Consider the following 68,929-nt stretch of genomic DNA (forward strand, 5'->3'; position numbering starts at 1 on the left):
TCGTGCCCAGATTTTCACCATGCCATGAAACATTTATTGTACACTTTTTGACTCCGGCTATGTGTCTAGCTTTTTTGGTTTCCGGGAAGCGACGGTTGTTAAAAAATGATGCGCGGCGATCTTTGGCCGACGGCCGAAGAATAGAAATAGAAAAATATGAATTCTAACATTTTTTGCCGGTGTAACAGCTGTCCTCTCTCGGACACATCCAGAATCTCCTGTCATGCCAATGGCACTTAGTCCCGTACTCCATCCTCAAAACGACCGACTGCTTAATACGGAGGCCGTCTGAAGCATATCAGACCTTACAAGTTAACAGCATAACAAGACATACTTCTCGCTTAACTCCTGTGCTATCCGTCGTTTGCATCTCGAATTCTCACGCCTTTTACCTTCATGTTGACCCTTCATGCCCAAATCGTACTATTCGTGACGAAATTATCGCCTGCACGTGTGACGCCTCGCATCAAAACGGATGAATCAGAGTTCATGGCTGATTACGATGTGACTAAGCTGAGCCAGCAGCATGAACAAAAGGGGCTTAACATTCATACTTTTACCAGCGCTTAGCTGAACATGCAGCACGAACAAAAAAAGACCAGACCCTCCTAGTGGAATTGCCAATAAAACTTAACGCTTCAGCTGCAGCACGAGACATCAAATGCATGCAACACGAGTCACGGGCGCTGGGCCGTAGGCCCTTCTCTGGCAACGTTGACTGGGGATCCTGCTAGCCGAGGTACCTGAACGAATAGGCCGGCGACGCCAAATGTGAGTCGCTCGCTCAGTACTCAAAGACGGGCTCTTGAGCCGCTTCGGCGCTCCGAGCCACCGCCGTGGTCCTGGCGTCGCGCTGTGCGCGTTGGGGATGGAGATCGCACGGCGCGTTGTCGTTCAATCCAGCCCCTATGGGGCGCTAGCGACTGCACCGGCTCTGTGGACGGACGGAGAGCCCGAGGTCTTCCGGGCATGTTCGTGTTTACTTGTTGGTCGTTTGACGGCGGTTTACTGCTGACCATAGGCAGCGGACTAATAGTCAGTTGCAGATATGTATGAGGTTGAATGTCCTCCAAGGGGCCCCAGCCTGCGTGGCGCCTGGCGAGGGAGCGGAAGTGTATATGACACCGACCGTACGCCCACGCCACGACATTGACCTTCGCTCGATTCGAGCCAATGACCCGTGGTAATGTACCGCGACGACCGAGTTATCAGAAGCCGAGGGAGCCACCCCATCTCCGGTGACCTGCGGGACACACGTGTTTCCCTACGCCCTATTGATGCGATTGCCTGCGGAGTTTTCAGACCGTTAACCGTCACAATTACAACGCCGCGGACAGGTAAATCAGGCGTCTGTACAAACGTTTAAGAACCTCCAGCATTCATCGTGGCGAAATCCACGCGTTCTATAAACACCAAAATGAGAGCAGATTATGACCCAGCCCAGGTCAACTGCAGATCACTTGCATGTGTGACATTTGCTATAAAATATCGCACATCGTTGTACGCACCATGAATCACTGAGATGAAGAATAATACCAGGCCACTTACAGCTTGGCAGGTTATCTGCAAATTCCCGAAAAGCAACGATCATTTTCTTTCGCCGAGTACTGTGTCAAAACTGACATGCTTTCATCGAATGTTGTGCAAACGAATATTCACGGCTCAATTAATTTTGTCCGTTTCTGTTTGTCTGTAAGTTCGCTGGTCCCTCACCCGTGATCCAACATTACCTGCTTGCTGGACATTGTCTAGTTTGGCCTCCGTAGGCCCATAAAGCATGCCGCTACGTCACTGTGCTTACTGGTCGAGTCAGACTAGCCAATGTCCAACAGATGCTGACTCATGCGTAAAGTCCAGGGTGCAGTCCAGTAAGTACAGTGCTAATAAAAAATCGAGTAAAACCGATTGGCTCATGCTTTTACTGGTATCGTTTGCCACCCATCTGCATCGCCATCCACAATAAACCATTTAACCAGATGGCCGGAAAATCGAAACGTAACACATTTTTAGGTGTTGGCAACATCTCGGCAACCTGTGTGGGTAACACGGATCATTTCCAGACTCAATACTTTATACTACGTCCAAAGACGTGCGATATGTTATGGCAAACGCAACACATATAGGACATCTGGCATTGACCTGACATGGTCTGGGTCATGACTCTGTTTTACTTTTTATGTGTCAATGGATTATGTGAACACAGTGACACGCATGTCTTGATGGGCCCTAATGCCTGCCTAAGCACTTGATTGGCCCATTCTGCTGCATCCTGGTGCAATCATGTTCTTTATTTACGCTGTCTCCCATCACCCAGTTACCAGAAAAGCTCTTATCCAAACCTTCCGCAACAGAATGAGCGCAGGCTAGTACCCACTAAACCTGCCAGAACTAAACAGGTTGGCTTGTTACTGCACTTCCTTCCAGGCAGCATGAGCAAATTTCAAAACTACATTCAAATAAGCAGTAAATGCAAAGGTAGCATCATGGTTGAGAACTAAATCGTGCGAACAAAACGAGCACGAGGGAGCGATGGCAAAAACATTGAAAGCATCCAGATCTAGATGCAGCATTTCTACGTGACCACTAACACGATGTCCCTGTCTCTGTGCGAATGCATGCTTTTTAGCCCGCTGGCATGGGCAGAGGGCAGTCTTGACCGATGTCGGATCAGATTTCGGCATCGCGGGACGTTTGCCAAACATCTTTGTTATCGACGGACCATACCGGCTGCTGGTGGTTCTCAACACCAGGTGCGGCCACTTTTGAATTCTTAGGATGCTATCAGTGTTGTGTCCAAAATCTACAATATATATATATATATATATATATATATATATATATATATATATATAGCGCAGATCACCTTTCCCCAAACAACCGGGCACAGGCCCAACTCGCGCCACTTGTAGTCACCGCGGGAGAGTGCGGGACATCGCTGCGAACCTTGATCAGTCGCTGTCACAATGTCTTTGCCTCGCCTTTGCGACGGGGCTTTACGGGCTGTGCGTTACAGGGACGTGACGACTGACTGTAAAGAACCGCCGGATCCCTCGTGATGAGTCCGCCCTGCGGCTGAGCCCGCCCTTGGCCATGACTTATCACGCCAAGGTATACGGCGCTGCACCGCGCTCCCATCCATAATGAGGGGTGTGCGTAGTCCAGTTGTCCTGCACAGACGCGTGGGGGGCCTGCAATGGAGCACGACATCGTGCGGCCACCGCACCGCCGGAGAGTGGAACATCGCAGGCCCGATCCGTGCTTGTCTCACGGGGCCGAGCAGGGCGTTTTCAAGAAGGTGAGAACCCGAGGCATGCGCGCCCTTCCCATTACCATTTGTTCATGTATAATTTGCAAGTTAATGTCAACAATGAAAAGTTAAGTGGTCACCTAAACTAAAGTGAAAGTGGATGGCAGGCGATTCTGTCATGCATCCAGACTATGCAATGAGCTTCGCGTGCCTGCGGCGTGGCAAATATTTTTTGGTGTTCCAAATTCGGGTTATGTTTCCTCCCCATTCATTGTGAAACCCTGCATGCGCTGCTTGGGACAATGGTGGACCACACATGGAGCCCCCTTAGCTGGGCCCCCTACACGTTCGTTCGCCTGGTTCTGTTCCCCGAGTTGTGATCCTACTCATGTGTGTGTCATCGATGCCACGAATTAGCTGAAGTGGGCCTGGCACCCATATGCTACCTAGCCCTGCAGGTGAATGCAACTTCGTGGTTTTGGAACACGCGATTAGTTCTATGTCGTGAGTGACTTCAGTCATTTTTTTGCGCGAGAGGCTGGAAGCCATAAAGGGAAAGGTGAAAATGACACGCCATGTTTTGCAGTCTTACGTGCATCAGGATTCACGTGAGCTAGCTTAGTGTTCGTTGCTTCTTCGCCTAACATCGACATTCACGGTCGCGTTGCCTCCATTGTGACTGGTCTTGACATCTAGCGGTAAAGTTTACAAACATAGTTTGTGTGATCTGCCACTCTTCGGCATGTGCCATGAAGCTAGTTGTTTGATAGGGAGGCATGTCGTGGTCGTCAAGACCGAGTAGCGTGCAAATGTTCAACATGACCAGCAAATTTATCGCTTGGGCATGGGTACCATGCATACGCAGACCACAGAATGTGCAAACAGCTGCTATGACAGGTAATTGGTTCACTGCGACAAAAATGTTTGTGCTGGTGCGGGAAAGACGGCATTTAGTTGTGCAAAAGGCATTGACTGAGAGCAATAACATGATGTACATGTGCAGTCAAGCCTAGCGATTCTATGTCATCGTCACCGGCCGCTGCTGCTGGAACCGTCAGACGTATGAGGAGAATAAAAGCCGAGCATCGTTGAACATATCTTTATTTCATCAGTGTCCATAATAGCGCTTTCGACAATGAAATCCAACAAATAACTGCTACTGCTCAGACGTGGGTGTAAAATCGTTGCAATGCATGTAGCCCTGTGATCTGCAGCAGCGGCGGCGGCAGCGAGCCGGCGCACTGCCAACACCGCGGTGGTGAAAGAGACCTGGACCGTCATGAGCGAGGGGGAGGTCACGGGGGGCGGGGGCAGTCCAGGGCGGGCGTGCCGGAGACGTGACTGGGGGCGGCCCGGCGGCCGGCAAGGAGACGGCGCAGAACTGTGGCGCACACCGGAGGAGCAGAGAGGAGCGAGCTAACCGAGAGCGGGGCCGGCGGCGGCCCGGGCCGTGCCGCCGGCCGCCGTCCCGCAGAGGTGCGGCGCCGGCACGGGGCCGGGGCCGAGGCACTACTGCTATAGGTATGTAACATTACAAACGCCTGTTGAGTCTTTGGCACGTCTGAGCCTGGTCCGGTGCCCCATCCACAATCCAGACGGCGATACTCCAGCATAACACGCGAACGGTTACACAGCGAATATACCAAGAATATCCGGTGACTCGGGTGCACCCACCCTTGATCTATACTGAAGGTCTCTGCTATAGTGCTAGTTGCAGGTTAACAGCATGATATATAGTTGGTAAAGTCCTGTCCTACGAACAGTTTTGATATAAAATCACGTACTGAGTAACAAGCAGTAACATGACTGTACACAAGATTAAAATACTGCAGTGACGAATGCAAGCATACGCACAAAGAGAATCTGAGAAAACTACAGTGGAGTACAGTCCAGATATCGACCCAGTGCCGTACTAGAAATATTTGTATCATATTTCGCATTTATTACAAAATCCGACAAAATTAACAACGACATCGGCACGCCAGCCGCCCGGCCCGTATGAAAGATGCGCCCGACGTATCACGATCAGCTGCCGGCCTCCTCGTCGGCGCCGTGGATCTGCACCTGCGGTGGCGGCAGCTCGACGATGCGCCCCATCGAGCCGAGTGCGTCGGCGCCTCGCCGTCGCCCGCTGTCGCGGCGCTCCAGAGAGTCGAAGCCGACGATGCCGAGCCCGGGCAGGCCGGCACTCAGCACGCCGATGCGGCTGAACGACTCGCCCAGGTGGTAGCTGGAACGGCGCGACGAGTCGGCCGAGTCGCCGCTGCAGCGCGAGCCGGGGCGCGAGCCCGAGCCGGACGCCACGCTGCCGGTGCGCGAGCGCCGGCCGCCGGCCACCAGGCTCGGCACGTGCAGGTACGAGGCGACGCGCTGCAGGAACATGGGCGTGGTGGGCGAGCGGCCGGGGCTCGTCTGCGTCTGCGAGTCGCCCAGCGTCAGCGCCAGACGTTCGCGCTCGCGCTTCCGCCTGCAACGCACAACGCGAAGCGCGCGAGTCAGCCGGGCGGAGCGGTGGAACGGAACGGCGCGACGGAACGGTGGGACGGCGAGACCGATCGGCGCGATGGGCTCCAGCACGTCAGGAACTGCAGTGAATGCGGTGCGGAAGTCCTTCCTCGGCTGTGCATGGATACACTTAGACTGAAGGGTTTCAGCACAATGCGTAGATGCTGGTTTTGAGAATCATGCTCCTATTTTGTTGGCAAGGTCCTTCATCCTGGGTAAGACCCACGTGACTAGGTTTACAAATGGCAAAACAATGAAGTTTAAATGACAAAGTCAAGATGCTTTAATGACACTATAAACATAACTATGATTCCAGTTCGTCGCCTTTGTTTTGAAGGCGGGAACATTTGAATATGAATTTGTCCTCAGATGAACGCAGCCAAGGCATCCTTACAATCAATAATAATACCCGCAATCAAGGCATTGCAAACACCATGCTTCACAGGATGGCAATATGGTGCAATGGATCCGTTTAGTGCAGCCTTCACAAATTTTCTAAAGCGGGAAAAGTTTCTCGGGGCTCACACACTAACACAACAAAACGCATATAAAGTACCTTAAACTCGCGATCGCAACACTTTGCAAAGCCCCCCTTCTGACTTACGCGTCCAATCGACACATCAAGTCAGATCACACAGGCACGAAACATATATACACCAGGATACAAAGGGAAGACAAAACTTCAAGGCCGGTTACTAAGTCAGAACGCTGATTGTCGCAAAGGTAAAAACCCTAATACGCGCTGGCAAAAGTCTTCAAAACTCTGAAGCAATTCTAGCACACGCGTGAAGTTCATTCTACCACACGTGCTGGACGCTGGCACCGCCGCCCGCTGCCGGGCCGGCCAGCGCCGCAGGTGAAGGGTACGTCCACAGCTGGCGATCGCTACCTCGAGACGAGGGGAGGGGGAGGGGGAGGGAGCGTGACGTGCGGGGGGAGGGGGGGGGGAGAGGGCGGAGGAGGGCGCTCGGAAGGGAGCCATGCGGTGCTGCCGTCCCATCCCGCAGCATTCTCCACAAGGGCCACCCGCGAGGAGCGGCAAGATGGTGTGCCGTTGGAGCGCCGCTGGACGCTTAGTGCACTACCTCTATTTCGATGCAGTTCAATGTACGGTACCGCGAATAAACCGGTCTGGAAACGCTGGCAGCCCATTGCATAACATATATTTTTGGCGATTTCACACGCTGAGTGAGCCTCTTCAAAATCGGATTCCCGGTATAACTCATATTCATTGTTGTTATTAGTTGCCCAACTTTTTAAATAACAACGGCAGTTTATCTGTTGACAGCTGCCTGAGAATGAAATCTAGATGGCGCAACTGCCACGGCGCGAAGCACGAAAACAGGATGCCAGAGCCCAGCTGTTTACACCCGAGCTCTGCTCTACTATCTGTTTGAAGAAATCCGACGAAAACGCTATCTAGCACAGCTCATCCGCCGGCTAGCGCAGGCGGCGGGCTCGGGGACGGAGCCCCAATAGCCCAGCGCCAGCAGCAGGCCTGGTCTTCACGAGACACAGGTGTAGTGCAGGCCTGGTCTTCACGAGACACAGGTGTAGTGCAGGCCTGGTCTTCACGAGACACAGGTCCGGCACGGATCCCGCAGTCATCGGTCACCCGTGACCAGCCACGTGACCGCGACCCAGCCGCGGTCCACCCCGCTGGAAAGCCGGCCGCCGCGGGCCTGGCGAAAGCCGCGCTGGTGCAAGGCCGGGGCAGGGGCGCGGCGCACTCGAGTGCGGTGTCCGGGCCGTGCGTGCAGGGAGCATGCCAAGAGAACGCGAACCCGTTACCTATGCCAGAACACAGCAACTATTTGTGTCAAGAGCGTGAGTGCTGTCAGCGATATGCAAGCTTTCTACAGGCGGCGGTGCTGGTTCGCGACCCAGCGCGGTTGCGGCTGAAATGAACAAGGACGGGCGCGTCACGGGCGGCCCACGAAGCCGGCAGCCGGCGCTCGCAGCGAACGGAGCGGAGCGGCGGCGAAGCGCCACCCACCGCTGCTGTTGGGGGCGGCGGCAGCGGACGGCGGTGGGATGAGCTGGCGTCGAGTGGGAGTGGCCAGGCAAAGGTGGGGGTGGCGCGGGGAGAGAAGAGGGTTCGAGGAGGTGTCACATTGAATGTTTTTTGATGAGGCCAGGAGTGAGAAGCTCAGGGTGACGCTTCTGTTACCGAGGCATCGCAGAATCAATAGAAGGCAAGGGCGAATTACATCTTTTCATCAAAACTAACGTTGAATGAAACCGACCCCATTGAGATAGCCTGGCAGCGACACAGGCTGCGAATATTGAGCTGGCAAGGCCTACCATCCACTCTTTTTCACTCCACTTATTGCTGTAGGCGAAGCACGACAAGAGGATGCTGCAGCCCGACGGCGGATGACAAGGTCTGCCAGCTGATAACGCAGCCCGATGGCTTACAACCGAGCTCCGCTCCATCATTTGTTCCGAGGAATGTGCCAATACGCATGGCCCGAATGATCTGTTGAAGCTGAACCATCTGAACGGATCACATATATGCGAAGGCAACGGTAATGCTGAAGGGAGGATGCTGCCTCGCTTCCTTCTGCGGTGTGGGATAGGACGGCGTGGACGTGGAACGACACTCACCAGCATACAACCGCGGCTCAATGTGTAAACAAACAAGCACATGTATCCTACACCGGTGCCGGAAGCGCCATTCATATCAAAAACAGCTCGTCACAGACGCCACCCGGGTCTAGTTATCATGCAGCGATTTGAGGATGAACCAGCAGCGCGGGACGCTGTGTCGGCAGAACACGACACGTCTGCGCGCAGTCGGCGCCGCACGGCACGCGCCAGCTGTGAGCACCACCCACCGACAGAAGGTCTTGAGCGCGCGCTGGATGATGCGGGCTGCCAGGTCCATCTGCTTCCACTGTCTCGTCGACGACACGATCTCCAGCTCCTTCCGCGTCGGGAACTGCTTTTTGAACTTCTCGTTCATTTGTTCTTGTAGCTAGGGGAAGCGGGCGTGGTTATCGGAGGTCGCCCGGCGCGGCCGAGCACCGCGGGCGACATGCGAGGGGCACCGGAGCATGCGTGACGGGCGCCGGAGTCCGGCGGCGGCTCGGTGGGCGCCCGGCGGCGGCGCGACACACCACACCCTCACGCGTCACGCGTCACGGCATGCGGGCGAGTCGGACGTGTGTGACGGGAACGGCCTGTGGCAGGCACGGTCGCGACGCGGGTCGGTCGAACGCGGCGCGACTGGGCGCGGCGCGCGTTCGGCGCCGGGCCGGCGGGCAGACGCCGGCCGGCGCGACCGTGACTGCTGCCCCCGGGAGGCGGGCGGTTCCCCGTCACACACAGCGCTCGTTGACAGGGTGATCTCCATAGTGGTCAAATCTTTGACCGCCCTTGTTCACTGTCTGATACGGCCCGCTGCTCGTGCCAGATGCGCGTTCTGCAGTTATAACGTTTTTTTCTTAATCAACCTGGGATGCTGGAAAACGCAAAAAATTGAATTCGTTTTCAATGAATGTCTCACGTTCAGACAGCCAAAGCACATTTGATAAGGATGTCATTGAGAGCCTTTCGACAACCCTTCCCTGCGGCGCTTTAAATCTGCTCTCCAGCTCTTTAATCAACCAGGTTGTTTCTGACGTAAAGGACGAGAGGCAGACCTCTCAAGAACTCGTGATTGGACACTTGTTTGCGTCATTGTGTGCCAAGATCCATATCTGACTCGTTAACGTGGTCGAGAGAACCTCTCGGCAACCCTGCTAGTCTGAAAACCCTCGGAAACTGCAGGCGCATCGTGGTACGAGCGAATCGGGCGGAGGCGGCGACCGATGCCGGTCTGCCAGTCTCCCACGCTAACGGCAAACATGGGCGGTCAAAAGTTTGTACCTTATGGAACTCCTCCGTTTCTTCCACGTGGCCGAGCACATGCTTGGTGAGCGCGTGCAGGATGTCCAGGCAATGGATCTTGTCGCCCTTGGCTATGGGCAGGTTGAAGCTGACCAGCGCCACTGTGTTGGGCTTGGGAATGCCCAGTGGCGGATCCAGCGAGGCGATAAAGTCGGACAGCTGCGAGAAATTGATGAACTGGGTCGCGTGTGGATCGTATCTGCGAACACAGCGCCATCCCGAGCGTCAGGACATTGCGACTGCGGATGAAGAAAGCTACGTGTGACACTAAGTCATAGTCTCGTATCATGGTAGAGTAACGTTGTGCTGGGTGCGTGGAGTGCTACCGACATGAAAACATGCAATGCGCACCTACGATTGTGCTTAGTCAGGGCATCACGCACTTTTGTTACACACTTCTGAATGCAGCGAGGGACTGACATCCATCATCTGCCACCATAATCCTGATCAGAATTATGCAGGAAATGCTGAACAACCATCGCAGGCCGCAGCAGACCTTGCGCCAGGCTCACTTGGCCCAGCGCACGTAGAACATCTCGAGGTCCTCCTCAACAATGCCGATCTCCTCTTCCTGGTGGGCTTGGTTGAAGTTCTCCAAGATCACGGCGATGTACATGTTGATCACGATCATGAAGTTGATGACGATGAAGGTGACGAAGTAGATGATGGCGAAGAGCGGCTGGCCGCAGTTGCCGTACGGCAAGTAGTCGCCGTTCTCAGCCCGCAGGTCCGGATCGCAGTCCGGGGGCTGCGCCATCAGCGGGTCCAGCACGTCGTTCCAGCCGGCAGAGGTGATCAACCTGACATCGACAGAGGTCAGACAATGTCAAGGAGGCTAGCACATGTCAACAGGTCATCAAAATAGGTTATCGAAGCTCGACGGAATTCAAGCAATACCAACAGAGGTCAGAACAATCAACGAATGCTGGCAGAGGTGCACATAGTAAGCTGAGGTCAGTGGGGGGGGGGGGGGGAGGGGGCGGCCGAAGTCAGGGGCATTAGCAGAGCTCAGCTCGGTCGTCACTAGGATGTGCAGTATGCCTGAGGAGTGCAGAACGGAGGTCGGACATGTAGCAGTGGAAGTCGGCACATGTCGTAGGACGGCATGGACAAAGAACCTCTCCGAGAACGGAGAACATCATGACAGAAGAAGGTAGATCACAAAGTGACCGCAAAAACCTTGGCAGGGGCGGAACCAGGGGGCGAGGATGGCGCCAATAGACCAGCATGCTATTTTGCAGAGAAGCGCCGCGGCGCTTTTTAGATTGGCTACGCTGAACACGCAGCGGGTGCAAAACGCTATCGTATGCAATATCTCTCGACGGCTTCGCCGCATATAGACTTGTTCAACCACAGGCACCATCAATCGGTAGGCAGCACACCAGTCACCTGAACAGAAGAATCATGCTGTTGCCGAATGTCTCGAAGTTCATGATGTCGTCGATGACGCCGCTGTGCTTGACGTTGGCGAACAGCGCGATGCCGATGATGGCGTAAATGAACATCACTAGGAACAGCAGGGCGCCGATGTTGAAGAGAGCAGGCAGCGAGACGATGAGAGCGAACAGCAGCTTCCTGATGCCCTTGGCCGCCTGCAGCGTTGGAGAGAGCTGAGTCAGCGCAGCTCACAGCTACAGTGCGTCGCGTCAGGCTGGCACCGACACAAGCTCGACCACAGGACGGACCTGCTGTGCTGGTCATTGCAGGGGACGATCAAACTAGGCTCTTGTAAATGCTATGATCTTTCTTTCATGTTTGTGTATAAGTTTTGAAGTATTTATGCGGTTTGTTTGTCAATACTTACGCAAGGTGGCTGCTGGCGACAAAAATTCCCCTAGATAGATTATATAACAAAACGAAGAGTGACATGGCGAAATGCACTGAGCTATGCCGTTCTTGCATTCAAAGAAAGAAATCGGCGTTTGTATGGTCTCGTATTCCTAACACTGACACTAATTCCTATTCCTAACACTAATTCCTATGGGGATGATACCAAAGTTTACGGCAGCGAGGTCCGCTGCCGAGAAAACTCTTTTCTTCTTTCATCTTCAAAAGAAGGCGGAATATGTGGCAAATGTAGTTGCACTGGAACACTTGCCTTGATTAGCCGCAGGATCCGACCTATCCTGAAGACGCGCACCACGCGCAACAGAGTGGGTGGGATGGGGAACTCTGTGTTTAAGTGTTCCGCTTCTATGACGAGGCTGAATATCGAAAGTCCGACCAGGATAAAGTCGAAAAGATTCCAGGGTACTGTGAAGTAATGCAGACGCAGCCCGATGATCTTCACCAGCGCCTCTGAGGAAGAAAGAACAAGCGATCAGAAGGTAGCTGTAGGGCACCTTGCTCGAGTCGGAAGGCTTTCAAGCATTTTGCGTTTTGTTGGTATCGCGCGAGTAATGCGTCGAGTTTACTTCGTTCTCTGTTGATTGGAGCGAAGCATCACCGCAGCGCAATACAAAACGCAACCGGGAATTCATCGGTCCAACCAGAGTCTAGGACCATTTATGGCAGTCAAACGTTTGTTCAACGCTAGTTTAGCCTTCTCGAGTGAGTTGAAAAGCCATATACCAGCCAGAGTGAAAGTTAGACAAGTTTATTTGACACTCCAATGCGAGAAGGGATCACATAATTGATCCTAACTGTCTTCGTTGGCGTTCAAAGTAGCACCCAAGGCAATAGAAACACTCTAGCACCTAAACATCTGTAATTATGCTATAGACGGTTCGAGTTTTAGCCCCAACGCGAGCGTGAAGTTCCAACGACTCACGACTTCCTGAGTTACAGGCCTCCAAAATTGGACGAAGAAACGGGGCTGTTCAATTACGCGGACATGAAAGGAGCCGGGGTAGTTCATCAGCTGCAGCATTTAATTCGGTCCGACAGAGGCATTTCAACTTGCGAAGGAACGCCAGCAGTATGGAATGCCATCCGTTCTAAAAGTTCTGAAGATGGCGCTGTAATGGCGCGCCGTGCTAGTGGACGGGGCCGGAATTAAGTCAAGCCATTGCCGTGCCATTTCAGCTTTCGGATATATTGCACGCAACGCGTTCGAGACTAGCCGCACTGTGGTAAGGTCATTCGATGGTACATTACTTTTTAACGACTGAACGCTGTCTGAATCGATCAGTAAAGGTTAAGATACGATTCAGCAGACAACTTTTTTTGGCAGGGTGCATTATTTTCATTTTCCGACTAAGGTGTCAAATTTATATTTTCTACGTTGTATACAGAAGTCCAAACCACCAAGTTGAGAACAGCGCCGTTGATCATGCAAACTTTAACACCCCCGGGTGGCCGGCTAGATACCCTTCGCTCGGGTGGGGGGAGGTCAATTTGACCCCGCTGAGGTCTCGGGAACTAAGGTAAGCTAGATACACCAAATAAAAGATTTACTACAAGGTGCATTGACCTGTACGTGAACTCACTTAGGTCAACATTTGAGGTTCCTAGGGTCAACATTTGAGGTTCCATGACCTTTGGGTCGAATAAGGTCAAACAAGTCGAATTCCAGGTTGGTCTCCAAAGTGCACACAGAACATAGATAGCTGTATCTAAACAAAAATGCTCATTTAAGGTCAGTGATCTTGTTTGACATTTTGAAGGTCATGGTGACCAAAATCATACAAGACTGCTCTGAGTTTTGCATTTGAATAAGCCTTTGTGGCTTATTACGTGGTTACGCTAGGCAGTATGCTTCTAAAAACAAAATGTTGACCTGAACCATTTTAGACCAATGACCCGTTCGGACCTCTAAGAAGTCCATGGAAAATGTATAATGTGGTTCCTGCTACCAATAAATTCGAAATGAGCACCAGAAACTATCCCAGACAGTAAGCCCGAGAGTAATAAAACAGGTTGGTTTTGACCCTGATCTGACTTTCATACCTGACCTTAGGTCAACGTTATTTGCTCATTCAATATTTCTGGCGCCTAAGAAAGCATCTAAGAGATGTATGGCTTCGTCTTGCACTCCGCTGTTGCATCAGATTGAATGATTCACTAGAAATTGACTTCCCTGAAACCATGGCCTGACTTTGACCTGCCATTGGTCAGCGACCTTACAAGATGCATCTAAATTGTTGATACCAAACGATCCGCTATTCAATTGTCTACAGCTATGCAAAAGTTGGCGCGGCTACGCAGCATCGTTCGGAACCCACTCTGAAAAACCTTTGGGGAAGGGGGGATAATTTGATCCCCGCCCGAGCGCGTATTAATATTCCTTTGCCAAAACCACCGTAACCGGCGAACAAATATTTCAACACGTTGTGAATCTGACCGTACATCTAGAAAACAACGCTATAAAAGTGAGTGCTCCGCATCTCCATCGCGTTTTCAACTTATGCAGCCATTTTGAAAACGCAATACAAATTTGCATTTCACATTCATTCATTCATTCATCACATGGACATACAATGCAATTTACAGCCACGCCTTTTTCAGACTTCATACCCTCTCGTCTCTTTCTAAGCTTGAAATACGCGAACATGAGCATGCTTTTTCGCGCAGCCTACTTAAAGGCCACCCATACATATATGACGTCATAAGACGTCACGCAAATGCCACCAACTCAATGGCCATTTATATTTTAGATTAAGACAAGTGTGACCATTAAATTATTAGTCCCTGGTTACACCAGCACAATTGGTGGCATCAAGGGACAGCAGTTGGCCTTCTGACAGTTTATTGCGTTGAATGCAAGTTTCGGACACGAATAACGCTTCGTGCTACGTACACAGACACGGGCTCAGACACAGACAGGTAATAACAGAACTTGGGCAGTGGTACTAGTCATCACTGAAATGTGACTGGAAATCAAATATCTTAAGAAAAGCGCCCTAACCGAGTATTTGAATGGAAGTAAAAAATACAAAATGACGGACAAGCACAAACACACCACAGGGTAAGACCAAAACACGCACACATAACGCTATTCGAGGTCAACAAACACGCACCAATTAACAAACCACCTTCTTAAAATATTCCATGGTGTAATCGAACGATGACGCATTGAAGAGCGTATTAACTTAAGAGTGAAATGTGTATCGCCTAGAGCAGGCTTTCGCACTTGAAAGCATACAAGCAAGCTTATTTCATCTTATGTATGCTGGCCTCAATATTGCGAAATGTGGAGCATCGCCTTTAACCAACACTCACCACTATATTCGTATTCCTGCCATCACCAGAGAGGATTATTGGGGGTTTCTGGGCGATGACAGGACGGATAACGTCACGTACCTACTTTGTATAGCTTTGCAAGACATCATTCAAGGCCGATCGTGGTGTGGCATATTTTCCTTCCAGTTCTATGGGATCGGGCTTAGAGACGAAGCCCCGCAACAATGCGTCATAACGCGTCCTGATTGCGACTATCAAGGCCTGCTCACCCAGTGAGAAGATGGTAGTGAAGAGGATGTTGAACAGCTCCAGAACGGAGGCCACTGAAGAAGGCTGTCCATAGTGCTCTATGCCCATGATGACCATGTTCAGGAAGATCATCACGAATATGGCTATCTCGAACCTGCCGGCAGCACGTCAAGCTCACGCTCGGCCACAGAAACATGAATTAATCTAGTAGGTCATTACGAGGCTTATAGGTTTCTAAAAATTTAACTTTCATCACACGGCCTCCGCACAGAAAAAAAATTGTGTGGGGAATGCTTGTTGTGTGATAGCAAAACGCATGCCAAAAGGCTGTACAGAAGAGGGACAATTCAATTAAGTTAAGAAAAACACAAACGATCTTGAAAAATACTCATTAGGGAACTTTGAAGCTACTTATTAGAAAAGCCCGTGCAGACCGATCATCAGCTACACCGACTCATAGAAGTTCTCACCTTCGAGAGACAGCAATGTCATAGAAGAGAGCGTGGTAGTGATTCAGAGGTCTCCTTATCACCTTCTGCGGCTTCTTTCGGCCCAACTTCTTCAGAGCAGTGTAGTAGTTCTTCTGGCTGTCCGTCAAGAACATCTCGAGGACACCACCTTCGTACTGAAGACCGGAAACCCGTTAATATGAAAGGAGCTTACACAAAACGCAAATGGTTAGACATGCTAAGCAGCGTGGAAGATACCATGCCCTCAAATATGAACAGGTCACCTCGACTGTCTGGAAATGTGACGATCTAAGCACTGGCTCATTCCTCCAAAAGTCTGTTCATTCTCAGTGGAGATAAAATGAGAGCTCTAAGCGGTGACATTTATGAACGGCATATTGATTCAAACCTCCTTCACAGCCTAGCACCTGGCACACCTTTTTCTTCAGCATATTGAAGTTGTCGATGATGACACCAATGAAGAGATTGAGCGTGAAGAAGCTTCCGCAGACTATGAAGACGACGAAGTAGATGTAGGCGTAGATGTTGGCCTCTCGAGCTGGCTGCAGCTCCACCCCTCTAGCGTCAACGGCGTCCGCCATCACCTCCATCCAGCCCTCGAATGTGGCCTGTGAAGCGCCAGTCCCACACGCTGACGCACGCGTCCTGCAACACGGCTGGGCCTGACAGCCACGTCAGACAACACGGCTGGGCCTGACAGCCACGTCAGACAACGCTCAGGTCACGAGTCTTGGCGTGATCCGAAATCCGTCGCTCTGTGCACGAGCCTCACCGGTCCGGGAAGTGTTCAGCGAAGTCGCGCAGACGCTGCGGGGATAGGTCAGACCTAAAAATGTCTTCTTGTTTAATCGTTCCAGAAGTAGTAAAACGTTATATCAAACAGCAGTTTTTCAACCCAAAACATTTTGAATAGCTGTATGATGCCACTGCTGTGCTCTGCGTTCGGCCGGAACGCCGCTCGCTAAAATCACGGCAGTAACTGGCAGTGCCATCACTCAGGGCTCTCTTTCCATATCGCCCGTGCAAAGGCCACTGTTTTGTAAATAAGGCGGGATATTTCCCAGAGATTTAAACGAGCGAAACAGCACGAGAACTGAAGAACTCAGCCTCACACGCTGACGAGCCCTGCTCGTGCTGGACTGCCCGCGTCTCGCACACCGCAAAATCGATTATTTGTGTCATCTGATCTCATTTTGCATGAACTATACCTTGGCGCTGCATCCCGAGTACGAGCACCAGGGACGCGATGTCTATTTGTTAATTCAGAACGGCCGCGACTGCCTACCGAAACGTGGCTACAGGATGTGTTTCACCATTAATCTGGGGAAGATAAAGTGATTCATAGCTTATATTGTGCGTGGCTTTTGGGGTAGGTGGTAGGAGGTTAGGAGCGTAACCAGAGCGCAACATTGGAGAAACGGGTTTTGGACAGCGTAGCGTTGCACTCAGGCGTAATGACAAATAATGGCGAGTTATCAACAAGAAAATGTTCTGGCATCGTCACCGGGAGATGGATTTTCCACGCAAAGTAACTGGAGCGCAAACAGGTGAAAATGCTGACCAGTGCGTAACGTAATTCATTCATTCTGATAAGCCGGCAACTGCCGTTTCGGTGATAGGACTCTGGCTGAGGATGCCGTGATTGGCAGTTTCAGTCTGACACCTTGGTGGCAATCGAACCCGCCTCTCCCAAGTTCCCGTCACCTCTCCCCTGAAGGCCTTGCCCCTCTAGATTGCGCCTTTCGACTAGCCGGAATAGGAAGCCAATGCTACATGGTTGACGTCTTTTGACTCCAAACTAAGGTGACCTGAGCGTTTTATATATCTTTTATTTGTGGTGATCGCAGAAAACTCAGGAGACCATGGCGCACAAGAAGCCAGTCATCAAATCAAACGACACTGATCAAATTGCATGGTCATATGTGAGCAGCTCTGAACATGCATATGCATGTTATAGTAACACGGCGGAAATACCCCAAATAGCGATGAAATGGGAGTGACTTACGACTTGGAACAGGGCAAGATAGGCGATTCCCACGTGGTCGAAGGATATCTTGGAGTTGATCCAGGTGTAGTTGAGGTGGAAGCAGTCGTTGCGATCGTTGACCACCTGCGGAAGGGGGGCACTCGCCGCACGTCAGGGCCGGCAGCACGAGTGCACCTCCTCGTCAGCATGGTAGCCTACTGGCTATCGATGGGTTCATAGGCACTGTTTCACATAAGCATCCTAGTCGTGACCGTTGTCTGTTTATCGGGGTAAATTAAACATGCCGTTTTACTACGATCAGAGGCAGATACTTGGTCAGGCCACGCGAAGGTGTCGGCTGAAAAACCTCAAAGCGGGCAGACTAGCCTTGGTTTGCCATATCATTTTTGCAGCCAGTCTTGGTGAGGTCAGGGGTCCTCATATTTTGACAGGGTTTTGCACATATCACACTGGGTCATAAATCAGACGTGTGACTGGGTACCAAAGGAAGATACTAGGAGCCCTTGGCAAAAGTTCTCCGACCCCGGATTTCGGTATTTGTTTCCTTATAATCAAAGGATATATGATGGCATGCGTATTAGACGATTCACGTCGATATAGTTTTATTTTGCCACGCAGCGTCCGGTTCTTACCTGAATAGGGAGTATGGCGCCCTCGGCATCCACGCATTTGTAGAACTGTCCGCTAAAGAACTGCACTCCCATGATGGAGAATATCAGCCAGAAGACCAGACACACCAACAGTACGTTGAAGATGGAGGGGATGGCGAACATGAGCGCGTTCACTACAATCTGAAACCGAGGAGAGGCACGCGGCGACCGTGCCGACGATTAGATGACGGCATTCGAGGTGACGTACAGTAAAGACACACTGTGCAGCTTGTAGCACTGGATCAGTCCTTGGCCTAGCGTGGTTTTGAAGGATATTTGTGTGGCCGGGCGGTCCGCTCAGGGCTTTTGGACCCTTTGGCGATTATAATTTATGAAATAAAGAATGTAAGTTTCGAAAAGCTTTCGTACGTTTCAGTCCAGTAATTCTCCAAAGGACACTTAATTGCTACCTTCTTATTCGAAACGTGAAGTGCTTTCGGATAAGAATTTCTTAGCGCCGTGAACTTCTCGCGATCACGCGGCAAAACTGCGCTGCTTGTGTGCCTTATTATCCAACATATACCAGCTATGCAACAAACACAGTAGATCCTACAAAAAATTGCGGAAGGTAAAACATTTGGCCCCTTGGATATCTGGGGCGATCGGACTGTGATGTAGGCTTACACCATTGGAGACGATGAATCCCAAATGCTTCGCAGTTAACCATGGTGTGACTCGACATAGGTGCACAGCACACTTGTCAGAGTTTGTGTACGGAATGTCAAGTTCGTGAGCCACCGGCTTCTATTGAGTGTTGGCTGCTTCCGTGAGGCGTGATGACAGCTTTCCGGCCCACGCCGTCGCACCAGCGACGGCTCCAGTCAGGGGCGCAGCCAGAGCCTTGGCAAGGGGGCACAGGGTTGACAAAGGATCCCCTAATATTGAATGGCAACTTCCCAAAGAATCCGCTGGATATGGCCTTATTGTTAATGAAGGCATGTTTTGTTTGTTATTTTTCCATCTTTACCTTCTTTTAATGGAACAAAAGCCAGAAGCACCCGCGACATTAATTCTGTCAGAATTTTGTAGTCAACCAAACTGCACGCTGAATACATCATATCACATTGGTCCCCTCCCTAACTTAACGGGCCTTCTGATCCGCAGGTTTGGCCCCAGTCATGCCCTTCAACCTGGCCCTTGATCGTAGGTTCCCGGATGCCGCCCGCGGCCTCTCTTCAGACCTTATCAAACACTGCCCTTGGTCGTCTCGGGTCCCCTTACGAATCCAGGACCCTCTGTCAGGCGATGTGAGCCCCTGAATGATACAGGGGCACCGACCTGCGTAAATCACTGGCCCCGGCTTTATAGCTGATTGGGGAGTGGGCCCTGCGGCCCATACCGGCATGGAACCCACTGTATATATAAGCCCCCACCAAATAAGGAGGCCCCTGATCAGCACGCGAAGCTCTCTGACTGGCATTGGAGTGCCCAGCCCTGCGGACCGAGACCCCGTAAATGCGACCTCTTTCCAGTCTTTTCGGCCCTCCGGACTCTTAAATCGGGCTTTACTCGTGGGTCCCGAGGACCCCCAAGGGCCGCTCGGAACCTAAGAAGGGAGGAGGGAAGCTATGTGCCCCCTGTGTCCCTGCCTGCGTCCCTGACTCCAGTCTATCACGCCGCCCCTCCCGTGCATTATCGCACTCCCGTGTACATGACCGGCGCAGACGAATCAGTGAGCTTTGCGTGGAACCACTCAGTGCTGTTGACTTGTGTGTATGTCATCTGTAGAAAAAAGGTGGAATGCTGGAGGTAAAAGCAAAAGCACTTTAATGCCAAGTGCTCTTTCAGATAATATTAAGCGTATGATTATTATGCAATATAGTTGCAGTCATACCATATGATATATATATATATATATATATATATATGTATATATATATGTATATATATATATATATATATATATGTACATGCATATACATATATATATATATATATATATATATATATATATATGTACATGCATATATATATATATATATATATATATATATATATATGTGTGTGTGTGTACCGTATATGCATGCATGTATATTATGTACCGTATCATATATGTATGCACATGTTGCACATATATTTATATATAATATCAATATTTGATCATGCGATAAAATATTGTCAAATATGATATTAAATATAATGTTGCATTGTGGCGTATTCTTCTTGAAACTACCGTAAATGTGAGGAGGACCGGCGTTTCTTCATTATGTCTGCACCACTGTTAACCATGCCGGCATGTGTCCCACCTACCGTGACGTTTCTCAGACATGCGTGACACGCCCCCACCATGCCGGTCGCAGTGAGCGCATGCACGGTAAACCTGTGTCTCGTGCAGGGGTCGCGCCGAGTGACCGCAGCGAGCGGTACCGCCCTATGGCCGGTCGCCGCCCGCCGTCGGCGGCCAGGACCTGGCCCGGCCAGCCGGCGGCCGGCGACGGCACGGACCGGAGATCGTCCCACGTGCTGGCGTCAGACCGAAGCAGCCCCGCGCGCCCCGCCAGTCGCGCCGCCCCGCGGCCGCCGGCCAAAGCTCAGAAGCGCGCCGGTCGCCCGGATTGGCTGCGATGCCAGCGTGAAGGCGCCGCCATTGGCCGACGACCGCTGCTGTCAGGCTCGGCATTGGCGCGGAAGGCGGATGACGATGGTGGCGCCGCCCTAGCGGCGACCGCGCGGGGCTGCGCCGCCCGGTCCGACCCAGCACAATTACCTTCATTCCTTGCCACCTAGAGATAGCCCGGAGCGGTCGGAGGGCGCGCAGAGTTCGCAGCGAACGCAGCGCGACCAGGGTCTCGTTCTCCTCTATGGCAAGGCTGAAGATGGACGCCTGGGGCCAAAGGTCACACATGACCGCAAGGAAACCAGAGCGGCCAGCGGCACCTCGGACCAACCACGTGATCAAGACAAGACAGTGCAGTTGTATGCAGACAGAAAATGGTTACCCCGCCAGAGAGAAAAGGACAGAAGAGCTGATGGCATGCATCACAAACCAGCAGCCGGTATACACGAAGCTCAGCTCAGCCGAACCACTGGACTGGACCTCCTGGAAGCTCAGGAGCCTTAGCACGCGATCACAGGTGGTGGCTGATCATCCTGATACGTGCGATCAAAAGCTTGCAAATGCTTTGCCTCCTGAGCTTTGACCTTCATCTTCAGCAACAGGGCGGCGCTAGCGTGCTCTGAGACTCTCAACCTCGCGAAGTGGCCCGATTTTCCGCGACCGCGAGTCCTCTCATTCAATCGACTGAGCCTCCAGCCGAATTGCCACCGGCGGCCAGTCTAACTCTCCGACGGGCCGCGCGTCAGCAGCGGCGCCACCGTCGGTCACGCCGACGGGGCGTCAGACGACTCCCGGGGGCCGGAAATTTAGGCTGGCGCCGGCAGCGTGCCTGGCCGCGGCGGCTATGTGGGGGCGGGCGGCGCCCAGACCGGAGGTGGGCAGCCATGCCACGTCGTCTGGCCGGTCAGTGGACGAGTGGCCCGCCGTCCTAATGCTTGAATAAGGATACCGGGCTTGGAAATTGACGGCCGTTAGTGCTGACAATAAATGGCGTCGGGCTCATCGCGTAAGCTATCTCTGTCAGACGTGGACGCTGTGGAAGGGAATTGTTCGGCCGGGGCGATGTAGAGAGTATTCATGGAGGCGGCTGGGGGGGGGGGGGGGGGGGGGGGGGGATGGAAGCTGTGTGTGGACCACGGTTGATCACTGAACGTCACACCTCCGGTGTGATTCAGATGCACTGTCAGCTGCCAACGATGGGAGGCTGTCCGACCAGCTGTGTCAGCTGACGATCATGGCGATCGTTGGCTGACACTGACACAATGGCTGGGGATTTCCCGCGGCCGCTTCGCAACAGGAGCCTGACAGATCGGGCATCGCATTAGTCGGGTGACACCCAAGCCTCGCCGTCGCAGCAGTAGGCTTTTAGTGCAGCTCGATACCGAGCCGGTCTAAAATAGGAACGTAACCCTGATTAAATCTGACCAGCAACCCCGCACAATGGACTCACTGGAGTGGATACACAAGAGAGTGGGCCGCAGGATCTTCGCGGAAATCACATTTGCTGAATATAGCCATCAGTCTGCAAATGGTAGGTAGTCACAGCTCAATGACTGAGGCTCTGAGGGACGAGGCTACCTTACCACGACTATGATGAAGTCCAGTATGGTCCACGCGTTGGTGTAGTATTTCTTCAGGCCGAAGGCGATCCACTTCAGAACCATTTCCACGGTAAAGAGAGACGCAAACACCAGGTTTGCCCAGCGCAGGTAGTACTTGAGCTGCGGCTTCTGATACAGATACTTGTCCTCAAAGCACAGCGCAATGCTGGACGCTATGATCATCACTAACACTACCCACTCAAAGTACGAGTTGTCCACGAAGCGCATCACCAGGGTCCGAAACCGGAACCACGTCCGGAACCACGGTGTCCGCGAGAGCGCGTCACAGCAGGGGAATCTGAAACAGGCGACGGCAGATGAGACCGGCCCGGCGAGGCGCAGCCGGGGACGACGGCGGAGCACCTAATCCTGCTACAACGACGTGGCGGCGAGCGGAGCCGGCGTTTTCTAATCACCGCATCCAGGACGCAGCTCGCCAGCTCGACGACATTTCCCAGCCCATTTGCATGATGCGTTCTCCGGGGACTGATACGATCTTGTGGTTGTTCACTGAATCATAAGTAATGCGCCGAGGATAAATCCGTCGAAGGTGAAAAAGCGCTGGGCGAAGCATGACACAGACAGGCATGTCGCCTTATGTGGAACAACAGTCCCTTGTACAAATTATGGGTTCGGTGTTGCGCTCTTGCGTCTTGACTTTCGGCAACGAGTAAATAAAACATTTCATTCGCAATCAATCGTTACCGTACCACCCGAAATAAAATGAATGGAGCAAAGCCATACATTGAGCAAAAACCATGGAAGTTAACTGCATGAAGGCCAATGATGTCTGGCCTTTAGGGAAGTTTTTCCTGTGACTATACCATGAAGCTGCATGCCAAATATGCGTGCTCATTAACCAAATGATATAAAGCCGTTGTGATCCGGCAGGTTAGTCTAAACCATGACGCATCTAAAAGACAGGGTAGGCTAAGGAACGCACCACCCCTACAGACTGATTGATCACACACATGGTCAATGTTGCTGCAGTTCATCTGCTTTCAGGGGTGCAGAGCCCTCACTCATTCTGCTATCTAATTTGAACACCCAGACATTAAATGAACACTTTTTCAGGACAGCCTTAGCCTCGTCGTTTAAGCTCATCCCGACTTCGCCTAATGGAATACGGTTTACAGCCTTCTGGCTCACTCAAGAGGTATAAATGCCTCTACTGTGCAAGCTCTAGGACCCCTTGATGATGGTCCTCATAGAGCGAATAAACATTTGCAGTAGTATCTATCTAACTTTAAGTCATCCCACTTGTAATATGACCTGCATATCGGCTCAGGTTTGTGTTCTAAATCCCACCTACTCACTTCGCCTCAGCTTCTCTGGATTTACATTTCTCCCATTCCCCAGCACTTGCCATCTGTCTCACCCTTGACTTCCGACTGCCACTCCACACCCCCCCCCTCCCCCCTCCTCTCCTCAGCTTCGTGAGCGGCTCTCAAAACCCACTCTCGTTCGGTCCACAGTCACCGCCACGCGCGGCTCGTTCGTTGGCCGGTGCCGGCCGCCTGTCAGGCGGCACTGGCTGAATCTTGGCTAGAGCTCCTCAGGTGGTGGTCGTGGGAAGGGCGGGGGCGGAATTCGCGCAAGCGACTTATACGTTAAATCGGAAGGTTGGTAACGACTCACTCGTTACAACAGGAGCTCGGTGGTGATCGCCCGTTATGACAAGAGGTCAGAAGCGACTCACCCGTAAAAGTATGAAGGCGATAGAGACTCATCGGCTGTAGTAAAAGGTCAGTAGTGATTAACTCGTTACAAGAGGAGGCTATGGCGATTTACTTGTCACAGCGAGGCCAACGTAGCTCACTCGGCACAGCAGGAGGCCAGCGCGACTCACTCGTTATAGCAGGAGGTCGGCAGACAGTCGTGTGGCACGCGGCGCTCCTGCTCGGCCTCCTGGCCCTCGGCCGGCGGCTCGGCGCGCACCTCGGTCGGGTCGCGGCCACGCAGGCTCTCCACATACATGGCCAGCGTCGACCAGTTGGAGACGGTCGACGGGCTCTTGTAGACGCCGGGCTGCGTGGGCGGCGCGAGTCGCGCGCCCGGCGGGCCCGCCTCTGAGAGCGGCGATGACGACGGTGAGGAGAAGGGCTCTGGACGGGCCGGCGGAGAGACGGCGGTTAGCGGCGGCATGCGAGCGCAGGCCGGCCTCACTACGACACCGCGGCCGGGTCGGGCCGGGGCCCGCGCCCGCACCACGGCACGGAGAGGCAAGCATGAGACGGAGACGGAGACGGAAGCGGCGCGGGGCAGGCGGACCGCGCCAGCGCGACAGAGCAGGCGACAGCTCGGCGTTACGGAGCTGAAGCAGCGGCCGAAGAGGCGGAAAACTGCATGCAGGTTGGCTAGATCGAAGAGCTTGCGGCCAAAAGGCACAGGCCTGCAGAGTAGGCCAGACGGCAAAAGCCCGATTTGGAAAAAAAACTATGACACCGACATCGGCAGACCTCGACAGACCATTCACAGCTGGACAAAACGCCCATTATGAGCAAACACCTACACTGACAGGCTGTTGATCAACAAAAAGCCTCATCTTTAACAATGGCATGACGCAGATGACGACATGTATGCACAGCATGAAGCTCATGTTAAAAATCTGGGTAGCGAAATTACCACGAGGACATGGCCATTGGACGTCTTTCTGCACACTTCACGAACATTTGAGATCTAAACATCACATGCATAATTACACAATGAACATTGGCGGTGCTATCATTTTCCACAGCCTTATGGTCCATTCGACTACTCGGGATGGTTTCATTATTGCATTTTTCATGTATGGAGTTTTTAGGCCTAAATTAAGTGATGGTTGTTCAAACCACACTATTCATGTGCGCATTTGTCAGTGCCGTACGCAGAATTTCACAGGGGATCACAAAAAATCACTGAAACCGAGTTCAGCGCGTTGCAGAAACGCGCAGTTTCTTGCACAACGCAAAATAACATCGCATCTTTCCGATACAATGATAACTTTTAGCGTGCCGACAAAGTAATGGTTGACGTGCCTCGTTAACCACTGCGTGTTTGGAAAACCAGAGGTACGGGCTCAATTATCCGCGGTGCATACCCTTCCTGCCAGGGTGAGAGGCAGGCGACGGCACACAGCATCGCCAGCTGAATCCGTCGTATCGCCCCCCCCCCCCCCCCTCTATCACTGGACGATGAAGACAATCGTAATTTTGCCAAGTGCCAATGTTGAGTAAAATAACGAGAAGTATCCACGCATTTATCAATATATGCCCAAATTTGGTAACGGAAGCGGACACGTGTACCTGGGGTCCATTATGTGCCTACGCCCCCAATCTTTGTTGCAACAATAGTTTTAGTTGAAAACGCATTTCTTGGCGTTTCTTGGGAGTGCTTCATTCGTGTAGTATTCAGGTTTTGTGTCTCTGCTGATTTTGATATATTTTGTGGCAAATATTCAGCTGGACTGTATAGACACCATTGATAACGATTGAATAGTTTTCGCGAACCGATCAGATCAGATCAGAACCGATCAGATTTCGCGAACCGATCAGTCGAGCGACTGGCTTCCTCGGTAAGGACAGAGCTGGAAACTTCTCCAAATATAACCGAACTCCAGAACCGGGACCTAATCAGTGCCTTTCAAGTACATGCGTTCTGATGTTTTTTGACATGCTGAATCCAGCGGCGAGCTGCCTTCCCGGGACCAGCTTGTTGTTTGCATCATGGCGTTTTACCGCTAGATTAGTAGCCTGCTTTAGCACATGCACACGGCTCATGAAATAACGACACCTTGAAAAAGGCAATTTTGTTTTTCTGGCGAAAAGAGATAATCGATTGAACCAAGAGAATATGTCGAAATTATTCACACATTAAGCTCAAACGCGGGTTTCCGGTTGCGCCAATTCATTCAAATTTGGCATTACTTTCACTTATGCTAGTCAACAATCTCTCGATAACATTGACAAATGACACAACAATCAGCAGACATTACATGCCCCACAACAGCAACTATTACTTAAGTTCCGTCAGCTCCATGCTCGAAAGCGTGCCATGACAAAGCAGCATTTTTTACCATCAACACCAATTCACATTAATCATCAAAATTCACTGAACGATCCGCACACAACTCAGCTTGGTACCGACAACGGTACCGTAACCAGCCCACATCGGGGGCCTTGTAGCCGCCAGCCGACAAAGCTGTGTGTAACACCGCCGCCGGCGCCCCGCACCCGTCACTGACCTGCCGCCATCTGTTTGTAGCCGGCCTGCAGCGGGTCGGAGCTGTCCGAGAGCAGGTCCGTCTCGTCGAGCGTGCGCCGGATCTCGGGCACCGAGAACGAGACGGGCAGCGGCTGCGGCGCGAGCGGCGGCAGGAAACGGCCGGCCGGCTCGGCGCCGTCCGCCTTGGCCGCCCGCCTCCGGCCGGCCTCCTGGAAGGCGCGCACGGCCTCGTCGCGCCTGTCGCCGCGGCTGCGGATGTAGCCCTTGAGCCGCTGCACACTCTGCACTAGCTTCGACTTGCCCTTGGCCTCCTGGGAAGCCGGCCACACGAGTCAGTCCATTACGCCCGCCCGGTTCGTTAAGCGGCGGGTAGATTAACGGGCGCCGGCGCGGTGTCAGTGGGACGGTGGCGTGTGTCCTATTAAGGACTCGCCCGGAAATTGATGACGCCGGCGCGACACCTCCGACTGAGGCGGACCGGAAGTGTCCCGGCGGCTCCCCCGCCCTCCCATCAATTATGTTAATGTGGGGTTGAGCTCGGGGCTCAACTGGTGATGCACTGCCGACGCTGCTGACATTTCGCTACTGCGGCCGCGCGAACGCACCGCCGGCCACCCGGCCGCCACGCAGATTTTACCAGCCGACACGGCACTGCTTGAGGGATTTAAAGACGGGATATGACTGGAGGAAACGGCCGTGAAACGCAGCTGAAGTCATACACGTGGTTCGAAGAGGCCAAAGTTTGTAGGTCTTGAGATCTGGTTATAGCATATTGCAGCGTATTTAGCCTCACCCCTCCACAAAACGGGTTCGAAACCTTGATTTTTCAGATTTCATCAGATCCTTGAAGCAATAGATCCTTAGATCCTAATAGATCCTTGAAGCCTGGAAACAATGCCTGCAGTGGCAACTATTTCGAGACAAGTCATCCATACGCATTAGCAACACTCGCAGCAAATAACGTGCACATCCCTGATACATGACTACAAAAGGGAAAAGAAGAAATGTGAGAGGTAAGATAGAGATGGAGGAAGAAGACTATTGTACGCAAGCACCTGGGAAGCATCCAAGGCTCGTGAGCCTGATAAAACCTGCGAGGAAAGCATTCGGAGCAAAACATTCTCTGACGTGCTCACAAGCACGTCAGAGATGGGGGCTTCTCTGTTAAAGGAACAGCCCACCAAGTCCACACACCCCACTCCTGTAGTGACAAACTGGTGGAAAGACAGCGCAGAACACTGGTCTCCGACCTCCCCCTTTGCTCTCCACAACATCGTCTCTACAGACGAGTTAGTTCCTCCGCGCCCAGAGCCGGACTCTCCACGCCGAAAACCAGAGCCTCTCGAGGGCATATGAGGCGGTGCGAAAGCGCACTCGAGGACGCGAGAGAGGCGTCGGGGGCGCGAGCCGCTCCGGGACGACAGCTACTTGAGAGCGAGCGCGGGCGCCAGATCGCCAGCAGATCGCCGAGGCCGAACGGGCACGTCAGCTGGGTCAGCCCGCGTCGAGCCGGGCTGCCGACGCCGCTACCTCCTGCCGCAGCAGGCCCGCCAGCTCCTCCGGCTTTGAGAGGCCCCGGAGGCCCGCGAGGCCGGGCAGGGCCAGTAGCTCCGACTGCCCCAGTGACGAGGCAGAGCCGGAGGCCACGCCTCCGCCCATCGGCTTTCCGCACTTAACCTGGCCCGAGGCGGAGGATCTGGCTCTGGTCGCCGGGCCGGCCTGCTGGGTCCCGGGCTGGTCCCGCCGGGCGCCGGGCTGGTCCCGCCGGGTTCCGGTCCGGTCCAGCCAGGTCCCGAACTAGTCCCGCCGGGTCCCGGGCCAGTTCTGACGGGTCCCGGGCCGGGCCCACCGGGACTAGGACCGATCCCGCCGGTGCTAGGGCCGGTCCCGCCGGGACTAGGGCCGATCCCGCTGGGTCCCGCGAGCGGTGGTGTGTCGGCCGGCCCGGGCCACACCAGCCGGCTGCAGCAATGCGCCCCGCAGGCCGCGGACGCCGCAGGCGTCAGCAGAGGAATCGATACAGGCAACAGCGTCTAGTGCGTGCTCCCCCTGGGGACACAGGGCGTGCTGCACGCGCCACAGCCAGGCATCGCAAGCAACGCGCCCCGCAAGCGCGGCGGGACCAGCCAGACTTCGCCCGTAGATCACAGCAGGCCAGATGGAGACGGAAGGCAGGCGGCCTGGCCAAACCGCGCCCGTAATCCGCGGACGGACGCGGCGCCATATCTGGCTATCACGCCACAACGCTCCAAAATTGGTGGTGATGAGCCTGCAATTTATCTTATCAATCTGCGCAGTTCAAGAGCGGTGTCCATGGCGCAGGGGAAAGGGGTCAAACCCTCGTCGCAGGACAGGAAAGTTGCCAGAGTTTGTGTTTTACTATTCCGACTGCGCAGCTTGAGATTGCTTATGATTTTTTTTCGGTGGAAGCATTTTGTAATTGTCCACGGCTTGCTCCCGTGCGTTTGGTCGTCTTACTCGTGTTGCCCTGAACCAAAGACCGGAATCGACGGCCAGCGCTACACGCACACGCGCACACGAGTCGTGGAGCGACACACGGCTGTCTGACTGCGCATAACTGAATAATCGGATTCCGGACGCCTGGGGGAGACGCAGAGCTGCAGCAGGAGTACACGTATGACTTTTTCAACTTTCAGGCTTACATAAAAGAACGAAGTATTGACCGCAGCAAAATGATCCTCAACAACTACAGCATATGAATGATCTGTGCACAGGAAGAGCTGGCCACGGCTGGTAAGGGTAGGCTCGGTTAGTTCATTTTCAGATTATATAGATGTATATATATATACATATATATATATATATACAATATGTGTATATATATATATAATATATATATATGTATATATATATATATATATATATATATATATATCCCTCTCTCCAGTTATCCCTTCCGCTTATGGAAGCATCAACACCCAGAGTAAGCGGGCTGGGTTTATATCGCGTTTTCAGAAATTTGCCGCATTCAAAGTGCATGTAGAACCGACAGTCATCTGTCACCAGATGAAGCGCTGCGCAAAATGCAAAACGCAAGATGCAAAGCCCGTTCAAATGAACATTTTTCGTTTCCTCCTCTTCCAAACTCTTCGCACATACGACTGCGTATGCAAGGTAATTAAAAGCTGTATTTAAATCGCCTGGTTAGCTTTCATCTGATAATGTTTCACAGACAATGGAAACTGGCAAAGATGTTGATAACAATAGATCATCTCTCTTACATCTGGAATATCGCTGTCGATGAAGTCTTTCAGAAGCCTCATGAACTGACCCGATCAAATGTAGGAGTTCAGAGTTCGCATGTACAACGCAGGTGCAAAGCATTTTAACGTTCTGAGACCAGTGAGTGTGTTAAAACATAGTTATATCCGTGACCAAGGCTATGTAAGCCAACCAGCACGTTTATACGTAATTATGTCCGTTACTGAATTTCCAAAGAGGTGCTGTTCGCGCAACTATTTATTTCCCGGATAATCTTTGCAAGGGAAAAAAGCAAAAGGAGAGCGAGTTTTATAAAAAATAATCATATAAGGATCGGGAACGTCGAAGCACGCGCCATACATCAATCTACTAGAACATGCAATGGTTTCCAAAAGTCGCGATACATAGTGTGTGACCGGTGTCAGCACACATCTAACTATTACCACCCATTGTGCGCGAACAAGTGTTCATGACTTCACATAAGTTTAAAGGACCTAGCAGTATTTCTAACTATTTCGACCACATGTGTGATGTCTCAGTTTGGTTGGCACAACTTTCTGAGAGGCAATCAAACCTGGCAAAATTACAGCTTCAATTCATGATGCCTGCACAAGTGTAAGCGGCCATTGAATCAAATGGAATCAAATGGGCTTTCAAATAGACCATCACAAACTACGGTATGAAAAGTTTCCTTAGAATGTTGATCTCCACAGCGTCGACTTTCGACTGAAAACGAAAACTACGATCTCGCAATCTTGTGCATTCTGGAAGCAATATAAACAAACGCATGCCGAGAATGCTGAAGTCCCACTGACACTACCTAACTACATTCCGAAGTCTCCACTGTCGCATTCAACATACCTCATCCTCCTAGACAACGGGATACAAAACGAGCACAGGTGAATACACTGCTGAGCACTGCAGCAGTGCAGCAGTAGATTTGCTGCATTGTTACTGCTACTGACAGTTTACTGAACTTCGCCGCCAGATACGGCCACAGAAGAGACGATCACAAAACCACACGACCTCCTTTACCACCTTCAAAGTCATCCTTTGGGCCGGTGCGGGCACCACAGGTCGAGGTCGTCCGGAGGTGGGGGTCATGTCAGTGAGTGAGGTCACCCCGTACTGTGTTCAGGTGAGATCGCTGGCGCTCCTGCGGCGGCCCAACGAAACGGCGTAGGGAAAAGAGGTCCCAGAAGGTCTGAACGGGTTTCCTTCTGAGGCCGTGAATGAAAACCGACAACCGATCGTCACGAAGTGCAAGAAAACCACGGGGCCCCGGGACGTCAGGATGCAACGGTGAGGCTCTAGGCATCCTATGGCGGTGTTGTGGCTCAGGAATTGACGTTTTATGGGCTTAGCTGACGTCATGGTGTCAATGATAACAGAGAAGCGCGATTGCGGACTGAGAACTCGGGTTCCTTTGCAGGCAATTTAGCATCACGCAGTGTGCCCCTCAAAGCTGCAAGCAATCGCTGTATCTGTCTCCAATTCTCCTTTTTTTCAGCCGGTTTACCTTTGTCGTGCCCATATGTCGAAACGTCATGCAGAATGACGATATGACGTCACGTCATATCGCTGAATAAACGTCGCACTTGTAAGCAGAAGACTAGAATTGAGTGAACAACGGCTTTCAGCAACCACTAAAACCGACAGATAGCGTATGTAAACCAGTTCACTGGGTGAAGGAGTGAGATATGTCGGGAGTGATGAACGAGCCACCACAGCGACCGCTGCCAGAAGCACCGTCCGACTGGCGCGTTTCAAACGCCTCAGTTTCAACAGCATGTTAAGAATGCTGTGAACGCACCTAGGACGCCAAGGTGCACGCCACAAACTAACTTTGGAACAATTGCATACCTCTTTTCTGCTCCTCAGCTCCTCGCAGTTAAAGCTGTTGAGCAGCAGCGCCAGGAACAGGTTGAGGACCAGAAAGTTGCCCATTACCAGTGCCGGGAGGAAGACTGCAAGGCACATCTCCGACTGAAAACACAGCGGTTTCAGTTATTGCCAGCAACGATCCATCGATCAAATTGGAACTTGCAGCACGCGGTACTGTGGTGTAGGAACAGCGTGCATTGCCTACACGAAAAAGTATAACATTAATTAAGGTGCTACGCATTCTGTCCGAAAGAAGTAATGCGCATAACTTATGACTTAACTTGATAAAAGTGATACTGCACTTACTAAAGCCCAAGCAATCTGTACGTGATGTCTCTTTCAAATCCCCGCAGAAAATCATCAATGTCCGCTCTAAGATTTCCGTGACGCATTCATGGCGGAAGCCTAGCCAACCAAAGTAGCGCAAACTCTGCAAACTGAAGCGCTCAGAACGCATGGTTTATGGGGCGCGCTCGGTGACGGCGTACCTCGTCTCCCTTCGCCCTCATGCAATCCCACAGCGGCTCAATCCACTCGCCGCACAGGATCCGGAATATCATCATAAACGAGTGGAAAAAGTCATCAAAGTTCCATCTGAAACGAGAGCAGATTATCTGAGAGTCAAGCCGGTCGCCGGCTGCCACGGCTATTACGAGCGCGGCGACGTGGCGGCTCTGGTACGGCGCACATTAGCCATGGCACGCCCCAGCTCCCGGCGGGGGGGGGGCAGGAGTGGCCCAGCAACATGACCCGCGGCGCGCGGCGACAGAGAGGCTGACGCAGCGGCAACAATGCGTTATTGGGTGCTCGCAAATGAGGGCGATTCGTCATTCTGCCGCAGTGGAGTACGGTTGGCATAGCTGGCGCGGCGCAGTTTGGGCCGGTTGCGCTTGAGATAAACGCATGTTCAACTGATGGAACAAAAAGGACCATATTGCAGAAGAAGAGATATTAGGATGCATATGCCCTGGCAGCAGGACACTTGACATCATCAGCCGAAGCCGCTAATGCCCTTTTCGAGACCACCAAGACCGAGGTCGGTGAGCTTTACATGCGGCCTGGCACCGGCCTCCGAATGCATTCCTTGGCAGTGACAAGAGCGACCTACCTCGGCACCGGGTCAGGCCCGAACACGCTGGCTGTGTAGCTGGTGGAGAATAGCTGCATGCCGATGACGGCGAAGATGTAAATGACGATGACGAGCACGAACGTCAGGTTGCCGAGTGCGCCCAGGGACGAGATGATGATGCTCAGCAGGACCCGCATGGTCGTCCAGGACTGCGCCAGCTTCAGCACCCGCAGCTGCAATGATATTTAGCTTCAGCACCCGCAGCTGCACCAGACATCAATGGCGCCGCCGACCATCAGCCCTCACTGACGCCACCGACGCCGAGGGCGACACCGGCCGACCAGCCGTCACTGGTACCGCCGACGCCGAGGGCGACACCGGCCGACCAGCCGTCACTGGTGCCGCCGACGCCGAGGGCGACACCGGCCGACCAGCCGTCACTGGTACCGCCGACGCCGAGGGCGACACCGGCCGACCAGCCGTCACTGGTACCGCCGACGCCGAGGGCGACACCGGCCGACCAGCCGTCACTGGTGCCGCCGACGCCGAGGGCGACACCGGCCGACCAGCCGTCACTGGTGCCGCCGACGCCGAGGGCGATACCGGCCGGCACGGCAGCGAAGGGACACTGCAGGATATGCGCCCGAGGATGGGCCGACCGGCCAGTGGCGTCGGCCACCGCCCCGTGAGCACGCCCTGCCGCCACCCCCACAGCTGCAGTCCCGGTCAACTGAAGCGTGTCCGGCGTGACAGCACGGCAGCGCTCTGCCGTACACTGTCCCTGGTGTAACAGCACCGCAGTGCTCTGCCGTACACTGTCCCTGGTGTAACAGCACCGCAGTGCTCTGCCGTACACTGTCCCTGACGTAACAGCACCGCAGTGCTCTGCCGTACACTGTCCCTGGTGTAACAGCACCGCAGTGCTCTGCCGTACACTGTCCCTGGTGTAACAGCACGGCAGTGCTCTGCCGTACACTGTCCCTGGTGTAACAGCACGGCAGCGCTCTGCCGTACACTGTCCCTGGTGTAACAGCACGGCAGCGCTCTCCCGTACACTGTCCCTGGCGTAACAGTACCGCGGTGCTCTCCCGTACACTGTCCCTGGCGTAACAGTACCGCGGTGCTCTCCCGTACATTGTCCCTGGTGTAACAGTACCGCGGTGCTCTCCCGTACATTGTCCCTGGTGTAACAGTACCCGCGGTGCTCTCCCGTACATTGTCCCTGGTGTAACAGTACCCGCGGTGCTCTCCCGTACATTGTCCTGGTGTAACAGTACGGCGGTGCTCTCCCGTACATTGTCCCTGGTGTAACAGTACCGCGGTGCTCTCCCGTACATTGTCCCTGGTGTAACAGTACCGCGATGCTCTCTCCCCGTACATTGTCCCTGGTGTAACAGTACCGCGGTGCTCTCCCGTACATTGTCACTGCCGTAACAGCACCGCGGTGCTCTCCCGTACATTGTCACTGCCGTAACAGCACCGCGGTGCTCTCCCGTACATTGTCCCTGGCGTAACAGTACCGCGATGCTCTCCCGTACATTGTCCCTGGTGTAACAGTACCGCGGTGCTCTCCCGTACATTGTCCCTGGTGTAACAGTACCGCGGTGCTCTCCCGTACATTGTCCCTGGTGTAACAGTACCGCGGTGCTCTCCCGTACATTGTCCCTGGTGTAACAGTACCGCGGTGCTCTCCCGTACATTGTCCCTGGTGTAACAGTACCGCGGTGCTCTCCCGTACATTGTCCCTGGTGTAACAGTACCGCGGTGCTCTCCCGTACATTGTCCCTGGTGTAACAGTACCGCGGTGCTCTCCCGTACGTTGTCCCTGGTGTAACAGTACCGCGGTGCTCTCCCGTACATTGTCCCTGGTGTAACAGTACCGCGGTGCTCTCCCGTACATTGTCCCTGGTGTAACAGTACCGCGATGCTCTCCCGTACATTGTCCCTGGTGTAACAGTACCGCGGTGCTCTCCCGTACATTGTCACTGCCGTAACAGCACCGCGGTGCTCTCCCGTACATTGTCACTGCCGTAACAGCACCGCGGTGCTCTCCCGTACATTGTCCCTGGCGTAACAGTACCGCGATGCTCTCCCGTACATTGTCCCTGGCGTAACAGTACCGCGGCACTCTCCCGTACATTGTCCCTGGCGTAACAGTACCGTGGTGCTCTCCCGTATATTGTCCCTGACGTAACAGCACCGCGGTGCTCTCCCGTACAATGTCCCTGGCGTAACAGCACCGCGGTGCTCGCCCGTGTACTGTCCGTGACCACGTCTCCGGCACTGCAGCGCCTTGCGCGCTGTTCGTGATCGTTAAGGAGGCTGCCTCGCCCTCTGAACAACAAGCGGACACTGATTGTAATGCCAACATATAAGCGTGATGTTTGTCTTTTTAAGCGGATTTATCAACTAAGTGCTTTCAGATACACCATATGCATTGGTTCCCTATGGCCATGGCCGTTGATTATATCAAAGTCGTGATTGCTGTTTCCTACGGAGTTATTCTCGAGTACATCAGTTTTTTTTTTTGCTGTGTCTTGAATGAACCCCTAGCTATTTCTGATTGCTTTTAACTATATCTTTTAGTGCCAGGAAGCATCAATGATGGTTTTCAAGACGTGGCATCGCTAATGGCGAGTTAATGCTGTCATGTCAACAGCATGACAGCGGTACCTGTGAATTACGCATCCCTTTGGTTACGTTTGATTTTTTGGTCTATCGAGCAGGTTTCACATTTCCTAGCTGAAAGTGTGGCGGCCTTAAACGTGTTAGTGATTCATGCCAGTGTCAACGTCAGGTTCTGTGTGCCTTAACGTAAGGTTCTATGTGTCGCGGTGCACTGGAGTGGACTTCGCTAGTTGCCTGTCAATGGGTGACGTGAAGGAAAAACAGTGTTCCACGGGCCCAAAAGACATAAAGAAATATCTCAGAAGGTTTTCGGCATTTGGGTTGAAAGCGAATATACAAGAGTATCCTTCCTCACAGCCTATGCGCATTTGCAGCAGATGTCTCTAACTGGCTAAACCAGATGAGGCCAGACATGTCGGGACGCAATGCTGCCAAGATGATGCTTGAGCGCTATGGATACTACCAATCGTCGCTGATGCGACCGTGCTCAACATCCGTGGCTATGCTCTCCAAGCGCGCAGCACGCGGCACTGGGGATGGGGGATGGGAGCGGAAGCGTCACGTGTCGGTTGCCCTGGGCCTCTCGTCTCCGACGGTGAATAAAACTCCGACACACATTCGTATGGTCACGAACTGACCTTATGATCGCGCCTACCATCGCAAAATACGGCGTCCACGAGTGAGCTGGCTTCCGTGACACATTTAGAGGATCGCTGCAATATTTCTCCTGTCGCCACCAAACGGAGCAACCAGGACCACTCCGAGTGAATTGGCGGCGGCTGTGTTATATACCAAACGGAGATTGGCACTACAGAGAAGTGATATCACGACCCCGCGTCATATCTCGTAATGCCACGACCCTGTGCCGCACACGTCAAATTATGGTAACGTGCGTACTCTGACTCCAACTCCATACAATGGCATACGCTTTGAATGCTTCCTCGCCAGTGCATGTTGAATGTCCGGTATTCGGATGGTATTCAGGCTGCCTTGCCCCTAGCACTAACACCGACTCCTACGTCGGAGCCTGCCGCCGGTGAACAGACAGGCGCAATAATCATCCATCCGAGTCGCCAGGGGGCACCCGCGTAAACATTTCCCGCTGGCAGATCCATTTTCGGCGATGATGGGCAGGCGGTTCTGGTGTCGGTGCCGGGAAGGTTGATGATGTTCTGGGTGCTCCTCACAGTTTTGGGGCGTGTTCAACACCCATGGGTCTCATCACAGCCCATGGATGCCGTAGTCTGGCAGCCCGTGGGCGCCGTAGTCTGACAGGCCATGGGTGCCGTAGTCTGACAGTCCGTGGGTGCCGTAGTCTGGCAGTCCGTGATGCCGTAATCTGAGAGGCCGTGGGTGCCGTAGTCTGACGGCCTGTGGGTGCCAAAGTCTGGCAACCGCTGAAGCCAGGAAGCGTCTTCGTCTTTGGTCCTATCAAGGCTCGTGGAGCCAACGCGCCGGATCAGGGGGGGGGGGGGGGGGGGGGGGCAAGAAACAGGGTTGCAGTATATGACCCTGTGCACTCATTTGCGTATAGTATGCACATGCACATTTGTCACGGTGTGAAATGTAACGACATTCCAGGGTTGGTGACAGTACCACAATGCCGCACATGCGCAGACGTGGAGTCAGCGGCACGCCGCTGCCGACCTTGTCATTCAGCCTTCCGTTATGTTGACGGAATGACATATCGATATTCAAGGTCTTCCGTTCAACTACGTTACTCCTATGCGTATCTTTCTGGTCACAACTATTGTTTTGAGTGAACGCTCATAACGCTGGTTTTGCTGGAGCCTCTTCGAAATCTTAAGCCCACTTCTACTATTTCCGGAGCTGAGACGAAAGAAAATGTGAGTTAGCTTTACTAGAAAAACTTCGTTGTTATCTGCTGGAATGGAGTGATGAAGCCTGATAACACTGCCCCCTGTGCAACATGTATGAAGAGAATGTGTTGAATACCTGCAGATCGATAAGCCTAGAGGAGCATAATCCTGCAGAGAACGAGGGAGGGTGAGTTGAACCTCTAACGGGAAAGAAAGGACTACAAGAGAGAGAGAGAGAGAGAGAGAGAGAGAGAGAGAGAGAGAGAGAGAGAGAGAGAGAGAGAGAGAGAGAGAGAGAGAGAGAGAGAGAGAGAGAGAGAGAGAGAGAGAGAGAGAGAGAGAGAGAGAGAGAGAGAGAGAGAGAGAGAGAGAGAGATAGAGGAGAGAGAGAGAGAGAGAGAGAGAGAGAGAGAGAGAGAGAGAGAGAGAGAGAGAGAGAGAGAGAGAGAGGAGAGAGAGAGAGAGAGAGAGAGAGAGAGAGAGAGAGAGAGAGAGAGAGAGAGAGAGAGAGAGAGAGATAGATAGATAGATAGATAGATAGATAGATAGATATGTATATATATATATATATATATATATATATATATATATATATATATATATATGCATATCTAAACACATATATGTGTGTCTGTGTGTGTGTATATACATGGACATATGCGCATATATAGAAAAATCCATAAATTATGCTATATAGCTTTAGCCATTTTCACCACCGACCCCCAGCCTCCATCGTTTCGAGCTGGTCACTCTGCGGACGAGGTCAAAAAGAGTAGGGTCCACCTGGCCGCTAATTAGCCGAGTGAGAAGGGTGAGGGAATGCAAAACAGACGGGCGTTTGGCTCGTCATGAGAGGAAGCTAACGGGATCCTACTTTCAGCTTTGAAACGTTCAAACAAAGACCTGCACATGATTCGCAGCAACCACACCTGGACGTAACGCTGCGCTGTCAGATCCCCTCTCCTTTTTTTACGCCTCAGTTACGCTCTATTTCCTATCTGACCGTAACCGAAGCTGGCCAGTGAAACTCTTATTTAAGACCGAGACGGGCGAGCATGATGACTGAAACATTTGTTTTTTATAGAGTGTAAGTATTGTAAAATAGCAAGTCAATTTGATCGTTATGGTCGTATCGTTATGGCCGTATTGGTCAAACCGAAAAACGCAACCCTTGCATCATGCGTGTCAGTTTTTCACGTGCACAAAAGTTAGATTTTTGTGGAAAACCCCTTTTGATCTTCTAGTTTCTCGGTAACGTGTGAAAGAGCTCGTCAAAGGAGGCTAATGACGGGATATAATGCCTCCGAAGCAGGCCCCTGAATTGAAGATAACACTTGTTTTGCCCTGACTTGTCACCGGTACACTGATAGGGTCAAGCCCTCAGAAGGGCACGTAGAGCTTTCCTGACGCAAATGTTACCAGGCTACACCACTGCCATGCGTATAACACTCAGCTCTCAGAACCCCGTGACCAGCCGCGTCTACCCGAGAGTGACACCGCCACCCAGCGGGGCGCTCGGTGGTGGGTGTACTCTCGGAGGGCGTCACCGTCGTCACTGCCGTGACACCGCGCCGCGTTGACGCACGTCGTTGCGAGGCCGCGGACCACCGGCGCGTCGCCGGGGGCGTGGGTGGGCGGCGTAAGCCGGCCGGCCGCCAGCCAGCGCCGCCTGCTGGGAGGCGAGCCCTGGCCTGACACGACGGTCACAGGCGGACGCCCTCCTGACCCGGCGGTCACAGGCGGACGTCCTCCTGACCCGGCGGTCACAGGCGGACGCCCTCCTGACCCGGCGGTCACAGGCGGACGTCCTCCTGACCCGGAAGTCGCAGACGGACGCCCTCCTGACCCGGCGGTCACAGGCGCACGTCCTCCTGACCCGTAAGTCGCAGGCGGACGCCCTCCTGACCCGGCGGTCACAGGCGGACGTCCTCCTGACCCGGCGGTCACAGGCAGATGTCCTCCTGACCCGGCGGCCACAAGCGGACGGGGCCTCGGGGCCCGGCGCCGCCGCGGCTCGCTACCGATAGGCTCGCCTGACAGAGCAGAGCGGGCCGGAGCGGGCAATTGCCGACCTGACCTGAACAGGACTGCCGGTGGGCAACGTCGATCTCGGCAGATCACGACTGGCCTAAGTTGATCTGGCTATGTCACGGGCGATTTCTATGGACCTAAGCCTGTCACGAATGACCTCAGCATTCCCAGCAGGTCAGCTGACCTCAGTCGACATGAACAGGTCACACGCGATCCAAATGAATTTGCGTTGGTTGCGACCGATGTAGTCTGTCGGGTGCCTCGCAGGTGAGCTCTGTCGACTTGTTGGTGAACCTGAAGATATTCCACAGCGCACAGCGCACTTAGGGAGGACGAAAGGGGATGCAGGAGCATTACTTAACTCTGGACTGACTTCAGAGAAAAATGTTATGAAATATGGCTATAATTGTTCACACGTCTGTGAGATAATAACTTCGGGCCTTTTCTCTACGAAATCCCTGCTCGGTCTACATCCGAATAGAACAGGCAACGAATGCCTAGTTCGACGAACTGCTCATGAGCCTTGTCAACTGAAGGAGAACAAATGCACTACCGCTCTCGCAAGCTTTTAAGGCAACAGCCAAAAGCGCTGAGCCACAGACATCGGACATGCTGCTCGAGATATATCTTTACAAGCACTCATGAACTCAAGCCGGAAAACATGTTGCTGTAACTTGACTCGGCGGCGTGCCTGATCCAATTCACCATGAAGTCCGACCGGAAAAAGCCGGCACAGCCTCTCGCTGAATGACTTCATAGACGTCGAAAAATGACTACAGCACATGAATATCGAATCACTGAGCTTGCAACAACAGTAAGCTTGGGTGCAACTCCATACATCCTCCATATTTTCCACGTCCACGCACATACACACCCCTGCCAGAAGTCGCCATGTGACTAGTGGATCGGTAGTTTTATATGCAATTACAAAATGTTAAACGGGCAACAACCCAAAATTCTCGCCGAGAAAAGTAAACAAGAGCGTAGTCAACAAACAGCCGCTTCAGTTTGCGCACGGCTTTCCGTTTCAACTCAGCGCATGCAGAGCGAGACAAGAGCCCATCCAGCTGCCACCCCAGGGCGCTCGAATGGCTGCGCGGCCGTATCTCCTGACTTGGGTAAGGTCTTCTGCCAAGTGGGCCAAGTTTGTCGGAACATCTGCCTTCCAGGCACGATCCATCAAACAAAACTTGCGTCATTTTTCTCCGTCGGCAGGCTGGTGCGTGACGTCACTGTTTATCGCACCACTTTCATCAAGCTCGGGGCGTGGCGCGAAAGCAGACGGTGCGGCGCCGCTCGGCAGCTCACGCTGCTGCAGGCACCCAACAAAAGGATGCGTGAATGCGCACGTACTCCAAGATGGCTGCTTCCGCAAAGGATAGACTATTAAAAGGGAGCATTTGGAATGGGTATATAAATCGCATAGAAAAGTGTATGATTTTGAATGTGCACATATTCATAGATGTCCGTTTTCGCAAAGGATGAGGTATTTGAAAACATATGAAATGGGTCAATCGATTGCGTGGAAGTGTATGATTTTGAGGTGCAATAAGCGACCGATTTAAGTTTTAAAAATTTTCCTGATTCAAACGCGCCGATAGCGACATAAAATTGTAGATCAGTACAATATCACGAACGTCAAAATCCATGCTGAATATTGACGTTCATGATATTGATATTTCCGCAGCACAGCAGCTACCAAACATTCCATGCGGTTAATCTAAGTTAAAGGATTAGTGTGTACTTTGATGATAATCAACATGCGATATCTTTAAACTTCAATTTCGTTCTTATCTTTTAAGCCTGGTCTACTGTAACATCAGCTCAGAAGTGCAATGCCCCCATCCACCTTAAGAAAAGTCAAGCCACCCCCGTATAGCGCCGCAGGAATCTGGGCGATTGATTAGCCAGTGTATGATAGATTGCAATCTAATAACACTTTCGATATGTTTTTTAGACCACAAATACAGTTTGCCGGCAGTCACAATCCTGGAAACAATACATCAACACAAAAACGCGCCGAGGTATTCGTATCATTGAGGTTGAACCAAATTTCCGAGTTCTCAATACCTGTATTTGCATGGCCGTCATTTTGATTTCTTCTGTCATCGTTTGCCAGTTTTACTGCGACATATGTCTTGCATTTTCATGATTATTTGTTGTGCGTCCATTGTTCAGTTGGTTGCCGTTTTAAAATTAACGTTTCCAAGAATAATAAGAAAGTGATACTGTTTTGATTTCGTGATCCCCAGAAGCCCCCAACAAAGTCAACTATGCATCGGACGGTTCTGCATGCCAGTGCTGCGAAAGCACCGCAACGATTGCTTTTCTGACATTTGCTTTTGACACGCCCGAGCACAGCGAGCGGATATTGATCGGAGCACAACACAATAACAGTGTGGCCCGGGTGACGCTCCGTTTGCACTTGACGTCGCGTATGACCTTCGTAGTCGGCAAATGTCGCACGCTGGGGCGCGCCCGGTGACTAACGACCTACCGACGGCAACAAAGGCGTGCTTAATTACCGACGGGCAACAGACGTAGCTGCTGCTGCACTCAATCCCAAAATCAATCGAGTTGACAGGGTGCTTACTGGTCGGACAGAGGGCTATTCAGTGGGAGCTACATGACATCGAGCACTCTCCACATTCCTGTCACGAGACAAAAAGGGGGGGGGAGGGAGGGAGGGAGGGCCTGGAAGGAAGCCACCCGATCACTCACCAGTCGGAGGACTCGTAGGACTGAGAGACCGTTGATGTTCTGCAGCGACAACTCCACCAGGCTAGCCACCACTACTATCAGGTCAAAGATGTTCCACCCGGATCGAAAGAACTGTTTGCTGATGGCCACCACCTTCAGTAGACACTCCAGTGTGAATATAGACGTGAACACCTGGAACAGACGGAAGAACTGGTTGCTGATGGCCACCACCTTTAGCAGGCACTCCAGTTGAATATGGACGTAAACGCCTGGAACAAACGGGAGAGCTGTTTGCTGATAGCCACCACCTTCAGTAGACACTCGTATGAATATAGACGTGAACACCTGAAACAAACGGAAGATCGACAACAAATTATCCATGAGTGGACAACAGCAGCAGATGACGAGCCAATAAGACATTGTACCAGACTACCTTCACACTTCACACTTGCATCACACGTTGTAGACCCACTCTAATAACACTTACGACCTTGTTCCAGGTACCAGATAACGACCGCGCCGAAACGCATACATCCCGTATCGAGGCCCATCTCATAACTTTTCAACGCCGGGTTTCGGACAGCTGAAATAGTCTCCGGGTTTATGCTTGCGTGCGGGAAGCCTCACTGCGTTGCCCCCACCCTTCAGCCTCCTTCCGTACGTAACATAACTAAATCCACCGCCAGACGCCTTGCTGTTTTACGGGCCCGAGGGTCTATTTCCGCGGCCGCCCGCGCTCTCGAGGAGCTCCGGTTCAGCGCGGCCGGCGCGGCCGGCAGCCCGCGGCGGCGCCCGACCTCTCCATCGGGGGTCACGGCGCGCGCCGCCGCGCCGGTGGCGTCCCTATCACGCCTCTCGTGCCGTTTCGCCGGCATTGATTGGTGGCGGCGGTGGGCCGGCCGGCTGGCGGTGCGATTTGGGCGGCTGCGGTCGGTCTCGTAAAGCCGACGTACAGTCGAGAGACGTGTCCGGTTTACGAGTGCCCCGGATTAGAGAAGAGGGCCGCCGCCGGCGCCGCCGCCGAACGCTGACGTCATGCCACCGGGAGAGCACCGCCGGCAGCCGATCGTGGATTTGGAATGACGATGGGGGTGGGGAGTGGGTGGGGTGGGAGGGAGGGGCAGAGTTTCGGTAGATGTAATGGTCCAGCGGAGGAGTCAAGAATCGACGTGGCAGTTCAACATACAAATATGTCGCGGCGGTTGTTCGTTGTCGGTTACGGCAACGGCACCATATTGCTCCTATATGCTGGCTGATTAGCCCACACAATCAATTTTCTTATTGAAACATAGTGTGATACTTGTGCTTGATGAAATGAGCTGCATTAACCTTTCAAAACAGATGTGAGATCGGCTTAGTTCCGCTTAATCATTGTTTACGCAAAGCTTAGCCTAATATCAGCATGAGTTATGCCATAATTTGCAGGAACATATTTGGAGTGGGGGACCACGGTGAAGTGTGAAAGCCTCGGATCCCATATAACCCGCACTGCAGCCCTGGCCAAAGTCAAAGCGCCATTTAAATCGCTTTAGTCCGAACGTGGCGTGCGGCATGCTAGCCCCGCACGGACGCCGTTTTACGGAGCTCGGGCTGAGATTAAAGCGTTAATATTAACACGGCCCCCGCTGGCCCGGACCACAGCGGTGCGACCGCCCTGCAGGCCGGGTCACAGCGGCACGATCACCCCGGAGGCGAGACCGCAGCAGTGCGACGGTCTCGGAGGCCGGACCGCAGCGGCGCGACCGTCACGGAGGCGGACCGCAGCAGCGCGACGGTCTCAGAGGCCGGACCGCAGCGGCGCGACCGTCCCGGAGGAGGGACCGCAGCGGCGCGACCATCCCGGAGGCCGGACCACGGTCAGGACGAGTCACTCGCGCGCGCAGCGAGATATCACCGCACTCAGACTTGCGCGATTTCACGCTGGTTGACCGAGGACTGACGGCCACTAATTAAACCGGGTCGGCCTCGCGCTGGCGCCGGCGGTGTCACGTACGGAACCGGGACAGGCTCCCGCCCTCGTCCGAGCTCGACCTGGGGCAGGTGGGGCACAGCCCCACCGAGGCGGCCGCTTGAGGGGAGGAGGGGGAGCTCCGATTTGTCGCGTGCCCAAGGGGCGGCACAGGCGATCGTGATACCCACGACTTTTCAGTCGTGAAACGAACACTTTAACATGAACTGCGCTGTCCTTGATTACGTTTCAACACCCAGAGGAATTTAGCTTGGATAAGGGCGTGCTCAGGAAGGGCTCAATCCAGATTTCCACCACTAAATTCGTTGAATGCATGGTCCTAATTTCTACGTTAGAAAACCCATTCCTGTTATCAATTTTAGATATGTACCGTACGGACTGCAGACAGGCCTTCGGAGTACCGGAGCGCTGCACTGATAACTGCAAATCCGACATTGAGTAGCTGCTGAACTTCAGAGGATACGAAGGCATGGGCCTCCAGTCTGGTCTTTCTATCGTCCAGGCCGAGACGGAAGACGAGCGATTGTTTCTGCAGTTTAGGAAGACCCAGCCGCACGACGGCGCAACAGCTGTCGGCGCAGCGACGGACCAACACCCCGGATTACAGGGGGGCTACGTGACGCCGAGCGGCAGGGAGTTGTCGAACGGGACAAAGCCCTTACAAAGTCGAGCGAGATCGTGGGACGATGCAGGGTCGGACCGGGCGGAGCCGGTACAAGACGGTTTAGACAGAGGCAGTATTGGGGCACACGACGATGGGTGATATAAACATGAGAGAAACAGAGCTAGGCGGGATTGCGACGGAACCAGAAGAAGATGGGTCAAACCGCTAGCGTCAGACGAGGGTGTTATACACGCTTATAAGTCTGACGTAACCCGGTCAGCCGAAACTAAGCCGGGGGGAAGGGGATCAGACAAGCCCGAGTCGACAGGACTGAGTTAGTCAGACTGGGCAGACCGAGTTAGTCAGACTGGACAGACGGGGCTGAGCTAGTCGGGACTGAGTCTGTTTGAACTGAGAGAGGCCAGTGCTGAGCCGGACGGACCCGAGCTATATCAGGTGACGTCGACCAGAGCTGAGCTAAATGGAACTGTGTCTGACGGAAATGAGTCCTGAGCCAGGTGAAGCCCAGCTGGGCACTGATGCTGTTGAATGGGACTTGACTGGATCAGATGGACCTGAGTCGGACAACACAGAGTCGGATAGGACCGGGTTAGGCGACAGGCTAGAGTTAGACCGAACCACATGAGACGGACTGCGTAAGACAAAACTGAGTCAGACGAAGTGAGCAAGAGCGTGTCGAAATAAATGAGACTGAGTGACACGGGACAGAGTCATGCGGGACGAAGCCCGGCGGGATTAAATCGGACGAGATTCAGCCAACGAGCTCGTCGAAGAGCCAGGTTATCAGTGTGCGCCAGCGAACGCCGCTTTTCTTCTCACTGGCTGGGCTCGCCAGTCAGCAAACGGCGGTCCGCCTCGGTGAGAGACGTTACCCAAACGGAGATGGCCCAGGTAGCACGCGCACCGCACCCGAACAGTGCCGCAGCCATACGCACATACTAGCGTGAGCCCGAGTGCTGCCAGTGATTTGGGTTGCCTTATGCAGTTCAGTGAAATGTTGAACCGTTTTATTCTTGCCAAATTTGTTTTGTGAGCACTGAGTATATGCGAATATCCTCAAGTCGAACATATGGAAACTCTGTACACTTCAAAGGCAATTTCTTAAATGTAGCAGCGACACGAGAACCATGTTAATTTACCGTTTACCAAACTGATAAACCGACAGACATGCCGTACCTATTTAATCATGCACGCGCCACATTATGGCGGAATGCAGTCTGCATTATTGAAATCCTTCCGCATAAGTTCTGATAGTCTTGCACTTGACATACATACCCTGTTTCCGATCTCCAGCGTCTCCTTCATCTCGATGGACATGCCGTAGTGCTCCATGGCCAGGAAGGCGGTGTTGAGGATGATACAGAGCGTGATGAAGACGTCGAAGCAGGGGTCGGTGACCAGCTGGTGCATCCGGTTCTGCCAGCGCAGCCACGGGCCGTAGCAGAAACAGCAGGAGACGCAGCAGTCGCAGTTGCGGTCAGGTGTCTCATCTGAAGAGGGAGAGTAGCATAGACGAGGTCATGGCAACATCTGACCGAGAGGAGCAAGCAATGCGACGCCGTGATCTATCAAATGCGCAAATGCAACTTTACACAGACCGCTACCTTAGGTTGCGCTGCGTCCAATGTGCTTTCCATTACATTAGTTATATTGAAAGGCTTTATCTCGGGAACTAAAAATCTGACAGGGAATCTGGTATGCGCCTCAATGATGTCTTAATTGTGTAAAGCAAGCCCGAAAATGAGACGGTGCTGATCTAATCTCCGACTCGTAGCGACGAGTTGCTTTATAGCACAAATCCACCCGCACGGTTTTATCAAAACCAGGCACAAGCAAGCACAGAAAGTCGGGAGCGGCCGCTAACCCACGCACAACGCCGCGTTGAAGGTGCGCCCCTTCCTCACCGTGCAGTTCGACCACGTGCGAGATATAGGAGGGCGACGGGCTGCGGTGCTTGGGGCTGATGCCGTTGCACTTGTCAGAGAGCGTCACCTCGAGGTCCAGAGCCTTGGCCAGCGGCGTGATGTCCTGGTGGCGCGGCAACCGACATCAAAGGCATGCACTGCGCTCAGATCTGGACGTGCCTGACGTCAGGGGTGTTCAAACCGCACGGCCTGGTCTATGACGTCAGGGGTCTCCGAATCGCATGGCCCGGCGCGTAGTCATTAACATGGCTTAGCAAAATGAATGACTGTATGAATGAATGAATGAAGGAATGAATGAAGGAATGAGCTATAGCTGCTTTATGGCTATCATAAGCCTCAACTTTGTACCTAAATTTACTCTGGAGTTTGTCGCAAGGACAGCATGTCTCGAGCATTTCGTCCAGCGTTCACTCCACTGCTTTCCCAGCACAAAATTCCTTAGACCTGACCAAATACGTCAGACTACACCATGTGCAGTATGCACGAACGACTGCATAAGTAAGGTGACCTTCGTTCCTAAGCCTTCTATTCTGAAATAAAGGAACACAAGACCTTCCGAGACGACACACTCAGCGCCCAGAATACGACGAGATGAGTTCCACTCTAGCGGATGAGGCCATTTCTCCACATCCACAGCCGGGCACATGGGGCCGCTGTTGTCATGGGCCCACGCTAGGACACAAAGACTGCTGTGTCTGTAGCCCCCTTGCAGAGAAAATTGCCCGTGTCTGCGCGCTCGGTCAGAAGAGAGCGTTGTAAGCGCTCCTTCGCACCCGCCCGGGAATGAGGCTGACGTCAATGCATCTCTCCCCAATCGGACAGATGGGGCCAATGGGTTCGTAACTATCCTTCAGAGCCAACGTCCATGCATCATCTCGCGGGAGGCACCACCGACTGCTCGCCTCCCCGCACTACAGACTGCCGCCCTGCGTCCCGCGAACAGAAGACCGCCGTCTCGCGTCTTCTGAACAGCAGACCGCCCGTCTCGAGTCAACTGAGCAGCAGACCGCCGTCTCGCGTCCCCCGTGCAGCCGACCACCGTCTCATGTCTCCCGAACAGCAGACAGTCACCCCGCATCTCCCCACCATCATAACGCTGCCTCGCGTCCCCTACACGGCAGACCGTTGCCCAGCATCTCCCGAACAGCAGACCGTCACCCGGCATCTCCGAACTGCGGACCATCGCCTCGCATCTCCCGAACAGCGGACCATCGCCTCGCATCTCCCGAACAGCGGACCGTCACCCGACATCTCTCGAAAAGCGGACCGTCACCCGGCATCTCCCGAAAAGCGGACCATCGCCTCGCATCTCCCAAACAGCGGACCATCGCCTCGCATCTCCCGCCGACGCCTGAGCAGACGCCTGTCCCGAACCCTAACGATGCCGGGATCACCTCGTTTGTGCTCTGCGAGAAGGCAGCGGCCGGCTGCGCCTGGCGCCACCAGATATCAGATATGGCGTAACGACCGCGCGTACCACTGTGTAACGACCGCGTCTGCGTGATTGCGCCGCAACAACCATCAGCGACGTCACGACCTCAGTGACGTCATCACGGGCAACTTTGCCGAGCGACGGCGGCGTTGACCCATAGGAAATCGAGCGATAGTGGGCGGCCAGGGTCAGCTTTTGGAGCGACCCTCACACTGGAATGGTGATATAGAAGATGGCTACGAGGTCTGGGGAACCAGAAGTACGGGGTTCGATTCACCGCGGTGTTCGCCCTTCGTGCCAGGGTGAGAGGAAGGCGGCGCCACATAACCTCAGCAGCTGGAAGCATCGTTAAGCCCCAGTGACAACGCAGTCAAGTAAATGTCGATGGGGGTGTGGGCTTTGGTAAAATTTGACACATTGCCATTCAAAAGCTGGCCAAAAAGTTTCTCACATGGGAAGATGAGGATCTCTTGTTTCAGGAAATAAGATAAAGATACGATAGATACAAACGTGATAGTGGAAACCCATGTTCGGTTTTGAGATCACCACATTTGCTACCTCGGAACATTTCGGTTTTTCACGTTGACAACGGCAGAGATCCCCAGCGGGGAGAACAATCAGCTGTCTCACCTCAGTCCGCACCAAGAGATTCTTGCCGCGGTCGGACATGGTCTCGTGGTCGCCCACCACGCCCGAATCGTCGAGCGAGCAGTCCCGCATCCCGCTGCGCCGGATGTCGCAGACGGAGCGTTGCTCGCTGGTGCTCGAGTCGCTGTTGCCGCGCATCTCGCCGATGCCCTGCGACTCGACGCTGGTGGCGAACATAGCGGTGCGCAGCGCCTCGCGGCGGCCGCCTGTGCGGTGCCCGGCCAACGGCGACACGGCGTCCTCGTCCAGCGGCGTGCCCGCCTGCTGCCCGGTCGTGATGTGCACGTAGTACTCGTCCGACTCGCCGCCGGGGAACATCTGTACGCGCGTCTCGTCCGACGCGTCCAGCTGCTCGCAGGAGGAGCGCAGCGGGTGCTGCGGCTGCTGCTGGCCGGCAGCCGGTGGCAGCGCGCGCACGTTCAGCTCGGACTCGTCGCACGGTACCTCCACGGTCGCCACGCCGCCCGGCGAGCGCGCGCTGTCGAAGCCCGTGGAGGACGGCCGCCGCTGCGGGCTGGTGGCCGGCGAGCGCACGGCGCCCGGCAGATCTCCGGCTGTCAGCGACGACGCCGGCTCGACGCTCAGCAGCTCCGCGACGAGCGTGGCGCGCGGCCGCGGCTCGCTCGCCTCGCGCTCCTCCTGGTCCTCGCTCGCACGCCTCTCGCTCGGAGGCGGTACGCTGGAGCGGCCCTCGTTGGAGACGTAGCTGTCGTCCTCACGCGTGGCGCTGTCGCCCGCCCGCTTCTTGGCCTTTTTCTTCTTCTTCTTCTTGTTGTACGTGTACGAGGCAAACAGAGTCCGGTTTTTCAGTCGTATCGTCGGGAACTTGCTGTCCTTGTCCAGACGGTGTAATTTCAGGTTGGAGGGGTCGAAGCTGAAGGTTGAGTCGTCTCTGTGATCGGCCAGGTCCTTGGTTTTCTCCTGTAAATGGGCACTTGTTTTACAACTGAGGGATCAGCAAGCCGGAGCTATACACGCAATAGCTTATGAAATAATATCCATAATGTACATCATTTGTGAGACGACTCGAAAAGTAAAAAAAAAGAAATGAATAATACACATGATGGGATTAGGGATGCCTCAGATAGCTAGCGCCTCACGGACCTGTAATTTCAACCCAATATCCCGAACTCACGAGATTATGCGACCAAGGTAAATTTTGGCTTAGCAAAATCATTACGTTACATACGTTCCTTCGGATAAGGCTCATCTTTCCTAGGACAGGAAGACGGTGCGGACGTTCATTTCAGCCAGCATGAATCATTCACGAAGAAGACGAGCTGAAATATAGGGTGATCAGCTCGCTATATGGGTTGGACCATGCTTCCACCAGACCCATATGGCTGATGACACAACCGGCAGATACCCTGCCTGATTTGCGAAGGGCTCTTGATTAAAATCCATCGCCTGGTAGCGCGGTCGATTTCCTGGTCTATCTTTACCTCTCAGCTGGCGAGCAGTAATTGAAAGTTCTCGCCTTGTGTGAGATTGGCGGCGGGGCAGATGACGCCTGCGGCGGCGCACAACTGTCGACCGCACGCGACGCCCGGCCAAAAATAGCTCGCCACCCGGGGCGGTCCTCCGCGGCGACAACAGCGCTCGCGTCACTGGTCCCGTTGTTGGATCATGTTAGAGAGACCCAGTCGCGGTGTGTGTCAACAACAGCGCCGCCTGGTCCGGTCCAGGCGTCCGGTGCGGTCCGGTTCTCTGGTTTGTGGGGTTATCTGACCTGGCCTGGCCCTCATCTGAACTGGCCCGGCCACCGGACGTGGCCCGGTCATGTGGTCTTGCCTGGTGCTTTGACCTGGCTCAGTGACAACACTTGGCCTTGTCATCTGACCTCACCCGGTCAATTTACCTGGCCCGATCACCCGGCCTGGCACGGCCACCTGACCTGGCCCAGTAACTCGGCCTGGCACGCTCACCTGACCTAGCAAGACCTCCTGTCCTGGCGTGGTCACCTGACCAGGCACGGTTACCCGACCTGGCACGGTCTCCTGACCTGGCTGGTCACCCCACCTGGCACGGCCACCTGACCTGACTGGTCACCCGACCTGGCACGGTCTCCTGACCTGGCTGGTCACCCCACCTGGCACGGCCACCTGACCTGACTGGTCACCCGGCCTGGCACGGCCACCTGACCTGACTGGTCACTGGGCCTGGCACGGCCACCTGACCTGGCTGGTCATCCGGCCTGGCACGGCCACCTGACCTGACTGGTCACCCGGCCTGGCACGGCCACCTGACCTGGCTGGTCATCCGGCCTGGCACGACACGTCGCCGCCGACAGCCCGTGTGAATCAGACGAGGTGCGAGCGGCAGCGCACGCGCGCCGGGCGGGGGATTAGCATCGTTTGCATTTCGACGGCGCTGCCAGCAAGCGACGGCCAAGCCGTGTGGGAGCGCACCCGCACCCGGAGAGTGGCTCGGTGAGCGCGCGTATGGGGTGCTGCTTTCTATGCCGATGCCGACTGTAAGGAAGTTTGCTTGAAGGGGCAGGCGATCACGGGGGGGGGGGGGATTGGCCAGAAAGTCGTTCCGGGGGAATGATGGACCCAATGGAGTCGGACTCCGAAACTCGCACGTTTAAGGGGTTGTGATGTTGCTGACGTGATCAAAAAGCTGATGCAGCTTGAGCTCGGTTAAAGCCGTAGCAAATTTCGAGATCACAACGGAAAGTATCAAAATGTGAAAGGACTTAAGTATTACAGGCAACACAGCAAAAACAAATGTTTTGGGCTGAAAACCAGACGAAGGACAACGCCAGACCTTTCCGTTTACCACGTCCCCCCGATGCACGAGCTTAAGCCAACACCGCACAGACTGCAGGCAGCGTAGCATGACGTCACATAAGACATTCACATAACACAACGCCGCTGAAAATAGCCCCTGCCGACTCCAGCACTCGCGACTTTGTGGCTGAGAGAGCGCGACCTCAATAGCCCCACACGGTGTGGGTGGGCGTGGCAAATATTACATTCGGGCCGGGAAAATGTCCCGCGGCACGTCACATGGGACAGATCCCTCGGGTGATGCCAGAAATGATTTGATGGCGAGAGCCATGATTAATATGAATGAGAAATGGGCAGGGTTGTCGAGGACAGCATTCATAGTTGGGTCACGTATTACGCGGTGCTTTTCGGACCAATTTAGACCAAATTAGCGCACCGCTGTCTCATCGATCGGTCATGTTGACAGCCACAATTTACAGCGCAGTGTTCACGACACAGTGACTTCTTGGGCTGTGGGGAGCAGTGTACGGCCGATACGCCAGGCCTGAGATCAACTACGAGGTTGACTTTACCACCTCGGAAGTTCGGGCGGGGTGGTCGGGGGGATGGGGAGGCTGACCGTACCTCCTCCGTGTTCTCCGCCTCCTCCTCGTAGCTCATGGCGACGACAGCCAACATCAGGTTGATGAGATAAAAGGAGCCGAAGAAGACCACCAGGCCGAAGAACAGGATGCTCCAGGGACCCATCGCAGCGATTATCTGGAACAACGGAGCGGGTTAGAGCGCGCGCGATGACTCGGCCATACTGGCAGCCAGCAGAACGGAGCGCTTGGCAACGCCTCTCGTGAGGGCGGCAATGCGCCTCGGCTTGGATGGAGAACTCTGCATGACGTTTCCCGCTCCCTTATCTCTCGTGAGAGCGGCAATGCGCCTCGGCTTGGCTGGAGAACTCTGCACGAGGTTTCCCGCTCCCTTATGGCGTCGGCGGTCGACGGCCCAGTCGCATCAATCCCGTAGACGTTGTCCGTTAAAAGACTCAGAGGCGGCCCCAGAGCGTTATGACACGAGTGGCGTAGCGCGCCAGTTAAAGGGAATGCTCCACATTTTAAGAAGCTTAACCAAGCATCAGGTATGATCAAAGAAGCTCACTTACAACTTTTGGTATATCTCGAGCTTGAAAACGGCTGCCCTAGTCAACACAATTTCGCTGTTTAGTAACTGTGCTCCTCAATATGTCATTGTTTGATCGCGTCCTTGCACCTTGCACAGCATCGGTTGAGAGTTAATTGACGGTCGCTACATCTGGAAATCGTGGTCAAGAACGCTAGATATGAAAGACTCGACAACTATATTTTTATTGGCCTTGATCATCGCATGACCAATGGAATGGGAGGATTTCACTGACGTCATTATGGCGTCACGGATGCCTGAGTGACATTGAACTTGTCTTCCCGAAGAAGTCTGCACATCTTCGCGGGCGGTAGCTCAGAAACTAGAGGGTCTTTGGCCATTGGAAGACGGGCTGTGAACTGCGCCGAATGATCTTCAAAGTGGCCATTTCAGTTCAAAATCCCGTCTAAATGTGGAGCGCTCCCTTTAATTCGGAGGATAGCAGCACCCTGCTTTTTTCTTAAAACTGTAGCGGTCATTTCTCAGGCTGTCTTTTCTGATTCTATTCCCAATATAAAAGAACCGAACGCTGCTTTATCACAAAAACAATTGCGTCCGTATTAAATTTTTATAAAAATGGCTTGATGGCCGACAGAATAGAACGAAGACAAGAATATTTGGTCTCTGTGGTAAAAATGTTCCGCCTGGGAGGCGACTGTCACCAGATAGCGCGTACTTCTGTCAAAAATCTGCTCGCGTCAAGAATGCTGAGCCGTGAATTTGGCGTCGGCGTGGACTCCACTCTCCGTCATCACTGCTCCCACCAGCAGTGCGCGCTGGCGTTCCATCTAAGCTGCGTCACTGCACTGCTGGCGCGGTCGGAGACTCAGGCAACCAGCGCGGCGCCGCCCGGTGTTTGTTCGGCGCGGTCATCTCCGACCACGCCGAACAAACACTGCGCGGCGGCGGTCGGAGTTCGTGCGGTGCCGGATGACAGACAACTAGCCAGGCGCCGCCCGGTGTTCTTTCGGGGGGTCGCAGGCTCGGACAGCCGACAGCCGGGGCGCAGCTGCCCGGTTCTTGCCGTCCTGACCGGACCACACCCGCCGCAGCATTGATCGTTGTCACCCTCCCCGCGCCGCTCCTCACACCGGGCCTCGAGAGCCAATTCAATAACAGCAACACACAAAAACACTCGCCGCGCCGCCGGCCGCCGGCCGCCGGCCGGCCTGTCCCCGGGTCCGCCCGCGCCGGGGGAGCACGACGGGCCGGCGGGCGGTGGGCGGTGGGCGGCGTGAGCGGCGCAGATCGGCGGAGCGGCAGACCCACGGGTGCAGCAAGCTACCACCTGTCTGTGCCGAACAAGGCAGCGGGCAGGGGCAGCAGCGGTGTGAGCAGTGCGGATGGACTGGGTCGACAGGCACCATGGCGCACCGAGATCGCAGATGGTCTGTACAGCTTGCCTTGCGCTGCTTGACATGCCCTAGCCGGTATTTACCGAGGGCAGTCATAACTGCTCCCCCTTCGAGTACTCGCCATAATTAAAAAACGTCGTCGAATTTTTGCTCTTATTTTTCTGTATCCAACTTTTCATACCTCTCAATTGATCAGTTCTGTCTGGTGCCAACATAGCAACTATAAAGCCGCAATACGTAAAGTGTGCGTCGCGTAAGAGTGACGTAATATTTGCCGATTTTTGACAGAAGTGCATTGCCGAAGGCAAACTGACACAAAAACCGAAGGAAGGAAGATGTCTGTGGTCTCAACGTTGTACATGAAAAGTTTGTATCCTTAATCTCAACTTTGTAAAGCAACGGTCCTAGATGCAACTATGGAAATGCCTGTACCACGTCTCAAATAATGGTCTGCAGCAGTGAGACTCAGTAATGGCTTGAAATTAATTGCGGTGCATATTCTCCCTGTCCAGGAAAGCTCAGATCGGTAGCGCCGGGCGGCGGAGCTCCGGTCTGCCGTGGCGGCGGGAGCCGCTCCAGTTCTTCGGATGCTCTGAGACCGCATGCCAGAGGGCTATCGATTGGCATTTATATTTTTCTAACTCGGCCCGATCGTTCTTGAAGAAACCAGAGGGTCGACTATGTCCCTCCGGTCAATGGTGTGCCACTGAGGTGAGGGGCCCGGTCAATGCCGGGTCAGGGGAGACGGGACAAAATGGCCGGGCCGTGCCGACCATGTGCGCAGCGCTGCTGGACGGGCGCGACGGGCCCCACGGGGGCGGCCGGGTCGCGGGCGGACTGTACAACACGGCTGACGCTGGTTGGCATGCCGCAGGGGAGATGGGACAAAATGGCCGGCCTTGCTGGTCATGTCAACAACGGCACGACATGGGGCTGGACACGCAGGACATTGGATGTCAAGCTGACGCCTGCAGACACATATGTCGTGTCCGCATTGTCCGAGGGGTCGAGGGAAGGTAGAACGAAGCAACGGAGGAAAAAATGAACGAAAAGCCGAAAGTGTAGATAAGGGGACGAACTTGACCATAAGGTTAGGAAACCAACTTGACATTCAGTATGTTTTTTCCGCCCGTGTGTCTCGCCTAGTGGCCAGCCACATGCATCCGACCCCTGTCAGTCCAAATGTCAGGGCCGATTATCCTTTTTCTGGCTCCCCGAAGGCGGGAAGTTGCTAAGCATCGCGAACTTATTCACGCATCTGTTGCATGTAGCCGAGTAATTACACGTCGAAATGCCAGCATGCCTGACCCCCTGTGGCAACGGAAAGATCAAAAGCGCCCCGCGGACGGCTAATCCATTATGGCTCCGCATGCGTGTCTATAGTGTTTGGGTTATGTTCATGCTGCATTGTGTACGGGCCTGGAGACCGTAGCGAAAGCGGGCCGAGTGCCGGTGACGCGGCATTGAGCGACGCTCCATCGATTGCCACCGTGTCTGCTGACGGTCAAGGCGACGGGGAGGTTAGCGCGCGCGCGGCCTGGCTCAGCAGGGCACGAGCGCGCTGCACAGCTTGGCGTCCCGGACATCCACTGCGCAATCGAGCTTCGAAAAAGTCCCAACCGAGCCACGGTCCGCAGTCGATAGAGGTGACGTCCGCACCCCAGTCAGAGGTCCATAGACTGACGTGTCATCAGCGGGGTTTACGGACATTATGGTCGACCGAGGTCGGCGTACGTCACCCACCATGTCGACATGTCGGCACGGTGCGGCCACTCCCATGTGCGCGCGCCACCACCACGATGCAAGCTTTCAATTGCACCTTTCAGCATGGGCGCAGCGGAACAGGGATTATGACCAGAGGCTACGACTCCCTCAGCGCCGCCCGCACCCGTACCGGTGGTTTGTCAGCCTACTGGGGCTCCATCACCTTGTTGTAGACGTCCTCCCAGAAGTCCAGTGTGATCAGCTGGAAGGTAGTCAGCATGGACCAAAGGAAGTTGTCGAAGTTCGTGTAGCCGAAATTCGGGTTTTCCCCTATCCCTGGCAGGCAGCTGTAGCCATCCGGACATTGCCTGCGAACGGAAGAATATGAATGTGACGTCACGCAAGGCGAATGTGGCGTCACACAGGGCGATAACAGGTGGTCATACGCTGGATGTACCGTTACGCGATGGGATAATGACGTCACACGGGAGTGTGATTTCATGAGTGAGCTACAATGGATTAGAACCGATTGGCCGTGCGCCGCGAAATATGCACGCCAAGCGCATAATGCACGGTGTCGAGAGCATGACGGCGGGCTACTTTCCGAGATTGCTGCTGTCATGCTATGGGCGCCCACAACGCGGCCCAAACTAAATTTATGCGGAGTGCGTGTATATCCGCCTGCATTAAAACCGGCTCCGTGCTCTTAATGTTTCCGGTGCATTAGTTCCGCAGCAAATGGCGGCACTAAGACCTGGTGCTGGTGGGGCGGGTGATGGGAAGCCTGGTGAGATACAGCTGCCTTGGCGGCAATGTGACCCGATAACATGCAATTGAGAGACACCAATCTAGTGCCCACGACGTTAACCGAAACGGGCCATTAAGTGAGGACGTTGACCGTTCACAATGGGAAGTGAAACGTCTTTCGAGCTCCTCCGAATGATTTCGACCCCCCCTCCCCCCCTTCTCCTCCCCAAACGCCCACGACCCGTCAGAGAGCGGAGCGGGCTCAACCATTACTCCGTGGCGCAGCTCTTCCGTCGGCCTCTCCGGCCGCTATGCATCGCACAATAACGACACAGGGGTGAGTGCCGCGAGGCCGTATCGCGACCGGGGAGCGTCTTTGGGAGCTGCTACCGCGGGACATTATCGACACCAGGTCCGAGACAAATCTGACTTCACACTCACCGCGCCCCGGAGCCATTCCCGCAGATCATAAAGTCCTCCGTGTGGTTGTCCTTCGCCCAGAATGAGCTGTCGTTCGTGTGCCTGCAAAGTGACGCCTCGTCAAGCCTCGAAGCCCTCCGCTGTTTGCTCTGGCTGGGAAAGCAACGTAGCAGACTGTGCCGTCTATAGCCGTCTGGCAGGCGATTCAATGAGACGGCAGCTGCGCACTGCACGGCCTGGCTGATAGCCTCCAGTCAAGCGTGTGCTCTCCCCCTGACCAGATATTTCAGTACATCCGCTACAGCGACGAGTCTATTAGAGACGCCGGCGTAAGGGTCACCTCCGCGTAAAGCTGCCGTCCAGCGCGGAGAAACCAATGGCCAGAGCGCAGCGGGTTGTCAACGTCAGTCACTCTCAGACCCAATAATCAATCCCGGAAACAGTTCGAGCCGTTTAATAACAGCGATTTCACGCGTGAGCGGCTTCGGAGCAAGTGACGCGCCAGCCCAGCTGGAAGGCGCCCTTTTGAGCAAGCGCCGGCAATAGCGCCGCAGATGGTGCCAGAGGTGACTTCAGGGGTCAGCGAACCGTCTGGAAAGAGTGCTCACAGTTGCCACTGGGTCTCCGTCTCGGCTGAGAGCACGCATTTGTTGCGCAAGACGCCCATGAAGACCTGCAGCGCGAACAGGGCGAACACCATCAGGCAGAAGAGCGTGAGCGACATCACCTCCACCAGCTGGGTCAGCGAGTTCAGCAGCGCGTTGATGATGGTTCGCAGCCCTGCCGAGAGGAGGGAAAGAGGGCGTGACACGGGAGGCGAACAAAAATGTGACGCATCAAAGCATCTTGTTTCCGTACTCCCAAAACATGGTCAGGCTGTCGCTATCGTTAGCAAAATCGGAATTTCGAAATGCTTTTTTATGAAACGGGATAAAGCAGCGATACGGAAAGCCTAGAAGCATCGTCATTTGTGGAGCAAATCTCCGCGATAACACTGGATTTCAAGTATGACGTTGATAAGCGAGGGAAAGCTTTTCTCTGCAAGCCAATTGACATGATAACGTGAACTCGGACGGGGGAGCATCTCCCGCTATAGTCTCGGATCACAGCATTGAGGAAGCTGTGGTCGCAAGGGGAGGCAGCGAGAAAAAGATGTGCGAACGTGCTTAGAAATACATTGGCTACACTGAAGGAAAAGAACGCCAGAACAGCATCATGTTCTAATTCCCTGATCCCCGAGCGGCAAAACCTCCTAATAGAAGCCAACCAACCTTAAGAGAAGGATAAGCTATTTTGATCGGAGTGCACTGCACTGCTTGACGAAACATATACAATACATATGCATAAATATAGACATATTACAAAATCGATCAACCAGACATTGCGCGTATTTTGAGCGCACTTAGTACACCAAGTGATTTATCAGAACATCGATGATGTGGACGAAACGGGCAAAAACGGGAACCTGGTCATAAATAACATTGAGTCGACTTATTAAACTCGGTGTCGTTGAAGACTGCAAGATGACGGTTGTTGGTATATCGTCAATCGCTTTGCTTATGCATTTGAGATGTGGCAGGTGCTGATGTAAGGGACAGGACACACCACTGTTCTTCAGTTTTACCTATGACCTACCTCAAACTCTCGTGTGGCGTTAACTTCTGGGAGTGATATCTGTTAAACGACACCGCTATATACATCGCCTTAAAACATAACCAATTTCTGTATAACTCCAATGTGATAACTGTTTTCGAAGCTCCATGCACTGAACGGTTCTTGGAATTCAAAAACGCAACGGCTTAATGTAACACCTGAAGCACTATTCAGCCGCCAAGTTAAGACCAAGTTTTGCCACAAAAAGATAACAAGCACATCTAAGTTTATATGAAACTTCTTTCAAATGCGCCACCAGAATCAACCCGATCCGCCAGCGTGTCGATGTCAGCCTGTCATTCTTTAGCTGCGGGTCTTCGCCTCGACAGCGTTTCTCCACGGCCGGCGGCCATGGAGGACGCTGCTGTGTGGGCCGTCTCGTACCTGTGTCCTAGCCCCGGTGCCCGGCCCCAGGTGGCTGACTGCCGTAGCGGCGCCTGGCCGTCCGGAGCCGGGCGAGACGACATCGACCTGCCGTCGGCGCCGGCGAAAAAAAACACGACACCGCTGCCGGCCCCGCCGCGCCTGGGCGTCCGGCGGCCGGGGACAACAGGCGGGGAGCGCGCCCGGACGAGCCGCAAGGGACGGCGCCGCGAACCGCCGAGCGGCGCCCAGCGCTGCCAGATCAACTGTCGAGAGGCGCTCGGCGCTGCCAGGTCTACCGCCGAGCGGCGCCCAGCGCTGCCAGATCAACTGCCGAGAGGCGCCCGGTGCTGCCAGCTCAACTGCCGAGCTGCGTCTGGCGCTGCTAGATCAACTGCCGAGCGGCGCCCGGTGCTGCCAGATCAACTGCCGAGCGGCGTCTGGCGCTGCCAGATCAACTGCCGAGCGGCACTCGGCGCTGCCAGATCAGCTGCCGGACGGCGCCCGGTGCTGCCAGATTAGCTGCCGAGCGGCGTCCACCGCTCCCAGATTAACTGCCGGGTGGCGCCAGGCGCTGCCAGATGAACTGTCGAACGGCACTCGGCGCTGCCAGATCGAATGCCGAGCGGCGTCTGGCGCTGCCAGGCCAACTGTCGAACGCACTCGGCGTTGCCAGGTCAACTGCCGAGCTGCGTCTGGCGCTGCTAGATCAACTGCCGAGCGGCGCCCGGCGCTGCCAGATCAACTGTCGAGCGGTGCCCGGTGCTGCAAGATCAACTGCCGGGCGGCGTCTGGCGCTGCCAGATCAACTGTCGAGCGGTGCCCGGTGCTGCCAGATTAACTGCCGGATGGCGCCAGGCGCTGCCAGATAAACTGCCGTCTCACTTATGTATCATGCCGCCGATCCCGTCCGAGGCAGCGCATCAAGTTAAACAATGGACAATAGCTCTGGCGTTGAATTTAACTGGCAGAGATTTCTTTGAAGGCAAACTAAGCCTGCAGCCAAAAGTTTACGGGCTAAGCGATTGTCCATTGAAAAGTTCAGCGATCTTCAGATCAACCATAAAGGACACACAGCTGGCGTACCAAAGCGCAAACGCATGGACAACAGTGGTGCGTGGCAGGCAAATTGTACATCTTGGATTACTGCGCGGCAATTTTATCACTACTCCTGAGACATGTTTTGCACTTTTATGGTCCAGAGAAAAAACGAAGATGTGGAGGCGTAGGTTTCACAAGCTTTGCACAGCTGCACAGCAGCCTTTCCTCGATTTTGTCCACCACTTTCTCCCGCTTGGCCGCTCTGCAGTCTCGGCAGTAGGTGGTCTCCATCTCTACCCCGTGAATAAGAATAGTCTTAAAATGCGCACCCACCAATGGAAGCCTCTTACTTCCCCGCACTCCTCTGTTCTTCATGTCGTAAGCCTAAAACGACCATCTCCTGTCTCGACCTTCCCTGCTGTCTCGCACTCGTTCTTGCCAGTGCCGTCTCTACTTTTCACCAGTGCAGTGCTGTCGCTCCTCTCCTCCAATGCGGTCCCTCACTTCCCTATTCTTAATGCTGGCTTTTATTTACCTCAGCGGCATCTATTCCCTCTCTCGGTTCTTTCCCTTCTCTCTCTCAGCTATGTCCCTCCTCTCTCTCAGTCCTCTCTCTCATCTCCCATATTGCCCGCTGTCTTGTCCCCCAATGTCGTCTTCCTTCAGCCCAGCGCCATCGCCCCTCCTCTCTTTTTTGTCTCTATCGCTTCGCCCAGCACCTTACCCAGCACCGTCTCTGGGGCCTCTCGTTACTGACTCCCCCTCTCTCCGTGACATCTCTGGTCTGCCCCAGCAACGTCTTTCTTCTTTCCCACTATTATCACTGTCTTCCCTCTTCTTAAGTGCCGTCCATCATGCTCACCAATGCCGTTTCTTATCTCCACATTATTGCCTTTTCCTCTCTTCGAGTGCCGTCCCTCTTCTCCCGCAACTGCCTCTTTGCTCTCTCTTCTCCAGTGCTGTATCATCCCCGCCAGTGCCGTCTCTCCTCCATCCCAGCACTCCTTTCCCCTCTCTCCCTACCCAGTGCCGTCTCTCCTCCCACCGAGTACTACTCTCCCCTCTCTCCCTCCCGCTCCGCGGGGAGGGAGAGATGTATGCCACACATCCTTCCCTCCCCTGTGAGTCTCTCCTCCCACCCAGCGCTCCTCTCCCCCTCCCCCTCCCCCTCTCCACCTCTCCTGCCCTCCCTCACTCTGCCTCACCTCCCCTCCCCAGCGGCATCTCTCCTCCCACCAAGCGCTCCTCTCCCCTCTCTCCCTGCCCGCTCCACCTTTCCTTTCCTCCTCGGCGCTCCTCTCTCCTCTCTCCTCCCCGCTCCGCCTCTCCTTCCCTCCCCAGCGCCGTCTCCGGCGGCACCAACAGACCCCACCCAGACACTCCCGAGTGATTGGCGCTGCCGCAGCCCGGCTCGGCCCTCCACCACGCTATTACGTCCCGCCTAATTACAAATTAGCGACAGTGCCATGAATTAGCGGCCTCGTCTCCTGGGCAGGAGACGCGCCTGCGGTGGCGGCCGCCAGGAAAACGCGCCTGCCGCTGAGTGGCTGGGAGTGCTGCGTGGAAGGGAGACGCACAGGGAAGAGTGCTACTGGCCTCAAAGGAAACGCTCGAGCACCGTCAAAGCTCGATCCCAAGGTGTGAAATGTGTTCTGGAATATACATATGTACGTACATATGTATGCATATGCATATATACATATATGTACACATGCATTTATATGTATATAATTGTATATGCGCGTGTTACATAGATATTATGTGCGCATATATGTGTATGTATATGCATATTCAGATATTCTTCGGGTGGGCAGTGTGTTCGCAAAGACCCATCGAGCACGAGGTGGGCGCCACACATCTACTGGCAGTTCCGATGTGTTGTATCGCGTGCGCGTGACAACTGAGAGCACCTCAAACGCCTCTCCGGTCCTCCCCGGACTGCCCTGGGGCAGTAAGTGCGGTGCCACTGCCCCGTCAGCCTGAGCACCGGGGGCAGCTGTCGCACTAACGGCCTAATTACATTCAATCGGACCAGTGGGCCCGGTCGATTCCCGTAAGCAGCCGCCATTGAAGCCGAGCCGATGGCAGGAGCGGCGCGAGGCCGCCCGGGAGCACCATGGAACAGCCGCGTCCGCCGACACAATGCCGGGCTAATGGCGACGGACGTCCGTGCAGAGTGCCCGGACGGCGTGATCCTGGGGCGGACAAGGCTGGACCGGACTGGGGCGCACTGGGGCGGCGGACGGTACACTGTGACGCACTGGGGCGGCGGACGATACACTGTGACGCACACGGGCCTGTACCGGGCGGAGAAGTGGGAGAAGCGCTGGGATGGACATGGCACTGGGCCCGACAGAGTGATGGCACTGGGGCGGGCGGGGTTCAGGACATGATATGGCACTGCTTCCGACCGGGTCCTGTGATGGGCAAGCTCAGTGTCCGACGAGGCTGCACACCGCTAGAACGGACGGACCGCTAGACAACGGACACCGGACAGACCGCTAGACAACGGACACCGGCCAGACCGCTAGACAACGGACACCGGACGGACCACTAGAACGGACAGCGTACAGAGACGGGCAGGGGACGGAGTGGACGAGGCACCCGGCAGGAAAGACCACCGCGTCCGGCACGGTCTGGGACGAAGGAGGTACGTGAACGTGAAGGAGGTACGTGAACGTACAGAGCACTGGGACGTACAGGACACTCACTGGTGCGGGCGTGGTGATGGGATGGACAGGGTACGTGATCCGGGCAGGGCACCAGGAAATACAGCTGGGACGGTTGGAGCATCAGGTTGAATGCGTATTTGGGCCTAACATGGCATCTAGAATGACATGGCTCTGGGCTGGGGTGGCCATGGGGCAGTTCGGGAAATGATTGTGATAATGGCAAAGGTAGTTGCAGGTGGTGTGACTTGTAGATTGGCCCAGACGGAAAAAGTTAAGCTCGTAGAAATAAATTTGATACCGAATACGGGGCTAAATACCAAGATATCGGTATTCGATATAGGAATACCGGATACCAGGATGCCGGTGTAGATGAAAACGTGACCTAGTACATGATTTGGACTGACGCGTCGTATTCCTATCGATGGTATGCATTCCTTGTTAATTTGCATGCAATATTCCGACTTCCACCAGTACGATGTCATCCTGTTTGCAATCTGGTTTAATGCCGATGAAGCCAAATGCACCGTTCGGTACCTCGCTCAAACCCAGTCGTAAATTGCATGACTGGTTTAAAAATAGCCACGTTCCGATGAATAGCTGGCAGCAGTATAAGGCTGCTGGCAACTCCGATGGGCACCTGGCAGCAGCATGTGGATAGCGGGCATCCCTATAAGCAAAGGGGCGTCATACACCTTGGAGGCCAGGGCGGGCGATATGCATCGAGGAGGACCCTGACGCGAGTGAGGTCAGCTCGGATAGCCCGCCGCCATAGCACACCCTTCTCTCATGTTTACCGCACAGCGCAAATCCCGCCGAGAATCTTCACGACGTAAGCCGCGGAGGCTGCCACTGGGGTCAGGCCGCCGCCATAAGATCAGCCCCTCTCCTGTCCTCTCCAGAGACCTTGACCGTCTCCAGAAGATCAGCCCCTTCCCTGTCTCCTTCAGAGACCTTCACCGCCTCCAGAAGATGAGCCCCTCCCTGTCCCCTTCAGAAATATTGACCGCCTCCAGAAGATCAGCCCCTCCCTGTCCCCTTCAGAAATCTTGAGACCTTAACCGCCTCCAGAAGATCAGCCCCCTCCCTGCCCCTTCAGGGCTCTTGATCACGTCCAGAATATCAGCCCGCCCCCTCCCTGTCTCCTTCAGAGACCTTAACCGTCTCCAGAAGATCAGCCCTCCCTGTCCCCTTCAGACCTCTTGACCGCCTCCAGAAGATCAGCCCGCCCTCCCCCCCCCCCCCTCCTGTCCTCTTCAGAGGCCTTGACCGCCCGTCACACGGCTCATTAGGCCCGCTCATCCTGTGATCGCGACCGGTGCCGTCGCTACAATTGGAGACGCGACTCGTTATCGCCGAGGCGGATATTGACGGCCAGCGGCCATCAGGGCACCGCCCAGACAATCCGGGCCCGGGCGGCACTGGGACGTCCAGGCGAGCCCGGCCCGGCGGCACTCGGACGTCCAGACGAGCCGGGCCCTAGTAGCACTGGAACGTCCAGACGAACCGGCCCCGGCGGCACTGGGACACCTAGACGAGCCGGGCCCTAGTAGCACTGGGACGTCCAGACGAGCCAGGCCCGGGCGGCCCTGGGACGTCCAGACGAGCCGTGCCCTAGAAGCACTGGGACGTCCAGACGAGCCAGGCCCGGGCGGCACTGGGACATCCAGACGAGCCGGGCCCGGGCGGCACTGGGATGTTCAAACGAGCCAGGCCCGGGCCGCCCAGGCGCCGCTATTTACTGGTCGCACATCGCTGAGGGGTGGAGATCTCATGCAACACTGTTCGTCTGTGTTTTGGAAATAAGCCATTCTTTGCCTAGAGTGCTTGATACATAACTGCCCAAATCTAAACACCGTGGGTGCATTTATTAAGCAACGATGCAGGTTCAAAGGGTTCGTGCCCATAAGGTGTTGCGATCGAAATTGCTGCCAGTCAGAGATTATGATTCTGGTTTGTGCGTGACAGACATAACACATGCCTTATGTCACGTTAATGACGTGGCACGTGGCAGGCATCCCGTTATAAGAGCAAAGTCTGTTGAGAAATAAGTCCATCTTCGGTGGCAACCGAAGCCAAAAGAATGCTACTTGATGTCTGCACGCTTATGTTTATTTATCCAGCTCAAATATCATGTAAGTGGCAAGACATAATCTCATGCTATCCTAACTGTAAGTGCCAAATGATTTATCGCGCTGCTGTATTCATCATGTGCGTAACTTTTTCTTTCGTTTTGTGGCATTTTAAAGTGGCACAACATTGGTTGTATATTGCAAGCAAGTAGAAATTAAGACCATAATAGCATTGATGTCCTTTATAGGGCGCTGATTTCTCCAAATAGCAAGCTCGCTCCAATCACAGTGACTTGCTGCAGAAGCAAAGCTGGTTAAGCTGTCCAGCTAATGGCGTTTAATAGCACCGGAGCATAGTACCGTGAAACTGACTCCGGCTAATTACCCACCCACGTCTTCCACGAACTTCAGACGGACGAGCCGAGCGAACTTCCGCCTTGTTGATGAAGCTGGCCTGACCTGACCCACTGGTGGAGCCAAGGGCCGCCGTATCGGTGCTGATCTGCTTGCCTTTTGCAGGTTTTCCAAACGCGCATGGCGTTTGCCACCGTACGCGCTTGCCACAAGGGTTTTAATTCCCTGCATGAGTTTTTCCTACATCTGTATCCATTGTTTCTACAGCAGGTGGTGGCATAACGTAACATGACCTTGTTTGCGTCAGCATCGTTAGCTAGTGGGACAGTCAGCCGACACCAGGGATTGCAGCTGGAAACCCCTCCTTCCAGGCTCTAGCCAGGCGGCGATTTATTCCTTACAAATTTCGAAGAAAGGGCAGGCAGACATCTTAACCACAGAGTTATCTGACCTCTGCCGATTTGTCCGAGTTTCTCCATAATGTTGACCAACCTAATGCATAGATGGAAACAAAAACCAATTCAACGAGTGAATGTGTCAAGCCCATCAGTTCGACTAGATGGCACAGCAACAGCAGCAGAAGAACGTCTCCCATCATCATTTTACAAATGTTCTTGACGTGTTGGCTCGTTTGAGTACCAGGAGACAAAAAGGACCTGATACGCCATCGCTTTTTATATCTTCGATTATTCCTACGTATTAGCATTTCCCTCCTTATCAAACCGTTCCACACAGCACAAGAGCCTGTTGAGCCTCGTCCACAACGACAGACAGCACTCGACGATTGCCGCGAGGCTGCATGGCGAAGAACCTAACCGAACTTCCAGCGCCCGTCCGGCAGCTATTGTGTCAGCAACAACCGCCATAGAGAGCTGTCGAGGCCAAATTGCACGCTGGACCGGCTCGGCCAACAGACCGAGCCGGGTCGATGTAGGCAGGGGCAGGGGGGGGGGGGGGGACGGGCGGGGGATATATCGGCTCAATGCCGGGCACGTGTAAACATCGCCAGCTGGTTAGAGCGGCTCGGTGTCGCACGCCCGGCCTTGCAGGGCCAGCAGACGGACGCATGCAGACCGGCGCTGGTGAACCGGGGTCGGCGTCGAGTCCTCGAGCGGGCTTTGGTTACAGCCGGGAGCCCCCTGTGCCGTGTCGGAGACGCTGGGTGGCTGGGTCAGCAGTGAGAGGCCACGGTTGGGTGGCATGAATCTCCCATGCTTGGTGGTTGCATACAGGGCGGGCTCCCTTGCATTTAGGAAACATCCATTTAACGACAATGGTCGTGATAGAAGTGTTCCGCAGGTGAGACTAAGCCATCAAAGATTTGGGCAAGTCAAGGCCTGTGTAACAAGGGAATTTGGCAGCGGACAACGTTTGCTAACAATTGGTACAGCTTTTGTATTATGCAAAGTTTTGTGAATGTCGGTGCGTCGTTAACGGCTCACACAGACTGTTCACTAATATGTGCTTGCCATCTTTTTGTCGGCGTGAAAGGTTGCCATGGATATGACCCCAACTGTCGCACGCGCTGGCAAACATGCTAAAGCTAACCTTCGTGCCCATTATGGTGCACATTCCACAGAACATGTATATATTCCCGTTAGGTTGTTTGCCGACAAGCCTATATGCCCCACAAAGAATGACATCATTTTTCCGAAACGAGGTAAACAAGATTATGGCTGCCAAACGGTAGAGACACCAGCCGAACCGATGCTCGATAGCCCGTGTTCAAGAACGCCGGACCCAAAGCGGCAGGCTCAAGATGTTAACTTTTCCAGATAAGTGCACCGTAGACTTGTTCAAAAAAGCTTCCAACATTACAGTCGCTTCCAGTGCTTGGGTGAGTGAGGGTGCTGTTCCGTATTCCTTCATATTGTGACATCAGTGGCGTAGCGCCAAAACATTTTCTTTACATCCGTTGACCACTTTTCTGCTATAGGCACTGCTTTTTCTTCACAACCTATGAAGAAATGGTTGATCAGTGCGGTCGCGGCAGGCTCCGTGCATAAGTCTGCTAAGCTCCTCAGGTAGTACATTGCTATTTAACATCCCATCCCTTCGAGTCGGCATTGCGGACATGTCGCCACAGTATAAGTGTTTACGGAGCTCTGCTATTTCGAGACCAGCCGTTCCTTCAGCTGTCAGAAGAGCGTCGGTGGCTCTGAGCAGTGTGTGACAGTCACGCCGGGTCGCATCCCCCCCCCCCCGTGATCAATGTGTGACACTCACGCTGGCTCGCATCCCCTCTGACCAGCGTGTGACAGTTACCCTGGCTCGCATCCCCCCTGACCAGTGTGTAACATTCACGCTGGCTCGCATCCCCTCTGACCAACGTGTGACACTCACGCCAGCTCGCATCCCCTCTGACCAATGTGTGACACTCACCCTGGTTCGCATCCGCCCCCCCCCCCCCCCGGAGCAATGCGTGACAGTCACCCTGGCTCGCATCCCCTCTGACCAATGTGTGATACTCACCCTGGCTCGCATCCCCCCTGATCAATGTGTGACAGTTACCCTGGCTCGCATCCCCCTGACCAGTGTGTAACAGTCACGCCGGCCCGCATCCCCTCTGACCAACGTGTGACAGTCACTCTGGCTCACACCCCCCCCCCCCTGAACAAAGTGCGACAGTCACGCTGGCTCGCATCCCCTCTGACCAACGTGTGACACTCACGCTAGCTCGCATACCCCCTGACCAGAGTGTGACAATCACGCTGGCTCGCATCCGCTCTGACCAGGGTGTGACACTCACGTTGGCTCGCATACCCCGTGACCAGAGTGTGACAATCACGCTGGCTCGCATCCCCTCTGACCAACGTGTGACACTCACGCTGGCTAACATCCCCTCTGACCAGTGTGTGACACTCACGCTGGCCCGCATCCCCTCCGACCAACGTGTGACACTCACGCTGGCTCGCATCCCCTCTGACCAACGTGTGACACTCACGCTGGCTCGCATCCCCTCTGAGCAGTGTGTAACATTCACGCTGGCTCGCATCCCCTCTGACCAACGTGTGACACTCACGCTGGCTCGCATCCCCTCTGACCAACGTGTGACACTCACGCTGGCTAACATCCCCTCTGACCAACGTGTGACACTCACGCTGGCTCGCATCCCCTCTGACCAACGTGTGACACTCACGCTGGCTAACATCCCCTCTGACCAACGTGTGACACTCACGCTGGCTCGCATCCCCTCTGACCAACGTGTGACACTCACGCTGGCTCGCATCCCCTCTGACCAACGTGTGACACTTACGCTGGCTCGCATCCCCTCTGACCAACGTGTGACACTCACGCCGGCTCGCATCCCCTCTGACCAACGTGTGACACTCACGCCGGCTCGCATCCCCTCTGACCAACGTGTGACACTCACGCCGGCTAACATCCCCTCTGATCAACGTGTGACACTCACGCTGGCTAACATCCCCTCTGACCAACGTGTGACACTCACGCTGGCTAACATCCCCTCTGACCAACGTGTGACACTCACGCCGGCTCGCATCCCCTCTGACCAACGTGTGACACTCACGCCGGCCCGCATCCCCTCTGACCAACGTGACACTCACGCCGGCTCGCATCCCCAAAACTCCGATTGTGTGACTTGTCTTTGACAGTCGACTGGCAACTAGCCACTACAGCCAGGCTGACATTTGGACGGTCCTGTCACGACATGGCGTGTCACGTCACAGTCTTTGGTAAAATATTGACCGTTAAGCTGGCTCGCCCTGCTGAGGCGGTGCGGTCAAAGCCTTCGCAACAAACCGTGCTAAGCAAGCACTCTGATTTAAGGCATCTCTGCGAGACATTCGCTCATTTAGAAAAAAGGAGGAAAAGTAAGTTTCGCTAGCCACCGCCGGTGCCGCTCACGTGCGGTCCGTCTCGGCCCACTTCTCGAAGAGGATGGGCTCTGTCAGGGGCCTGCTTCTGACCCTGCGCTTGTCCTGAACGCTGCTCGTTCCAGCATTCCGCCGAACTGATCGGCCATCACAGGTGGATACTAGCGGGCTAAGGGCACTGAGTCTTGCCAGCAGCTTTTTCAATGGTATGTTGTCAGAATAATGCTAGTGCGCTCAAACCAAAAAACATTTTTTTTAGCGGCAACGAATAACGACCACCCGGAACATGGCAACTTTAGCATTTTGTCTTACGCAGTAACGCTGCGGACTGCAACGCTGCCATGGTGAAAGCACCATCAGGTGGTGCTCAACTCGGATC

The 68,929-nt window shown here is 54.2% G+C and overlaps 1 protein-coding gene across 1 annotated transcript; it reads right to left on the reverse strand.

Moving 5' to 3' along the window:
• Window positions 1-4,711: 4,711 nt before the first annotated feature.
• Window positions 4,712-59,910, reverse strand: LOC119100030 (sodium channel protein 60E). The gene is made up of 31 exons (XM_037223146.1): window positions 59,826-59,910; window positions 57,171-57,342; window positions 56,584-56,664; window positions 55,619-55,763; window positions 51,791-51,925; window positions 48,990-49,355; window positions 48,692-48,941; window positions 48,417-48,640; window positions 46,334-46,457; window positions 45,705-45,919; window positions 41,857-42,027; window positions 32,696-32,889; window positions 32,076-32,181; window positions 31,567-31,689; window positions 30,565-30,573; window positions 26,667-26,792; window positions 26,501-26,612; window positions 24,128-24,383; window positions 22,261-22,576; window positions 20,828-20,944; window positions 18,103-18,261; window positions 17,489-17,593; window positions 15,900-16,091; window positions 15,484-15,638; window positions 15,034-15,167; window positions 11,742-11,941; window positions 11,033-11,235; window positions 10,156-10,443; window positions 9,623-9,842; window positions 8,590-8,729; window positions 4,712-5,714 (listed from the first exon to the last, which is right to left on the reverse strand). Exons 1-31 carry the CDS (start codon window positions 59,908-59,910, stop codon window positions 5,273-5,275), a joined length of 5,565 nt encoding a protein of 1,854 aa, XP_037079041.1. The 3' UTR covers window positions 4,712-5,272.
• Between the last annotated feature and the right edge of the window lie 9,019 nt (window positions 59,911-68,929).

Source organism: Pollicipes pollicipes, unplaced genomic scaffold, assembly GCF_011947565.3.
Source record: "Pollicipes pollicipes isolate AB1234 unplaced genomic scaffold, Ppol_2.1 Scaffold_4881;HRSCAF=5763_pilon_pilon_pilon, whole genome shotgun sequence".
NCBI classification, from domain to species: Eukaryota; Metazoa; Arthropoda; class Thecostraca; order Pollicipedomorpha; family Pollicipedidae; genus Pollicipes; species Pollicipes pollicipes.

What these genes read in the sequence shown, in the direction of transcription:
- LOC119100030 (XM_037223146.1), bottom strand. Translation starts at nt 59,910, where the DNA reads ATGGAGACCACCTACTGCCGAGACTGCAGAGCGGCCAAGCGGGAGAAA. An exon ending in ACGGAGACCCAGTGGCAACT is followed by an intron (nt 56,665 to 57,170) that starts GTGAGCACTCTT and finishes GTCACTTTGCAG; the next exon opens with GCACACGAACGACAGCTCAT. An exon ending in GGGAATGGCTCCGGGGCGCG is followed by an intron (nt 55,764 to 56,583) that starts GTGAGTGTGAAG and finishes TTCCGTTCGCAG; the next exon opens with GCAATGTCCGGATGGCTACA.